The 72,089-nt window shown below is 38.2% G+C and overlaps 4 protein-coding genes across 14 annotated transcripts in view; 2 read left to right on the forward strand and 2 right to left on the reverse strand.

Annotated features, from left to right (window-relative positions):
- Positions 1-1,479: 1,479 nt before the first annotated feature.
- Positions 1,480-3,864, reverse strand: rps27a (ribosomal protein S27a). Its single transcript, XM_054599975.1, has 6 exons — positions 3,822-3,864; positions 3,646-3,710; positions 3,246-3,300; positions 2,220-2,305; positions 1,986-2,117; positions 1,480-1,676 (listed from the first exon to the last, which is right to left on the reverse strand). Exons 2-6 carry the CDS (start codon positions 3,691-3,693, stop codon positions 1,527-1,529), a joined length of 471 nt encoding a protein of 156 aa, XP_054455950.1. The 5' UTR covers positions 3,694-3,710; positions 3,822-3,864; the 3' UTR covers positions 1,480-1,526.
- A 1,201-nt stretch (positions 3,865-5,065) lies between these two features.
- Positions 5,066-13,736, forward strand: LOC129092706 (clathrin heavy chain linker domain-containing protein 1-like). Its single transcript, XM_054600725.1, has 11 exons — positions 5,066-5,257; positions 7,166-7,353; positions 7,650-7,738; positions 8,402-8,600; positions 8,801-8,916; positions 9,580-9,679; positions 9,759-9,865; positions 10,933-11,104; positions 11,175-11,377; positions 12,331-12,513; positions 13,309-13,736. Exons 1-11 carry the CDS (start codon positions 5,066-5,068, stop codon positions 13,503-13,505), a joined length of 1,746 nt encoding a protein of 581 aa, XP_054456700.1. The 3' UTR covers positions 13,506-13,736.
- Positions 13,737-24,196: 10,460 nt separating this feature from the next.
- On the forward strand, positions 24,197-54,423 carry rtn4a (reticulon 4a). Of its 10 annotated transcripts, XM_054599569.1 has the most exons (10): positions 24,197-25,005; positions 29,045-29,083; positions 31,242-31,295; positions 45,500-45,523; positions 48,791-48,998; positions 50,252-50,390; positions 52,748-52,817; positions 53,066-53,112; positions 53,236-53,294; positions 53,645-54,423. In XM_054599569.1, the coding sequence occupies exons 1-10, from the start codon at positions 24,411-24,413 to the stop codon at positions 53,685-53,687; spliced, it is 1,278 nt and encodes a 425-aa protein (XP_054455544.1). In that variant the 5' UTR covers positions 24,197-24,410; the 3' UTR covers positions 53,688-54,423. The 10 variants fall into 10 exon arrangements, with proteins under 10 accessions (XP_054455544.1, XP_054455545.1, XP_054455547.1 ...); XM_054599570.1 differs by lacking the exon at positions 45,500-45,523; XM_054599572.1 differs by lacking the exon at positions 31,242-31,295.
- Positions 54,424-59,003: 4,580 nt separating this feature from the next.
- Positions 59,004-72,089, reverse strand: part of LOC129092309 (echinoderm microtubule-associated protein-like 6) — a 68,421-nt gene continuing 55,335 nt past the window's right edge. The window contains exons 30-45 of one of the 2 annotated variants that reach the window (XM_054600216.1): positions 71,165-71,185; positions 69,606-69,684; positions 69,397-69,526; positions 68,347-68,445; positions 67,499-67,519; positions 65,832-66,005; positions 64,933-65,141; positions 64,029-64,186; positions 63,322-63,436; positions 63,047-63,235; positions 62,163-62,335; positions 60,968-61,130; positions 60,653-60,756; positions 60,360-60,513; positions 59,503-59,603; positions 59,004-59,028 (exon numbers count right to left, since the gene is read on the reverse strand). In XM_054600216.1, coding sequence (XP_054456191.1) covers positions 59,004-59,028; positions 59,503-59,603; positions 60,360-60,513; positions 60,653-60,756; positions 60,968-61,130; positions 62,163-62,335; positions 63,047-63,235; positions 63,322-63,436; positions 64,029-64,186; positions 64,933-65,141; positions 65,832-66,005; positions 67,499-67,519; positions 68,347-68,445; positions 69,397-69,526; positions 69,606-69,684; positions 71,165-71,185 — 1,915 coding nt within the window. The remainder of the gene's footprint in view (positions 59,029-59,502; positions 59,604-60,359; positions 60,514-60,652; positions 60,757-60,967; positions 61,131-62,162; positions 62,336-63,046; positions 63,236-63,321; positions 63,437-64,028; positions 64,187-64,932; positions 65,142-65,831; positions 66,006-67,498; positions 67,520-68,346; positions 68,446-69,396; positions 69,527-69,605; positions 69,685-71,164; positions 71,186-72,089) is intronic. The other variant, XM_054600217.1, reaches the window with a different exon arrangement.

Genomic DNA, 72,089 nt, shown 5'->3' on the forward strand with positions numbered 1-72,089 from the left:
TATAAAGTCTTTTATGACTATGAATGTTGTTATAAAAGATTTAAAGACCATCTTTATTTCTCCTTTTTTTTTAAAAAAAATAAAAATATTTTGACTAATCTTAACCTGCCAAATTTAATCAATATCCCAAGAATATATACAATTCTGGACAAATCAAAACCTACTAGCTTTGTTTTGATTTTTACAAGAAACCAAGAAAAGAATAACTTACATAAATTCAAAGTTAAAATGTTGTGGCTTTAAATTCTGAAATACAAATACATTAATATGATTCAAAGTCACTCAATATTGTGATAGATAATCAAAACATAATTAAAATTGAAATCATTGACTTGTGATGTTTACTTTTAAAATTATGTTTTATTCTTATCTGGAGAGGAAAAGAGTTACAAAGACAAGAAATGAAACAATTAAATTAAATCATATTGACCTGATTCAAGTTTCAAACATAACAATCCTAGCTGTCATAAATTGTATATATAAAATTATTTTGATTAACTATATCAATCTCCCACCTTAATATTTAAGATAATTTATAAATGGTTGGATAAAAGGCTGATTCTTCAATATAAATATATATATTCAAATTATCCATTTTAATTAACTGTATATTTATAGTAACTAATACTGTTTTATCAGAATGATCAGAGGACTGTAAGTTATTGCAGTTTTTTCCCCAGACTGTCTATGAACACAGCACCACCTGCTGGACAGACGCTGATACTGCAACTGACAAACAGGAATCCAGGGGGCAAAGTCTGAAAGGACAGTTTACATGTCGATTTTCTATTTTAGGGAATGCACCCTACTTGTTATTTTTACTGTTAATATACTGCTTTAACTGTTTCTATAAAGTTTCATAAATCAATGAGGGAAATCATTAAGTTCCTAGAGCCCAAGTCTTAAAACACTGTTATTAGTCAGAACTCCTTAAAATAGATCTTTCATTTTGTGTTAAATTACATGCAGCTTTTATAATTAAACTTAACTTTATTATTACTTTTCTGGAGTCTGAAGGCAGAGCGGGTTGTTCATTGGGTACATAAACGTTGAAATTTATTGAAAGACCAAATGTTAGGTTTTCCATCACCTTATTTACTGTGGTCTGGGACATAAGGTCCTTAAGCATAAACTCAGTCCAGCTGCAACTAAATTGCAAATTAAGTTGTTTTTAATGAAATAGCAAATAAAAAAAAACTAACTCAATTTCATTAAATCCTGCACCCAAATATTCAGCTTGTAATGATCTATAACAAAGACATGCAGCAGGCCTGCTAAAATTATATATTTATACAGTTTTGATGGATATCCATTGAAAGAAGAAAACATTTCACTTTACTATCCATGGATATTTGCTACTTTGTTGTAAATGTATAGTAGTTATTTGAATTACAGCTTGTTTGTAAAAACTGACCGTTTAACCTTTCCCATCCTGACTAACAGTTAAATTAATAACTTGGAGAAAACAGAGTCTTTGAGTTGTGTCAAAACATTTTCGTTTTTATTAATAACACCGTTCAGTCCGTCTATTTGTCCTCAGGCTTGTTGAAGCAGTAGGTGAGGCAGCACTTTCCGCAGTAGTGACGGTCGAAGTGGCTCGCCATGAAAACGCCGGCACCGCACTCGTCAGCGGGACACTCACGCCTCAGTCGGTGGATTTTACCGTTCTCGTCAACCTGGACAGAAAAATAAAAATATTAAAGATTGAACGCTTTATTTCAGAAGGAATTAACTTAGTAAGCTTTTTTTTCAAAAACCTGACAAAAGTATTACTTTATCAAAACCCAACTTTTGTATAAATTAACTTTGCTTTTGTAATAAACTTGTTCTTATTGGAACTTGGATCTTTGCTTACAAATATGATTATAGTAACCGATGTACTCCATCACCACTGACTGCTAACTAACATGAGCAGATAGTAAACAGATGACTCAGTTGATACTGCGTGCTATAACACAAGACTTAAATGATTTAACTGTTCGTACCTTGTAGTACTTAAGCACAGCGAGCTTGACCTTCTTCCTCTTGTGCTTGTTCTTCTTGGGGGTGGTGTAAGACTTCTTCTTCCTTTTCTTAGCACCACCACGCAGCCTCAACACCAAGTGAAGGGTGGATTCCTGAAGAGAAGAAGAGTTTTGTTATTGTGGTAGAAGTCAGCTTGTTGGTCTTTCAAAAGACAAAACCATGTTTAGTTAAAATTCAATCTGTCCTCAGCTCACCTTCTGGATGTTGTAGTCGGACAGCGTGCGGCCATCCTCCAGCTGCTTGCCAGCGAAGATCAATCTCTGCTGATCAGGAGGGATACCTGCAGAGAAGAAAACACAGGTCAACACACTGAAACAGTCTGCAGATGTGAAGTATATAAATGTTAAAACCACTGCAGCTTTAGATTTTTTTTTTACATCAATTTAATCCTAAATGTTTGGCTGCGTTTAACACCTCGTCATATTTTAAGTTTTGCACGTTTCAGGTAAAAACTGATCAAAAGGAACTTAAACTGAAGTTATGCCACACATCGTATTTCCTTTTCACTTCCACAACCTAAATGTTTTTACAATTTGCTTTATATTACAATAAGTAAGAAATCAGTCTGATCTCATAAGGGGATCTGTTATTTCCCCCCAAAAACATTAATTACATGTTTGGGCTACAAGATGCCGACCACATCTGAGGTCCTTTTGTTGCATGTCATCCAATCTATTACTTACATTTACCCTTTCTACAGTTCTTTAACCCTTTACAAATTGCAGCTAAACTTAGTTTAAATTCTCAGGTCTGCATTTTAATTTCTAGTGGCGCTCTGAGTTTTTCACAACATGACACATGTACAAGACTGAATTTGGGTAAATGTTTAACTCCGCATATATAGTACCAGTCAAAAGTTGGGACACACCTTCTCATTCAATGGTTCTTTATTTTATTATTTTCTACATTGTAGATTAATATTGAAGACATCCAAACTATGAAGGAACACATATGGAATTATGTGGTAAACAAACAAATGCTCAACAAACCAGAATGTTTTATATTTTTAGATTATTCAAAGTAGCTGAAAGAGAAGGTGTGTCCAAACTTTTGACTGGTTCTGTAGCTTCAGTGAGTTTGAAAAACAAACAATGCATCAAGTATGTAACTTTGATGCTACTAATGGACATTAAAAAAGGGAAACCAGGTGTTTGCTCCTCCATTAGTTTCCTGTCTGCCACCAAACCAAGTCACATTTAAGAAACCAGTCAGTATCTCACCCTCTTTGTCCTGGATTTTGGCCTTGACATTTTCAATAGTATCTGAAGGTTCAACCTGTGAGAAAGTGGAGAGAAGACTTGTCAGCCATGACACCTTCTGCAGGCCAGAGCTGCCATCACATCAGACCTGTAACTTCTCTTTATCCTGAATACAACACATCATATAGAGAAGATGTGAGGAACACACGTGTTTACTGTGTTCTAGCTTAGCTTCATTTATTAGCTACCACAGTGCAAACATCCACTTTTGCAGTGTTTTAACAAGTTCTTGCACTATATGTGATGATTAAAGTTACATTTGAGTTAATTATGTGTCAAAACATCCGCATATTTGTCAATGAAATCAATAAAACTCTTAATAACCGCAGCCATTTAACGCACCACAGCCCTGCTCACTCACCTCGAGGGTTATGGTCTTCCCCGTGAGGGTTTTGACGAAAATCTGCATCCTGGCGTTCAACCCACCTACACAAGAAAACACATAACACTTATGACTTGTCGTAGCTGCTGAAATGTACACGTTTAAATCGTTATTATGCGATTATAACTCGGTTTGAAGACAGAGCACGCTCTTACCACAGGTTCACTCGTAATGGCGGATCATGAGAAGAGGGCTTTCGAAAGCGAGCGACGGGGTTTTCTGCCCGCGTTTGCACGGGGGTGGGTAGCCCGTCTATAGTGCCTGATGGAAAATATCAATATATCATTTTTTTTATTTTTTTTTGTGAGCTATTTGTACATGTTTGCATAATTTAATTTATTTATTTTTAAAAAGGAAACCGACCTATAAATAAAAAATAATTAAAAAAAACATAATTTCCCAAGTCAACTTTATAGGTAACCATAGCAACGCGGTCGAAGCGTAAGTCAAAGCTAGGTGCCTGATCGAAAATATCAACACATATTTGTTTATTATTTTATTTTGTGAGCTATTTCAAACGAACCCGTAATAATGTTGGCTTAAACATGTTTGCATAATTTAATTTAATTTAAAAAAAAAGGAAACCGACCTATAAATAAATTATAAATAAAAAAAACATAATTTCCCAGGTAAACTTCAAAGGTAACCATAGTAACTCAAAGTTAGGTGCCTGATCGACAATATCAACACATATTTGTTTGTTTTTTATTTTGTGAGCTATTTCAAACGAACCCGTAATAATGTTGGCTTAAATATGTTTGCATAATTTTATTACATTTTTTTAAAAAAAGGAAACCGACCTATAAATAAAAAATAAATTAAAAAAACATAATTTCCCAGGTAAACTTTAACGGTAACCATAGCAACGCGGTCGAAGCGCAACACAAAGTTGAGTAGTAACGCTGGATCCAAATGATCTGCAAATATTTTATATTCTGGATGATTTATTATTATTTTTTTGTCAACTATCGTTATTTAAGTTAAATGCATATTGGGGCATGTTTAAAATATTTTTTGTCAACTCTATCGTTATTTAAGTTAAATGCATATTGGGGCATGTTTAAAAAGGAAAAAAAAATAAAAACAAAAAAATACATAATTTCCCGAGTAAACTTTAACGGTAACCATAGCAACGCAAAGTTGTGTCGTAAAAAATATTTAGCGCAACTTTACAAAGTTGCATGTAGTAAAAACATTTATCTGCATAAAATAACACAAAGTTATTTTTTATCTTATTTTTTTGTCAACTCTATCGTTATTTAAGTTAAATGCATATTGGGGCATGTTTAAAAAAAGGAAATTAAAAAAATTAACAAAAAATAAAATAAAAAGTAAATCACAGGTAAAATACCTGAGTTTGAAAAAACAAAAACAAAACCACGTGTTAAATAAAACAACAATGTCTGAGCCACTGACGTCTCTCAGCACAGACGCAGTGAGCTCAACACCGGACATTGTGACCTGTGAGGACGATGGGAGGTTTTTCTCGTCTCTGCAGGAGTTCATTGAACAAGAGAAGCGGTGTCTCCGGTGTCCGGAGGACCGACCGGACCGGCTCCGGTACGTCCTCTACCGCCACGTGTTCAGCAAGGTACTGTTCATTATACTGATATTATAGTGTTTACTTTAGCTTTAACCACTGTTTAGAATCAGGTTATTAGTAAAAAATAAAATAATAATAATATATAATATATAATAATATAGTAATATAATATAAAAAATCATATATAATACATATAATAATAATAATATAACATAAAAATCATATATAATACATATAATAATAATAATAATAATATAATATATAAAAATCATATAATAATAATAATAATATATAATAATAATAATAATATATAATAATAATAAATAATAATAATATAATATATATAATAATAATATAACATAAAAAATCATATATAATAATAATATAATAATAATAATAATAATAATATATAATATAATATATAATAATAATAATATAAATAAAAATAATAATAATAATAAAACATATATAATATATATAATAATAATAATATAATAATATATATAATATAATAATAATATATAAAAAAAATATATATATAATAATCATAATATATAATACATAAAATAATAATATATAATATATATAATAATAATAATAATAATATAACATAAAAAATCATATATAATATATAATAATAATATATAATATATATATAATAATAATAAATAATAATATAAATAAAAAATCATATATAATACATATAATAATAATAATAATATAATATATATAATATATAATAATAATATAACATGAAAAATCATATATAATACATATAATAATAATAATAATAATAATATAATAAATAATATAACATATAATAATAATAATAAAAATACATAATATATAATAATAATAATAATAATAATAATATAATATAATACATTATGACATATTATGTTAGATCAAACCACCCAGCATTATATAAAGTAATAAAAAAGAGCTTTATCTTTTCCAGCTGCACCATTAAAGTGATGAACACATTAATTAATTATTATAATCTAATATTAGTTGCATATCATTTTGAAATAATCCATTCTGCATGATGAGTACTTTTTCTTTTGGTAACTATATATTAACTATATTTTGCTCATAATTTGACTGTTAACTGAGTATATTTCCACTGTAATATGTGATAAATACCACGAGGAATCTGTATTTTTTAAAGTGGTCAGCATGATTATATCTAATGTTTTAGGTGAGTGTATATATATGCCTTGTCTCCCTAAATGATGACTCTTTTCTTAAATTTAAGCTTGACATTTTGTGTAACTTTATACTCCAACTCCACTACATTATGGATTGTACTTCTTACTTTATGTAAGATTTGAAATGTAGGATTTAACAGAGTATTTTTATTCTATGGTATTACTAATTTTACTGAAGTAACAACACTACTAAATGCAGTTAAAAATCAATAAACTTTGGAATTAGTCATCCTGCGTAACTTTTGATACAATGCAGTAGCAGGAGGAGCTACTTGTTCTTTACTCAAATGTTTGTTTGTTTTTTTACACTTAATGGTCCTACTCCACATCATGTTAGAGAAAAATAAACATTTATCAGACTTATTCAGTTACTTTTGAGTTTCAGAATATTAGTAGAAAATAAAGTACACTAATAGCAGTATATAAAGTAATTAAAATGAGCTCCACCTTTACCAGCCACAACATTAAAGTGATGAACACATTAATGCAACAATAATTATAATTCAATTCAATTATTATTCTGTACAGGGCCATTCTGCATAGTATACCTTTACCTGATACTCTATTTTGATGCGTATATTTTTTTAACTTTTGCTTAAATAAAGTTTTGAATACAGTAGTTTTACTTGAAACCTGTGAGTATTTTCTACACTCTGACATAACTACGTGCTGATACTAGATCAATGTGTTTTCAACTCTGATCGGTCTCTCTTTTTGTTATTTCTCTTCCTCGTCTTGTTTCCAACAGGTGATTGGACGAGCAACGACCTATAAGAGACTTCTGCTGACCATAAAGTCGGAGTATGATGATGTAATCCGGGAGCTGCAGAGGAGGGAGGAGGAGGCCAAGATGGCTCGGTGGACGCTGGGGGCCTTAACGTCACACCCAAAATCCCTAATAACCTGCCAGAGACGAGCCGCCCACCTGAGGGAGAGGTGTGTGTTATGTGCTTTGTTTGGAGGACATTTTCATCCACGATGAGGTCCTACATGAACACAAAAGCTTTGGTATATAAACTGCAATATTACTGAGATCGTAATTTCCAGTGGAACATTTCCAGTGGCATCCATAGTCCTTAGTTATTGAGGAAAACTTGAAACCCCCCTTTTCATGGGCTTTAGGGTTCATTGGTATCATTTAATTTCCAGTTTGTTTGAGGGATTTTAGTGAGGTTTTAAATGAAACTTGCCATCCATTTTCTGACTACCTTACTCTCTTTGACTCCTTCCAGAATCTGTTTAACTAAAAGGGAAACAGCAGAACTTCAAGAGGAGATGAAGAGACAGAAATCATCTCTTGAGCGGAGCACATGGATACCTGGTACTACTGATTCTAATACTCTGGTTACTTAGAATAAAGTGTAATGTACCTTTCCGGTTCCTCAGTGCTAAATTGATTTATCACTGTAGAACTACAAAAAGACACAAAATGATGACTGAGATATTCAAAACTACTACAAAAAGACACAAAACAAAAGAAGAGACGCTTTGAAAGAGTTGTTTTGCATCTTTTCCCGAATACGTTCACAATAAGCCAGTTAAATCTGTAAAGACATCTTTTTCCTCTCTGTTTCAGCCCTCCGTCCAAACTAAAATGACCCTTTTATCCCCAAAACCTTGTTGCTGTTAAGGATTTGACTGCTTAATGTTGACGCAGTGTCAATCTGGATGTTTTGTAGGAGACATGGGATGCCTTTTACATGTTAGTAACCAGAGGCCAGTAACCATGGGCAAAACAATATGTAGATAAATGCACATATCAATTTCTTGATCAAATGTGACAAAAATTGATATTTGTTTTAATGCTTTATTTATTCACCTTTGTTTAAAGTTTCCTATTTTCTCTTTTATTTACTTATCGTTAGTAACCATGGGCAAGCAGGCCAGAGGCCCATTACATAATCTGCCAAGCAGGCAGGTCTCACACTGTATCATCTTTGGTAAAACATCTGTGTTTCAACCTCACACCCGTCTCGTCTCCCAGGTTTGACGGTAGCTGAATCCAAGGATCCAGACGCTCTGGACAAACACCTGAAGCATCTTGAATCCCAGAGAGCTGCTCTACTGGACAGGAAGAGTCACTGCGTCTCTCTGGAGGTCCAAGCTGAGCTGGACGCCGAGCTGCAGAACGCCAAGGACCACAGAGACCAGCTGAGCACCCAGAACAACCAACTGAAAGTCCTGTAAGAGTCCTGTAAAGTGGCTCACATTTAAATGAAACCGAAGCAGCTGGAAAACAAACGTAGCTGTATAAGACATCAACTTACCACATTTACAACAATCACAGATTTATACCAACAGAGGGAGACACGTGAGCAGCTGTCGTCGATATTCTCCAAATGTGTGATCATGATGTTCTGGGTTTTTTTCTGTCTGTCTTCAGATATAAGCGTCTGAGATTAGTTTCTGACTGTCTGTCCAGCTGGGCGGAAGAGAAGCAGCAGGTTCCTCTGGAGGAACTCTTGGGTTCCACACTGGAGAACATCAGACAGACTGGCGGTGAGACACTGCTGCAAACAAACTAAAGACTTTGGGATTCATATTCATGGGTTTTATATGGGAGCAAGGCATGTGTAGTCGATGATCACAGCCCATCATTTGCATAATGAACAAGAAATGCGTAAATTAAAAAAATAAATTATAATACAGACATTAATAAGTTTGAAATAAATTGGGTGGAAATGCAAAAGGAAAATTATAAATGAATACATAAATGAATTAATTTAAAAATGAATAAATACATTTGAAAATACATTTAAAACAAAAATAAATAGATACATTTAAAAGTTAACAAAAAACGATAAGAAAATAAAAGAGAAAATAGGAAACGTTATACAAAGGTGAATAAATAAAGCAAGTTAAAACAAATATCAATTTCTGTCACATTTGATCAAGAAATTGATATGTGCATTTATCTACATATTGTTTTCTCTGCTGCTTCAGGTATCATTTCATTAAGTTCCAACTCCCAGTGAAATCGATCGTCTTAACAAACACAAAAGTTCTTTTTGCAACATTGATCATAATTATCAAAACCTGCCTTGATATTCCAGCATGTAATAATCAAAATGTTTATGAATAAAATATCTTAGCTAAAGTGAAGGTGTCACATTCAATTTATTTTATATTCACACACCTTTAATCTTCCCACTCATCCTGCAGTGACAGAGGATGAAGGCCAAAGCATCGACACCAAACTGTTCGAGCATGAAGAGCCGACCGGAGTCGACGAGTCTAAACTCCTGTCAGATTACCTGAACAGGTGCTGCGTTCACAAACAAGTCTTGGTCAGTTTTTCTCAGCTCTGTAGGCTCTCTGATTCATCTTTCTTTCTCCACTAGGTTCATTGAGCTCTTCGATTCGGCTCAGTACGAGGAAGCTGCTCTCCTCGCTGCTAGATCTCCTCGAGGAGTCCTGAGGAACCTCGACACCATGGAGATGTTTAAAGGTGGGAAACAACTATGTGATTAATAATAACCAAGAAGTTGAATGTTCCATAATTGTATCGTATTTTCAGTGCGGATTTGGTCGCATTTTCTCCCTGGTCGTCTGTCCTTTACCCTGCAGATGTCTCTCTCTCACACACTCAGACTACCAGCTTCACCGTTTAAGTTTTTTTTTATGTCCACCATTTAAACAATCTTTCTTACCGTTAGTTGAACTGTACAACCAGATTTAAGTGTAGTTCCTCTGGTTCCTTAGTTCTTGGAAGTATTTGTTGGACAGACATTTTGAAGATGCAAAAAAGACTACCTTTAGGTGCATTTCTCTACGATACTGTTAGTCTTTCTGCCATGAAGCCAAAAAGTGAAACATGAGATAACACCATTAAAGCAGATCATAAACTCCACATCTGTGCAGGTTGTCTATGGTTTTCTTAATTCTTGGCAAATAATTTGTTCGGTTTCTGCAGAAGAGATGTGGCTTCAGCCTCTTTTTCACTTGTCAAGAATTTATTTACTTAATGGCAGCAAACACATCACACAAGTCCTTAAGGAACTCCCCTACTGCATGTTAAACTGGTTTACACTTTAAGGGTGATTAACTCTAAAAGACAGACTATAAACGGTCTCATGATCCAACAATAAGGCAAAACAATCCATAATGTCACACTCTCTGTAGGTCAGATCCAGTGTCACTCTGGTACTTCCTCTATTCAAAAATATGTTCTGCTATCTGCTGTGAACACGTCATTATGTTGTCATTGTACACAAGACAACCCCACTTTTTTAAACAATTGTCCATATTAATATTATATTACTTTGATTTTTTTTGCTGTTATTTGTTGCTCACAGATGTCTGGAGAAATTGTCAGGTATAAAAACACAGTGTGGTGATATCGTTAAAGAACTTATATCTAACCAACCAATAACGGATGTTCTTTTTCTAACTCACTGCCAATAAAACAGATTGTCTCCAGACCTCCGTGAGCTTAACAAGACAAAGTTTGTTTCTGTTTATTGCTTCATGTTTGTTTTTAAAACACGTCTTCCTGTCCACCTTCCTCTCTCCCAGGTGTGAAGAGGCCCCTGGGCTCTCTCCCCCCTCTCTTCCTCTTCCTCCAGGCCTTACTGGTGACCGCCCCGGCCGGTGAGAAGCTGTCGGCTGCTCTCTCCCTGCAGCTCGTCCACTGTTCCCTGCAGCAAGGAGCCACGCAGCTGATCACCCACGCTGTCAACAACAACAAGTAAAAAACAACATGTGTTTTTTAAGATCTACTACTGCTGCTCGGCTCCTAACAGTCTTTATCCTCGCAGACTGACCTTCTCTGAGGATATGGGCGACATCCTGACTGAGCATGCTCAGAAGAAACCCGGCGTGGCTGACGTGTGTCTGGCGTTGGCCACCACCGTCTACAAGGCCTGCAGGCTGGACAGGAAGACCGCACTGAGCATGTGCAGGAGAGGCTTCATCCACAGCGCCGCCGAGTTCATGAACCACTGCCAGGACCTCACAGCTGGTCTGTCTGTCTGTGTGTGTGTGTGTGTGTGTGTGTGTGTGTGTGTGTGTGTGTGTGTGTGTGTGTGTGTGTGTGTGTGTGTGTGTGTGTGTGTGTGTGTGTGTGTGTGTGTGTGTGTGTGTGTGTGTGTGTGTGTGTGTGTGTGTGTGTGTGTGTGTGTGTGAATGTGTGTATTTGTTTTACCTGTTTTACCTCTGTGGTGACGACATTCCTGCATTGTGAGGACATTTTGGCCGGTCATCACTATTTTAAAAGACTGTTTGATTGCTAAATATTTGGTATCAAGGTTCAGATTAGATTAAAAGGGAGGTGGAGGAGCTGGGAAAATCTCCAACCAGAGTTTGATTTGTTACTGTCAGATGGCTGAGAGGACTACTTGATATTTTTAAATAGTCTTTCATGCATTAAGTCTGTAGGAAGGTCCTTTTTACTAATAGATGTTATTTTGTATGAGGGAGTTGTTCATGGAGAACAAAACTCTGTGCAAAGGTTCAACCAGTTGTATTACCACTGAGTAGACTGCAGAGGGTCCAAAGAAAGACGGACAAACTAAATATTTAGAGCCAAACTGCACCGTTGTGGTTCAATAATGGTTGATGGACACTTACACTTTTCTGGACTGGAAAACAAATTCAAAATCCAAGATGAAACAGTATTCTCCCCTGTCATGGCACCCTATCAGGTTGGAATAATTTAATAATTTTTCTTTTCGGGCCAAACCCATTTTTAAATGTGAATAATACATCTGGTGTCTGCATTACACAGTTGTATCTCCATTAATATAATATTATTAAATAATGGAAAACATCATCAACAGCCGATTCTGACATTTTCATCGTCACTATACGTCAAACACGGTCCTCACAAGTTAAGAAAGACAAATGTGTGTTTTCTTGCAAAACTCATACAATAATCATTGTATGTATCTCTCTCTTTCTCTCTCTCTCTCTCAGAGGACTGTATGTGGGTTCTGTGTCACTCGCCCAGCCTCTCCCTCCTCCAGCTGATGACCACGCCTCAGCAGGGCCGAGCGGCCATCTTGTCGGTGGGCGTGGCCTGTTCCACTCTGCTGGCTGACCCTCAGCAGCAGCAGCTCGCTCTGCAGCTCCTGGACAGCTTTGTCAGCAAAGGACGAGGTAAACGCAGACTGTCAGCTGGCACAAAGCCAGCAGTTACACAAACACAGCTCTTATGCAGTTTTTTTGCTCAGTGTGTTTGGGCCTGTTTGGTCATTTCCTGTACATCAACAAATGCTGCTGCAGTGCAAATGAAATTGTGTTTGATTTTTTTCATTCTGTTTCATGAATTTAAATTATTCTGTAACTGGAAGACCCACCATAAGCCTCAATTCCACTCCCACAATGAGCCATAAGTGGAAGTCGACACACAGTTAAACAACTTGCATATTGATTGCCTTTTCCACCACTCGTTAGATTTTAACAACGCAGCAGAAATCAGTGAGGTTCTCCAACAGAACAGCTGTCGTGACATTGCACAGTTATGGGTATTTATAGCCCTCTTCCCACCAGGGCTAATAGCTTGTAAGAGCCCAATATAAATCTGCCACAGCCCATTTATGTGTTCTGTGCTTTAACAAATGTCCTTTTTCAACATTTTTTAGGCATATTCCATGAAATATGAGTAATTTAGCTAGATTTCAGTTCTGATCATCATAATACAGGGAAGTCTAATGATTATTGTGAGAGTGCTGATATTTTTTGCCATGATGACACTAGCACATCCCTGGTGTGTTTGTACGTTTTGCACATAGTTTCACTGAAATAGGGTCCTGAACATGGTTAGAACATAACGTCTTTTTTCAAAATGTAGTCACCACAGATCAGGAAAGATGAATCCTCAAACTGATCATTCATGTAAAAAAAACTAACACCTGACCAGGAGTGACTTGCTGTGTGTCTCGGTCCTCTCAGGGGTTTTGGAGGAGGTGATCTTGCAGGACAGCAGCTCTTCAGTGGACGTTTGGACTGACGTGGCCTCTCTGTGCTCTGAGCTGAACCGGGCTGACCTGAGCCGGGCCGTCCTGTCCATTCTGCTGGAACAAAGCGGGACCAGAATCATGTCCCCGGACCTGGATGGAGCCCGGCTCATGGAGCACGTCTTCCTGTGAAATCTGAACATGAGATGTAGAATAATCACAGAAAGCAAAACCCTACAAAGTGTAAAACATCAGCTGTTAATTATTCTGTTTGTGGCAGAAAACCTTAAAAACTTGTTTTAAACACTTAAGTTCTGGTAGCTGTTGTGTAAAAGCTCAAATGGCTCTTTAAGATTCTGTGTTTTAGACAAAAGAATTTTCTTTCATCGTTAATTTCAGAGTCTCTTACACTCAATTATTAAATCCATGGACCTTTCAATACATTTGAATGTTTATGTGGTGAAGTTTTAAGACATAAAATGATTGTGTTTGTGTTGTAACCAGACTACTCTCGCATAGCCAGACCTATTTCCACATCCCTGGTCAGCACTAAAGAAAAGTCCGGGTCCACATATTATTATTGTAGTGTAGGGGGAAAAATGCTTTAATCAATAATTAAACTAAAGTCACACATTGCACAAAAGTAGAACAATGAAAAAGCACACATTTAACTTTATTTAGGTGTACATTTCTTTGTGACCATTACTATGTGCCCATTTTGATTATCCTGATCACAGACATGTCATCCTTCTCTTATCTAGGAGACCTTTGATTTTTCTTTGTTCAGTGAGATGACTAAGGTAAAAATCTGCAGCAGTGGCAGCTGGCAGCCAGCAGGTGGCGTTGAGATTCACAAACTGAGATTAAAGTGGCCTTCAGACACTCATACACTGAGGTGGAGCAATAATAATAGTTTATTTGAGAGCACCATTAAAGCAAAGTTGCATAAAATTGTTAAAATGACAGTGTTTCATATTGTAACCCTCTTGTAGATCCTCTTTTATCTCATAAATTCAGGAAACTTCGGGATCATGTTTCTACTTTTCCCAGAGTTTGATGAAAGAAACCTTCTATGAATGAAATACTACAAAAGAGTAAAAGCTAGTTGTACAAGTGACCTGGAAGAATTACTCAATACCACAGTAATACCAAAGCGGTGATCACTGCCATGAAAAGTGGCATAATGAAGGGCACTTTGAAATAAAAATGTCCCATTTCCAAATAACATTTTAAAATATTTTCTGAAATTATTTCTCCAGTTAGTGTTTTTTTCAAACAATGTATTCATGTAATTATTTCATAGATATTTGTTTAACATTGAACACTTTGGGACTCCATACGCCTGTATAGAGAGAGAAGATAATGTTGGAAGAGGGTGAGAGGTGAAAGAGGAGCACTGAAACCTGGTGAGCTCCTCAGTCTCTATGTAACTGAGGAGCTAAAAGTTGGTGTCCGATGACTGAAACACACATTTAACTTGGCACCCCTGGTTTTACTTTACAGTTAAGTCTGTCCGTCCTCAGTGTGACGTGATGCGGCTCCCACAGCGCTCCCTCATGGTCGATGAGGTAAATTAAACCCACTCAGGCTGATTTTCTTACTCTCTGAACAAAATGTTCTCTTGTTGTTCAGCCACCAGAGTCGAGATGAAACAAGATCTGAGTTGATAAAGATGTTGATGTGTTCAACTTTCAATTATCACTCACTGCTCAGAGAAATAAGCTTGAATTTCTGACTAGATTTATACTTAACCTTTCGAGGAAATGATCATTTGACAGGTTAATGCAGGATTTATTATGTGTTTTACAAGACATCAGGGCAGACATTGTGAGGAAGAAGTACACTACAAGTACTTTTACTTCTGATAACTAAAAGTTTTGATACTTGAAGTACATTTTGCTAATAATACTTCTGTGTTTATACTTAAATAACATGTTTTGCTCCATCTATATATTTGTGGCTTAGAGATGTTAAGCATTTCTTAATTTATAAAAATTCTATATATATATTTTATAAATTTTATTATTTTATCCATTACTTTAACTGCTTTAAGACTTGGACTTTTTACACTTCTGTATTTTGCTATGAGTACTTTCACTTCAGTAATGGATACTGAATACCACTATTGACATAATATAGAGACACCCAGAGCGTGAAGTAGAACATTAACGTACATATCAGGTACATAAAGAGAACTAAAAATAGTTTTATGACTTCTCAAAGCAAACCTACGCCCCTCGCCTCTGGTTGATAACATCCACTTTATTAAAGGTATTTACAGCTGGAGTCAGTCAAACAGTGGAGCTTTAAATCACAGTCTGTTTGCAGTGTGTTTAACGAGGCAGATAACGAGCAGGTAGATGGAGGGTTCCCTCAACAAACAGAGATCAGAGAGCAGACATAAGATCTCTCCTGTAAAACTGCATTACGGCTAAAGCTGCTTCCTATATCTATGAACAGTGAAGAAGCGTTTGGAACTTTTCCATGAGTAAAAATACTAAAACGACAATTTGAAAATAGTCTGTTACAAGTAAAAGTCATGAATTTAAATATTTTGTTGACTAAATTAACACTGAAATCCTTGAGGATTATTATAATAATTTTAATTTAACCCTTAATCTAACTAACATAACCCCAGATTTTAATGTATCCTGAACCAATGACCCTACAGTCAAAGTAAGGACCTCCAAAGTGTCCTCATAAGAATAGCAGGAGGTCACGAGTCCTCACAAGTCCTCACAAGTCCAACTAACCTGACAACACACACACTCCCAGCAGGTCGGACAGAAGAGGCTTTGTGTTCTCCGTAGGCCTCAATCTATGAATGAAGCTACACACACACACACACACACACACACACACACACACTGAGAAAACACACTCCCACTAGTCTATAAACTGAGGCTGACTGTTTATCCAGCATCCTCTCAGTCCATCTCTTCGTGTATTCTCTTTCTGCTCACTTGTAAAGGTCAGGAAATGAAGCTAGTATTTAGCTGTAAACTCAGAGTAGCTCACAACTGATAAAAAACAGCCGTAGTCGAGACTGGCATGCCGGTCTGCAATTATCTCTCATAAACCGGCTTTCAACCCTCACCAGTCCTGTTGGTACTAGTCCTGCTCTCTGTTTCCAGCTCTTTAAAAAAGTCTTGAATATGTAATCCATGGCTTCCATCATGCTAACAGACTGAGCTAAAGCTAACCCAACAGGTAAAAATACATTATCCTCAACACGTTAAAGATCCATGTGGAAGACATGGAAATAAATAAACAGCGTTTTGTTTGTGTATTGCTGTCAAAGTACATTAAGATAAGATAAGATAAGATAATCCTTTATTAGTCCTGCAGCGGGGAAATTTGCAGGCTTACTTCAAGTACTGTACTTTAAATACAATTTTCTGGTACTTCTACTTGTTATTGAGTAATTGTAAAATTGAGTTTACTTTCACTTAGTTGTGATTTTGAATGCATGACTTTTATTTGAAACAGGGGATTTCTACACAGTGATGCTTTTACTGAAGAAAATGATCTCACTTCTTCGTCCACCACTGATTTATAAATGTCATTAAAATGTTATTTATAACAAAGCCTTTGAATGTTTTGGATGCTCACTATATAAAAAACATAATTGGAGAAGTAACACATCAGTCAGATTTATCCTTTAATGTTTGTATTTACAAACAGTCTGCTTTAGTTTAAAAAGAGATAAAGAGTCAAATTTATATTTGAAGAGCAGAAGGAAGAGAGAAAGAGATGCAAAGATTCAGTGCTGACTCACAACCGCTTGGCTCCATTCACAGCATATTGATCTCCTGCAGTGTGTGTGTGTGTGTGTGTGTGTGTGTGTGTGTGTGTGTGTGTGTGTGTGTGTGTGTGTGTGTGTGTGTGCATGACACAGCTTCCTTTATTTTCAAACCACACCTTTTGGTTTCTCCCAAGGTATTAAAGGTTAACAACTATACCGTTCACAGACAGACAGACAGACAGACAGACAGACAGACAGACAGATATATGTACTTCATTACATTTGTCTGACAGCTTTAGCTACTTGTTAGATTACAGTTTTTCATCCCCTTCCAGTCCAGAGAAAAAACACATATCATAACAGATTAGCCCTGTTTTCAGCTATGACAAAGCTGAAAACTGGGCTGTTTTCCTGACACACACACACACACACACACACACACACACACACACACACACACACACACACACACACACATCGTCATGCCTCACCACACCTCAGGAATATTTCCCATCAGCCAGCTCTGCAGAGTATTTTCCACCAAACCAACAGCAACAACACCTTTAATCCATGGAAATATCAACTGGTACCAACACACACAACAGATGCCCATTCCTGATGTAATGTGCTGTTTGTGTGTGTGTGTGTGTGTGTGTGTGTGTGTGTGTGTGTGTGTGTGTGTGTGTGTGTGTGTGTGTGTGTGTGTGTGTGTGTGTGTGTGTGTTATAAATACTCAGCAAACATCAGTAGAAAAAAGTGAAAAATGCTGTGTAATCCCCCTCCCCTCCCCCCTCTTCTCTGTCTCTCAGTGAGGGGAGATGACATTGGTGTTTGTGTATTTATATATTTTTTTGTGAGGTCATTTAAGTGTCAGACCTTGAAATTGAGGACATTTTCCCTTCCTCAGCTCTTCTGTTTTAAGATTTATAATTGGGTTAAGGTTGGTGGTTTCATGCGTGTTGAGGTTTTTAGGAACCTGAAGGGAGTTTATTCTTCAGTTAAAAACCTAAATATGGTTGTATAAGTATTTTTATGTAATTGACTGTAAGGCTGACATAACTAATAAAGAGTTGAGTATTATCTCATTTTTCAGACCAATTGTTTGTTACCTTTTGAAAGACGAACACATAAATCAAAAAGCTATCACAATCCTAAAGAGGAGAGTAAGACATTTCTCACTGCTAAGGCAATTCATCCTAACAACAAAAAAGCAGAAAGTACAGACAGAAGAAATAGTAGAGTACAAAATAGAAACAAACCAAGTTTAGAAACAGATTTGTAATAAGTTCAATTACATAATGGTTAATATTTTTGAACCATATAACCTCAAGGAGGCTCAGATGAAAGCAAAGGCTGATGCTTGTTTGTTAAAAATGTGCTGCAAATTAATTTAATCAATATTCGCATGGAAAGACTCAGATTTAAATGACATGTTGTTGTGATAAACAGGGTGTGGAGGACAAACTAACTGACCATTATAAAATATACTATTGAAAGGGTGCTTTCTTATTATCTGTCTTCACAAAGGGATGCTTTCTGTCTTTGATGTCTCACTTGCTATAGCAGTGGAGGGAGTATTCAGATCCTTTAAGATAAGATAAGATAAGATAATCCTTTATTAGTCCCGCAGCGGGGAAATTTGCAGGTTACAACAGCATAGAGTAAAGTGCACACAAGAGACATAGTAGAAGAAGACAAGATAAAAAATAAAAAATAAAAAATGAAAAATGAAAAATGAAAAATAAAAATAAAATAAAACAAGTATTATAAATAAGCAATAAAAAAAACAGTAGAAAAAAACAACAATAACTGAAATATTATATTTACAGACTATTTACAGAATATTATATTTACTGCTGTATAAGTACTAATACCACACTGTAAAAATACAATAAAAACAATGTTCCTTCAGCAAAGTATGAAGGTTTAATCACAAAATGTAGTAAGGGTAAAATAAAGTATAAAGTTCCCCCTGTGACTGTTATACTGTTATAAATTATATCATTAGATATTTTTAGAAGTTGAATGAAAATGCTCAAGTTACGTAAAAGTATCTCAAAGTTGTAGTTACATTCCAGCACTGGGTCCATAAAACATAAACAGCACATGTATAAATCTGCACGCTGCACAACATTAACATTTATTTATGACGACTACACTCATAAACACACTGTAAACAGACCAAACCTGTCACTAGGCAACCGAGCAGCTGCCATCATCCCCAGCCTCCCTGCTGGATGACTAAAGATAACTCTGTGTGTCAGCGGCCTGCGACAACTGTGTTAACACATATACAGACATAAATTCACCACTAAGTTGTTCTCATTTACATAATGTGTATTTACTCAAGTTACTTAAGTAGCCTACTACCATTTTCTGCTACTTTATACTTCTACTGCACTACATCTCAGACAGAAATATTGTGCTTTTTACTGTACTGCATTTATTTGATAACTGAAGTTACTTTGCAGATTCAGACTACTAACATAAAATATAATAAACTGATATGTTATGATTTATAATTTTAGATTAAACTACCCAGCAGTATATAAAAATACTTAAAATGAGGTCCACCTGTACCTACTGCAACCTTAAAGTAATGAATACATGAATGCATCAATTACTATGATCCTATAATATTGAAATAGGACATCCTGCATAATGAGTATTTTTACTTTTGGTACTTTAGGTATATGGTGATACTTTTTTATTTTTACTAAAGTAAACTTTTGAATGCAGGACTTGTAACAGGGTATTTTTTCACTGTAATATTACATAATTCTATTTAAGTAAAAAATAGCTAGTAGCTTCTTCTTCCACCTCTGTTTAAACTCACTTAAACATCAAGTCATTGCGCTGTTTTAGTCCTGACAGATCGCTGAAACACAGAGAAAAACATGTGTTTACTGAAAGTGTTGACGTAATCTGACGAAGGAGAATCTGCAGAGATGACCTCAGCTGATCAGAGTGCATCCAGAGTGTTTGATAGAAGGTGTGAGCAGGAACCAGACAGAGGAGCTCATATCGTGTGCAGTGACTCACCATTGTGCTGACAGTGACTACTGCAGCGTCCCCAAGTCAGCTGACTGCTGTTTCCAACACAACACACACTGTCTGCTGCAACACGGAGGCAACACCACGACAGTGTTTACATCCTTTTAGGGTCACAAATCGATCAAAACACGCCAGCGTGATTGAACTTATGATATGTTCTCTGTATGACGTCTGCCTCAGTTGTTTGAATTATTTTCAGTCATCCACCTGAAGATAAAACCTGCATCTCACTATTGCATCATTGTGTTTAACCAGCCATTTCTAATGACCAGTTTTGTGTTTTGTTGTCCACTTACAGGCATCTTTACCTGATTTTCTGCCTGATTGACCTGTCTGCTTTGCTCCTCTCGATTTGTTTGCTTGATTCTTGTGCCTATGTGCAACCCTTCATTTAGTAAAGTCATGTTTTTCTGCCTCAGTGTCTACGTTAGGGCAGTCAGTCATATTGCCTCCTACCCACTCCTGTGACACCTTCAGTAAAAATCTGTTGGGATAACAGAAGCAAAGTGGGCAAAACTTCACATTTTGAAAGTTTTATTTCCATGATAAACTAAATAATCCTAAATACAGGACTCCCCTTAATGATCAAAGCTCACCTCAAGTGCACTTGTTGGCAAACAGTTGCTTAATTCCACCTCCAGCAGTTACACAGCAAACATTATCATTTATTAGGAGTCTTTATGTTTGTGTCCTACCAACTCCTGAGAGAAATATCTGACTCTGTGCTAAATGATCCACTATGTTCAAACAGCTAGTATCTGAGTTTGTCTGTCTGCTGTGTGCTGCAGCCCAAGTGGTTTGCTGTGTCTTCTTACAGATTTGTATCTGAACGTGATGCTATGATAGTGTAGAGAGTGAACCACAATGGTAAAGTTGTGGGCCGGAAAGAAAAACAACGAGCTGAAACCATAGAAACAGGAGTAGAACAGACTTCAGACCCTGTTAACATGCTCCCAGTTTCTTCATCACACACTGCAACATGAATACCATGTTAATAGAGATGATAGACACATGGAAAGCCCTCCCCCCAAAAAAATAAAAATAAATATCTATATATGAATAAAAGATCTGTCAACATCTTAGCTTTCATTTCATGTGACTTTAAATACAATTTACAGAACGAGATACTGTGATGGACATGTTTTACACTTTTGGCACTCAACTGAAACCACAAACCATCTGCCTATCAATTTACATAAGTTTTAATATTCATACTTCAATTGCAGATTTTTTTTTAAGTTTCTTTAGGCCAGGAAACCTCAAACCCTGAGCCTACAGACTGTCTAAACTTTCAGGTTCTCGGAACTAGTTTCAGTATTTCTAAGCTTTCAGATTCAGTCAGTTATATTTCTCTTTTTGACTCATAAAATCCCCTTCCTGCGTCACAGTAATACATTTAAGTTTGTGTGTGTTAAACCTGTGACCCTCCAAACGGTTTTCCCTTTATTACTCAAACCTAAACGATTTCCTTTTGTAGTTCATTGTTTCCATAAACGTAGAACTTTTTGCTCCAGTAATGCAACCAAAATAATTTATTCCAACAGAGAAGTACAGGAGGCTAAAAAGTCTTTACCAAAGTTGTAAATGTAAACGTGAGACATAAAGACAGTTTGTTGGAACTGCTTGCAAAATGCTAAATACAGTTAACATCTTTGACAATAAAGTTCTCATCAGCAGATGGGCTCTTATCTGCTTCTATGATACTGAAAGCTCCACAAATTCCCAGAAGATAAAGCAGAAGATCCACTGAAATCTAAAACCAATAAGAGTTAACTCAAGACTTTTCTTCTTGTCAAACCAACAAAGTGTCCCACTGGTATGTTTGAGTGAGTCAAGATAAACTACAGTGTGTGTGTTTGTTAATGTTCACGGTAATGAATGAACACATCACCCAGTGCAACAGTGTGACTCATTGATAGTAAAAGTTTATAGACAACAGTTAAGCTCTATGGCACCGAGGAAGAAGATACTCACAAAACTCGATAGTGGAGACGTTCAGTATTGGTTTGAGTCTGCGCATGAAGAAACATGCTGAATATCAGAGTCTGAAGGAGTCATATATACTTACAGACTTATACATTCACATGTTATATATAGACACCGGCCTGTCATCAGTATGTGGTGTAACTCTATATCTCTCAAACTGAAGCTGAGCCCTTCCCCCTACTCCTCTATATCTTCACAAAAAAAGAAACGTGTTTCTACTTCAACGTTCTCTGATGAAACTTTATTGATCTCTGTGGGCAGGAAAAAGGAACAGGAAGCAGCGCAGAATATAAAAAAAATGCAGAGGGAGATCATTTGCAGAACAAAAAGCATTTCAAAATGATGTGAGGCTGCTTTTAGGTTTTGGCTATTCTAGTGTCATGGCTCGATGGCAGATTCTTGTCGGCCTGTTGGTTGGTACGGATGAAAATATCTCAACAACTACAAAATAGATTGCCATAATTTAAGCCACATACATCCATGTTCCCCTGAAGATGAATCATACTGACTTTTGTGATCCTCTGACTTTTCCTCTAGCACCACCATGGAGTTGATGATTAATATCTCAACTATTGAACAGATTGCATCATTTTTTTCAGAGACATTCATGTTCCCCAGAGATGAGTCCTACTGAATTTCCCTCTAGCCATCATCACGTCAAGATTTGTGCTTTGTTTTTTTAAGAAACATATCTCAACAACTTTTGCATGAATTTTTGTACAGACATCATGTTCCCCAGAGGAGGAAGCCTAATGAGAGTTTACCCCAGCTGTGTAATGAGTAACTAGATACTTTAAGTATACAGTATATCGCTGATCATTTTTTTGAAGTATGACTTTTACTTTTACTGGAATATTTTTAGATTATGTCATTGCTAAAGTAAAGCTTCAGAATACTTCTTCAAGTACCGCTTGTCTTTGTGTGACGTGTTGGGGAGTAGCAGGAGGAGGGGGGTAAAAAAGTACTATTTTTAGGTACTTGTACTTTACTTGAGTCTTTCTATTTAAGCTACTTTATACTTCCACTCATATCAGAGTAAATATAGTACTACATTCATTTAAAAACATTAACTTTCATGCATTTATTTGATCAGTAGTTGATGCTAATACTTCTGTACTTTTATTTGTAACAGAGTATTTTTACATTGTGGTATTGCTTCTTTTACTCGGCCCACTACTTACAGTACCAGTCAAAAGTTTGGACACACCTTCTCATTCAACTACTTTGAAGAATCTAAAATATAAAACATATTCTGGTTTGTTGAGCATTTGTTTGTTTACCACATAATTCCATATGTGTTCCTTCATAGTTTGGATGTCTTCAATATTAATCTACAATGTAGAAAAAAATTAAAATAAAGAAAAACCATTGAATGAGAAGGTGTGTCCAAACTTTTGACTGGTACTGTATATATATACAATAAAATATATATAAAATAAAAATAAAAATAAAGAAAAAACATTGAATGAGAGTCCAAAACTGGTGTGTCCAAACTTTTGACTGGTACTGTATATATATACAATAAAATATATATAAAATAAAAATAAAAATAAAGAAAAACCATTGAATGAGAAGGTGTGTCCAAACTTTTGACTGGTACTGTATATATATACAATAAAATATATATAAAATAAAAATAAAAATAAAGAAAAACCATTGAATGAGAAGCTGTGTCCAAACTTTTGACTGGTACATACAGTTAAAAAGTAACAAACAAACAAATGACAGAACAATAGATCAGAACGAGCCATTCTGTGTATCTTATGATACTTTCATTGTGGATTATATTTTTGAGTACTTTTAATGGAATTGTTTTTACATGATGGTATTGCTAAAGTTAAACTGAGTATAACACGTGTTGGCTGCACAGGAGCCAGAAAGTTATGCAATAAGCGCCATGCTGGAGCTAAAGTTATGTCAGAGAACAGACTGAACTTTCTGCTCCAAAATGTTTTGAAAAGGAGGTGTCCCATTACACCTCCACTCTTCCACGAGGGGGTTCCGCCTTCTACGCAGACGTGCTCTGATTGGCCACATGTCACGTCACTCTGGGGATAACCCGCAGGTAATTGGTCAGCAGAGTTCACTTCCACTCCTTCTCAACTTCACAGTGTTCATGTGAGACTCGGGTCCGACTCGACTGTCGTGTGGCGCACTTCTTCAACTCTACCCGGTGTCGCGTACAGACGGACCGGAGAGAGTCACCGGCGAGGTTTTAACAGGTGGAAGTGTGTAAAAAAAACCCAAAAACTTTCTGTCCACCTCAGAAGACAATTTGGGCAAGGATAAAAAAAAAAGAAAAAAAAAGAAAAATGGCAGACAACGACCACGACCACGTCTCCTCCACCACTCCTCTGTTCGGCGGAGAAGCGCACCACTACCAGGCCGAGCCGGACTCCGAGCTGGACAAGCCCAAACAGGACCTCTTCAGCATGGATGATATTGTGGACTTGGTCGGAGGGGCTCAGGACGCACTGGACCGACACTTTGCTGAAGATAAAGCACCGGAGGAGCTCACAGGAGAGTCCTTGGCGCACCCAGAGCTGTGCGTAAAAGAGCCGGAGCCGTGCGGAAAACAGCCTTTACGCACAACGGAGCCGGAGCCTGTGTGCGTAACGGAGCCGGAACAGTGGACCGTGCCAGAGGTACTGGAGCCTACCCCCCCGGACTCCACCAGCTTCTTCTCCGTTCTTGACACCCCTGTTGTTCTTGAGCCTGAAGTGCCCGCACCGAGAGTCCAACCCGAGTCCTCGCAGATCGAGCCGGAGCCGGAGGAGCTTCTCCCGGAGAGCGACGCCCTCCCAGCGGCTGAACCCAGGAAGGCAGCCGCAGAAGCAGAAGAGGAACCTGCGGTGACAGAGCAGCCAGCAGCTCCAGCAGCTCCACCAGCTCCATCTCCAGCATCTTGTGAGTGTCCAAACCTGCAGAAAAAATACATTTTATTAATATATTCCAAGCGGGTGCAAGCGCTCCAAATGGATGCATATGTTTATTTAACAGTATATTATGAATGAAATGTAGTTTTCACTCACAACCAGTTAGCCTCTTAGCATGCTAACTTATTTTGCACAGGTTTCCCATTGACTGAGCTAACCCTTTAGCACAAGGGTTTGCAGTGTTGCAGAGATGGGGCCCACCTGTTCTGTTGCATGGATGAGGTGGCACTATTGCACCATTTTTTTGGGGCCTCCAACGATGTTTTGACATCTTAATGTGATATGTAATCTTTTATTGAACCTTTCATTGTGATATGTTTGGTTTTAATTCACCATTTATGGGTGTAATCATGGTGAACAGCGCCCATCTGCTTCTGCGCCTCTTCCCCGGCTAACCGAGCTCCATTATCGGACACGTACGTCTTTACCTGTTTTTCTCTGCTCCGGTGTCAGGTTGAGAACATGATGCGTTCATGCATCTGAAAGCTGGAGATTTTATTTAAAAATAGATATGATGCAACGTGAGAATGACTTGTGCAATGGTGGGTTGATGGAGAGGTACAAATGAGCTGTCCGATAATGGAAGCATGGGGCCGGTAGCACAGCTCGGTTCACCAAAGCTGCAACTCAGATTAGTCACAACAAAGGAATCCGCTCCGCGTCCACTCCCTGTCGGTCTGCTGGCTTTTCCAGATTTCTCCCAGATTAACTTCAATCGGTTTAATATATTTGGTTGTGTTGCCAGCTTATTGGCAGTCATTCAACCTCCCCCACCTATCCTTCTCCATCTCCATCTCCACCCAAACCAACACCCTAAATCTGGAAAACAATGTAGCCAGTGAGGCCTGTGAGCCTTCCTGTGACCTGCTGCTATCACAGGTATGAATGATCTCCAAGTGGAGTTTGTTTTTTGTCATTTTTGTAATGGACATTATTTAAATAATTGTGTATTCTGGTGCTGTTGTTGTTTATGGGGAGGTGGCAGATAGCAGGTTAGCAGGCCTGTCTTGCCTCCTCCAGGCATGGGCAGCAGAGAGACAGGGTGGGGCTGCTTGGGAAGGCCTGTTTAGGTGAATAAGCCGTGAGCTCCAGTTAAAACGTTGCAGTCACAAGTCTGAACAAAAGAAATTATTCATATTTTCCCACCCTTAAGGAGTTTGCTTTGTAATCGTATTAAACCAGCAGGCAAAAGCAACGATATTGCTTATTGGTTTTTCATGTTTACGTTTTTTTTTGCTCCAGCTTCTCACCTGTGAGGATTTGCTGTTTTTTTTTTTCTCTGTCTCATGTGACAGCAACAGCTTGCCCAAAACCTTTCATAGACCAAATGATTAGCTATAAGTGGCAGCCCTTGCATTGAAACCCGATTTCTTTTTGATACCAAACTAATATTACTGAGTTTCAGAAACTGGAAACTATCAGATTGATTGATATATATATATATATATATATATATATATATATATATATATATATATATATATATATATATATATACAGATTTCTATTGATCTCTATTGTCTTTACTCCACCTTCTCTTCTCTGAATGCGATGAGTCCTGCTGTGACTTAACATCACACAGATTCATGTCGTCACCCTACAAAGGTTTTTTTTTTTTTTTTTTTTTTGTCTCCACCCTCGGCCTTGTCCGACGGTGTGACTGACTGGATGGTTAATCAACGAGCTCCGCCGGCCTACATCTTATTTTTGGGTCACCTACATCCGTCAGTGTGTATTTGTGAAGCGCTTGTGATGTGGTCAGGTGGATTAAATAGAGAGGGGAAACGTCAGGCACACAAGTCGCAGAAGCTTAAAACTGTGTTGTTGTTTTACTCTGTATCCTGGTGAAGGCGTCACATAAGTGGGCATCAGAGTCAGGCCCTCTCCACCCAAATCAACCGCACCAGGTGGCTTCTATCTGTTGCTTTTACTCTGCAAACACAGCAGCTGACTCCAGGTCTAGAAGAGAATCAAAACACATGTTAATCTATTCTAAATCTGGCCTCTTATCGCTGTGATAAACAAATAGAGTCCCACAGCCGATGATACTTACCCATGTTGTGCTGATTCGTCACATTAAAGCTGATTTTGATTGGTAAAAAGCTCTGGTGATTTATTTTATTGTTTGTAAATGTTTACGTTTGAGAAATAAGTTGATTGACAGAGATATGAACTTTTAAAGCATATCCTACTTTAAGAAACAAAGGAAGAGAAGATCTTTATCAAAATGAGACACTGTCCAAAATTAGCAAGAGTTCAATTTAAGATTTCAGGGCTTCCAGACATTATTACACAGACTTATTTTGTGTATTATTTTAGCTTTAAATGCAGTACAGTTCTTTGTCTTTTAAATGTTTTTCTGTTTCTGAAAGGATCACAAAGTCAGCTTGCCTTTTACAATTTGGTCAAATTCACCTGGTTGTTGTTTGTGGTTGACCCTGATTTGGACAGAAACGGCCACCACATTACTTTAAAGACCAATAATGATATTTTAAAAGTCTATTATATCTGCAAAACATTTTTGATGATGGTCCCTTAAAATCTGATTATTAAAGCATAGTGTATGTGGTGAGTGGGACAATTTACAGTGATAATGTAACGAGACACTGTTTCAAAATCACCTCAAAGATATCTGTGACATTTCTTATCACTTTTTGATCGACATATACTGTAAGTCGAACCCGATACATTTTATAATTAGATAAATGCAGATTATAGTACCTGCTGTGTCCTTGCAGTACAGAGCTGTTCTCAGGGTGTGGTTAGCCTAGTTAAGCAAAAAGACTATGAGCCAGTGGTTTAGACTATACAAGGATATCAGACTCGGCACTGCTTGAACAGTGGTTGAAAACTGAATATAATGAGGTCATGTCAGCAGTTCAGTAAAAGTTAAAAGGCTTTTACATGGTAGATATCCAGACAGCATGCAGTGAGGATTGGTTCGGTTTAGCTGGAGGCCAGTTTCCCTCATACTCTCTTTCGTGTCTGTGCAAAGCAACTTTACAGATTAAATACGTGGAACAAAACTAAATCAGAACACTGCTGAATTTCAAAGAGGCAGAAACAAAATGGGTACCACATCTAAGTGGGGGTTTCCTTAAATGTGTTCCTTTAGCAGAGTTGCATAACTGTTGGTTTTGTAGGTTATAGATATACTGCTGCAAAGACAATGAAATCAACTCACTGCAGATATTCTGTCTGTCATTGAACTAGCCAGTCCAAAGTAACCCGCACTGTCATGTTACATCCTTATGTATTTTAAACCAACAGGAAACAGAGAATTGTACATTGAGTTCTTTATTTTTCAAGATGGCAGCAGGTGAGCCATTGGTCTGAAGTCATATATCAGTGTTGAGCTGTAAAGGCATTCCTCAAGATACTTATAGCTTAGCTTAAGAAGGAGACAAATACCTCAGTGTGGAGGGCAAGGCTGATATACTGGCACAGTTGGATATTATGATATATTTTTTGTTTGGTCTATTAAAAGTCAGAAAATGGTCACATAAAAAATCTATAATATATATTTTATAGCTACATTATTTCATCAACAATCTAAAACAAAAAGGTATTCTGTTTGCCGTCATAGAACACTAGCAAATAGTTTTATGGACACTTTGTAGCTGCCTGCTGCAGGTTTTTACTGTCTACAGGCAGAAGAAGTGTCCATTGTTCCAAGCTATGTTTAGGACAGCATGTGATGTTGACTCTAATCTGGTAACATTTGCTAAGGACGGCCCTGTTACTGTTTGTATTTAGTCTAAATCTTAAAAGTCTCTTCATTAATAACGGGATACACCCTATGGATTATTGGTGGATCCTGAATTGGTGCTGTTCACCCTGTTTTTGTTTCATGCCTTTTGAAAAATATACCAATGACTAATTGTAGCAGACATAAATGCTACTCCAAATAATTTAACTAGACTGGAAAAGCTATTTGGATCCCATTTAACTTGATGTTTAATAAGCTAACAACCTGTTTAATAATAAAGCTGTCTGGTTCAATCCTACAGATCCTCTTCATGGCTGGAACGTTAACCTTGACCGTAGAGGTAACCAAACAAAGCGGCCTGATATGAATAATCAATTTGGCCAAATGATTATCAGATTATGAGATCAGCATACATTGTATTACAGACAAATTTCCTGAAGCTTCTAATGTACCTGAATCCAACAAATTTGATAATCAACTTATGATTCACTGTTGCTTATCATTTATGCAGATTTTTGACCGTGATTGTCAAAGTTTGATTTTAGTCCACACTCATAATATGATGAAACTTTGCTCATTAGGGAGCGTTTACGAGTCTCCCACCCTGTTCATTTTCACACTGGGAGCTGCTCAAGGCAAACTGAGCTCTCCCCTATCTTTTCTGGCGACGTAGTGCCTTGCTTAAGAGCACTTCTCGGTTCTTGTCACTTGGCCATTTGCTCCTAATGACTTCTGGGGTTAAGCCTCAGGTAAAGTAAATGCTTCTTTTGAAGTTGAAGGAGAGGACACTGTGGATGTAACGGGAATTATAATGTTGTAAATACAAATGTTAAAAAAACAGTTAACCTCTGGGTGTAACACCTGACAAGACAAAAGTCGGTTTCCACTTATGGCTCTAACCTCTAGTTGGCTTCTACAACTGGATAACTTTGCTACTTTAAAAAAAATAATTTAAGAAGCATTATTGAGGTAAATTTGCATTGACACAGATATGACATTCAAATGTTAATTGCGCTAAATCTAAAAATGTTTTATATCTGTGTGTTCATATTTTTACTAATGTATGTTTATGACAGAGAGAAATATTTCAATTTCACCTGTGCAGGCTGGGTGTCACTCGATATGTCGGAGAATAAACCCATTTCAACAGTGTTAAATTCTTGCCTTCCCTCTGCAACGTGTCTGGTTGTTTCTTTTGTAATACTAAAACGACCAGACATCAATCCACCACACTTGCGGTACTTCAGGAAAATCCCATATAAACCAGGTTTATAGCCAGCCGGAAGGTTTCTCAGGTGGGAAACTTTATATGTGAGCTAAGCTCTTTATACTATTAATAATCTTTTCTGTCGGATTTGATGATAACTTCAGCCAAACATACTAATACAGGCCGTTTAAAAAAAAAAACAGCAACTATAACCCACCTAAATCTGTTAACCTGAGAAGTAAAAAGTGCCATATAGTTTGAGAATCTTGCTTAAATTTTAATCCATAACACTGGTTGAAGTGTGGTTTTGTAGATTATTTATTATCTTGCACTTAGGACGTGTCCTGCCTCATGCAGTTTTGTTAAATTGTTTAAAGGACGAGAAACATTCCTCCTCCTAGTGTGGTTCAGCTTAATATGTTTTTAACCATTTGTTATTTGGTTGAATTTACAGCGTTCAGAATGGAAGTTTCCTCACTTTGGCAACATCACTTATCAAACCACTGAAGATATGTTGCCGTGTCGAAATGTGCTGTGTTTGTTACATAACTTTTGAAGCTTTGAAAGTATTCAACTTTATTTTGATTTTATTTTTTTTTTTTTTTAACAATTCTGTTCCGTAGCTTGTTTTGTATGCAGCTGAATTGCCAGTGTTGCCCTCCTGTTGCTCACTTCTTTGAAATCCAAGGATTACAAACCAGTTATCGTAATCGCTTCCACCTGATCAGTGGGGAATTCTTTCCTATTCTTGTGTCTCCTCACCACAGCTCTCCTCTTTTGAATTCTTTCAGCCCTCTATCTTTCTCCATGGCAAGCTGTCACGTCTGATTTGTCTTGCTATGCCACCGATGTGCTGACCTCCCCCTCACTACCAAATGACACCTTTTAACACATATTCACATACCTGGGAGAACTAGTTGAGTAAGCAATGTAAACATACAGTATCATTTATTATCTTTATAGTTATGCTGTTTTTTAAAAAGGGTTAGCCAGTGTTTTTCTGTGGAATAGTATTTTAAAATTGGGTGAAGAATACCCTGCAGGGACCCTCGTGTCCCCCTTTTGGTTTTCTTTAACTACACTGAGAAGCTCTAATTAAGACGTCCAAGCTGAGAGTTACTGACATGTAGGCCTATTGTAATGTTAGTTTACGGACCTGGTTTCGACATTGGACTTTAGACATCACAAACTGCATTCCTTGATAAAGACGGTATTTGTCCCTCCCCCTGGTCTTTTCTCTTCCGGGCTGACTAAACTCACTTTCTGCTGCTTTCTCTTGTTTCCTCCACAGATGTACCTTCTCCTTCTAAAGCTCAGCCTCATCCTCTGATGCAATTCCCTACAGGCAAGTTCTCTCTGCTAGCTTGTTTTTCCCCACGTCCTCCTTTATTATTTCCTTTCACCACTTCTTAAGTTCACGTTCCCTCCCTTATTTATTGCAGTGGCAAAAATAACCCCCTTTTGCATGTAAAAAGCTGTAGATTTTTGTCATCTATTGTAGCATTTACATCTGATGCTTGTGGGTTAATATCTAAAAAATACTAAATTGGATGTTTGACTTTGCTTGTGTTGCATTGTGACTCACACATGATTGTTGTTGTAGAGCAGATTGACATGAACTTAACACAAGTAGTATAGTAGGAATAATGATTCTCCTCAGTGATTGACAGAAACAATATTGATTCATTATATTTCACAATATTTAGTGAAGATTCTTTGAGAGGAATCATTATCTACCATCCCTTAATAGTTTGTTTGTAAGATGGTATGGGCATGGTTTATTGGCACCAGACCTGGGGACAAACATATTTTACCACCATGCATCAGACAAGGGTGGTAAATACAGACTACCAGACAAATGCTGCCAAATCCTGACTATGGAAGCTGAACTACGTTCAAAGAACCAATTTATCTGGATTAGAGTTAACAGGACTACTTTCTCTGGATAACAGCCCAAATGAAAAAGCTTCAGTATTGGTTTAAAACCTTGATTTCTGTCCTGTTTAAAAGAAAAGGCAAAAAATTGACTTTTGACCCATTTGCTGTTATGTTGAACACTCATTATATACAGATTTTCCAAACTGGTCAGTCATTACCAGCCAATCTTTTAGCAGCACTTGTCTGGTCTCATGTTCCTCATAATGTTTGTAATAACAGTTCTACCCAGGTGTGGTGGGCACTGTAAGGAATGGAGTATTTGATACGTCCTGTATTGCATTCTCCCTCCTCCCTCTCTACTCAAGCACTTGGGCAGAAGGGTGATTCCCCTGCTCCCATCTCTCCTCTCTCCCCTCTTCACTCCCCCGACTCTCTGGAGGAGCTCTCTCTGACGGAGAGTCCCAACCAGCCCCCTACCTCGGGATTTGCCGCATCCTTTGGCTCCTTCTCCACTGAACCCCCCACTGCTCATTCCAAGGACATGCCTTGGGTGGGTGAAGAGGGTGACTCTGGACCGGGTCGTAGTAAGATTAAGGAAGACCTAGATCCCTCAGCTGGTCCTTACCTGAGTTTAGGGAAAGATCCAGGGCCTCATAATCCTTGTGAAGACAGCGGAGTATCCTTTTCACCCGAGGAGAAGCTGGTTAGCTCAACTGGCCCCTCCCCAGTGAACCCCCAGATGAAGGTCCCTGAGTCTCACCTTGCCTCCTCTAACCCAACAGAGCACTGGGATTCACCATTCCTAGCATCTCAAGACAACTCCAAGGTCGCCATGGATAGTTTCTCCAAGGACAAGGCTCCCTTTAGCCCTTCCAGTTATGAGCCGAACCTGCACGACAACCAGTCTGACGAAGATGATGACCTGATGTATGAGGTGAAGAAGAATAATAACCCATTTGAGGGCTATTCCCCACTGGCAGACAGCGGTTACTCCAATTTTGGAGACTCCAAGTCCGACAACCAGGCCTCAAAAATGTCAGAGAGTCCGACACCGGATCTGGTTCAGTATGGCCAGACTGGAGAATCCCAGGATGCCGCACCATCTTTCTTAGACGAGGGGAAAACATTTGAGACCGGCAAAATGGCTGCTGACTCACTCATGAAGTCAGTGAGTCAGTTCTCATCTGGTCTGAAAGACGACGATGATGAAGAGGAAGAAGATTCTGCTCTGCCACCGTCGCTTCCAGACATCCTGAAGTCTTCCCCGCTCAACCCAGACAAAATGGACTCCGGCTCCTCAGAGGGAACTCCGGAGGAGCAGAGTCCCATTCTTGAACGGAGGATGATGGAGTCGCCCAACCCTCCGATCAATCTGTCCGCTAACAACCCGTTTGCCTTTGATGCTAAAGTGTCCCTGCTGAAGGAGATGACTGAGGAGTTGGAAGTGAGAGGGACCGACAACGGAAAAGACGAAGACGACACAAGCTTTGGCGCATTCGATCTTGTCAAAGAGGCAGAGGAAACCACCCCCGCTATGGTCAAGGAAGAGAAACCAGTCAAGATTGAGGAGAAAGATTGGTTTTCAAGCCACGATTCCCCGAAAATGATGGAAAAGTTTGCGCCCCTTGACTTCCAGAGCAAAAAGACCCCCGCTGAGGATTCAGATTCAGAGTCGCCAACAGCAGACTCCCTGTCTCCAGTCCTGGAAGCTATGGCCAAGAACCCCGCCAGCTTCCAGGTTGAAACGGAGAAGCTGCACCAGAAGATGGAGCTGGACGAGCCAGAGGTGGCCGAGGAGGTGTCTGAGCATGAAGTTTCCTCTGAGGAGTTCGAGTTCATTGAGCGCCCACCCAGGGGCGTTATCGACGAGTTCCTCGAGGCTCTGGATACTTCCAAGTTTGCCTCCTCCAAGCCCCCAGAGATCCCCATGGATGATGATGATCTGAGCTTTGGGCAGAAAGATGTGCCTCCATTTTCAGCTCCACTCGTGAAAGAAGTAGCCCCACCTCCCAAGGTTGAAGAGGAGGCTCCAAGTCAGAGCTCCTACCGCCTCCTCACCCAGGCTTCCCCCCAGAAGAGCAAGGCCGAGCTGGAGAAGCTCGACATTCAGCAGCCCCCACCCCAAGTCCCACTCATCCACTCCCCTGTCCGCAAACCAGAAGAGGAGGTCGCTAAGAAGAGCGTGGAGGGCGGCAAAGTGTTTAAGATGCCAAACGTGAACATAAGAGCAGGTAAAATAAACCAGTCCCGGCATGGAAACCATCCCCCCCCCCCCACATCCAACCCAGTTTTCACCGGCACCTCCATGTTCACCGGCATAATTTCCATCTTCACTCTTTTGTTCACCTCAGTTATTTTCTCCCAGCCCTCCAACCAGCAGCCAGTATTTCCTTCAGATCCCTTCTTTTTCTCCCTTTTCACTTTCTAGTGTCACCTTTCCTTTCTTGCATCATCCCTTCTGCATTTTCTTTGATAATTAACCATCGCATTTTGTCAAATCTGGATTAATTTATGTGGTTGTGTGTTCCATTGTGGTTTGACCATTTTGCTTTTGCTGCATTTTGTGCATTTCTGTCTCATTAGTTTGAACATAACTTCATCATTTTATTTTTGTCTTTTTAAGATGTGGTAAGTAAAATGTGACTACATTCATTTTTATTTCTGTTCTATTGGAAACATGAGCCTATTTTTTTAATCTGGGAAAAAAATACAAAATATTTAAAGATATTTTATGCATGATGAGCAGAAATTAGAGATCGTGGGATACAGACATTTACGGCCTACAAACACTCGTGAAGTCCTTTCAATTTTTTTGTCTTTGCTGTTGAATTGAATTATGTCTGACATTTTAGCTTCTCTCTGCTCTGTAATTAACTTGAAATGCCAATCTGAAACCCAACACCCACTCAAAACTACATACGCTCTCATACACTCATAGCTTCCAACCACACCCTGTCACTGACTCAGATTTGTGTGTTTTACAATCTATCCACACCCTAAATAGTGATTGCATCAGTGCATTTTATGCACCTGAGGCTAAACACTGAATATCATCCTCTATGCCAAATATCTTAAGCTGTAATGATTAAAGAGCATGTTGAACTTTCTAGCAAGTAACCACTTTAAATATTTCCTGATAGGCAGGTTATTTTTTATTTTTTTACACTGGTGAATTTTAATTTGGTTTGATATAATAAATGACAGTTTCTGGGAGATTAAGTAGACACAATAGACCAGTCCATTAGATCCCAAGTAGCGTTCATCTATGGCAACAGACATATAAAATTGCAGAAAGCACAATAAGTGCTCTTGAATCAACTAAGTTCAGTCCATAGTAGAGGAAAGGAGTTTCCTAAAAAATCACGCATTTTTTGAAGCACAAGGTAAAGTCAAAACTTTGCGAGTGAGTTTCTCAATCAATCAAAAGTGGCGAATATCACAGTAAACTAAATATCCTTCTGTTTTGGAGCGTTAATCCGACAAAGGAAAGACATTTGAATCTGTCATAATAGGTTCTCATAATTTCTAAAGGCCATTTTTCAAGAATTTCTGAAAATAATCGTCAATTGCAGCTCAAAGCAGGATTGTTGAGTTTTTTTTGGAAGTGCTTTATCCTCTTTTGTCAACGTAATTCATGCAATTAATAAAGTCCAGTTGAAAACTGTAATGTGGCTACCAGACCCTCCTCTCATATCCATGCCAAGCTTCAAATCTGCCACCGTTGACGTGTTTAAAAACCCCAGTCTTTGCAGTTGATCGTTAATGTACCCTGTGACCTAATGATATTTCAGACCGTATGTCGGACAGATGCAGATCTGCCTTCTTCAGGGCTTTTAGTAAGTGATGAATGGCCCCCTGGGCTCTGCTCCCTCTCTGAAGACAACACCGCTTAGTCTTCATTTTAATGGATGACTCGGTTTTATTTAAACTGATATTGATCAGTTAATATATACACACACACTCTTATTAATGCCATCCACAGTGTTGCAGACAGCCGCTGTGTAACTGGAGCAGTAGGACTTTGCTCTCAGAGAAGAGCTGGCGACGCTTTAACTGTGTGCGTGTGTGTGTTTTGGAGGGATCTCCTGTTAATTAAAGCCGCCGCCGCCGCCTCCTCCTTCTCCTCCTCCTCCTCCCTGCATTGCGACACTGGCAGGCCCACAAAGGGTTCTCCGACCCAGAAACCACTCAGCAAATGTTCTTCATTATACAACTTGAGGTGCAGAGCTGCGATCTGAACGGAAATTTCCCTTCATGCAGCAGCTCGCTTCATTTGTTTTCTCTATCAATGTCTATTTAATTGAGAAACATTTTTGCAATACTTAAGACTTGACTCATGTCCCAAATAGCATGACTCATGAATAGAGCAACATGTTTAAGAAATCACAAGAAATCTTAGTCTGAATCTTAGCTGCAGAAAGCATGTAACTCTTTCTGCGGTGGCTGTGTGTTAAACCACCAACCATGTAAATGTTAGAAAAACATGCCCGAGGTAATATCTCTCTCATTTGTTAGTAAATCAGCCATTTGAGATGAGACGGTTACACTGATATAGGACGGTGTGATATTTGGCAAATCAACATTTAAATAATCACATTTTCACATTATTTCACTAACATGCAGTTTAAAGGTTCTGAATGTTTCGCCTGTTGGGACAAGTCACGCAGCTTCTACTTGAATTAATCCTTAACATTTATTTTGGAAGGGGGAAATGTCAGGCAATTCAGTGAAAATCTATTTAACTGTGAAAAATGACTCAGGGGTGTGTCATCAGCAGTGCAGAGTAAAGTTATCATAGTCAAGGGTCAACTTGTCTCTGAGCACAAAGCGTCAGAAACTTTGTACTTCGCTTTTTTACGCAACCGTCTCTTTCGCCACCAAAGTTATCCGCTGCATGAACTTTAGGTTGCAGCGTTGTTGATATCAGGGAATCGACTGATAAGAGAGCCGACAGGTCGGTGGGACACTGTCCTGAACATTAAAAATCCAATTTAACAGGGAACAAATTCATCAACTTATCATTAATCAGTACATTGATTAGAATACAATGCTGTAGTGCTGAGCTTTGATCTCTTAATCCTAAAGATATTTATATTTTTCATTTCAGTTCTTCGTGTTATATGTAGACCTGTCCTCTACTTAAATTAAGTCGTATAAACAAAATAAATCCATTTAGCGTTTTCTAAAAAACATCAACCTCGCTGTCATTGACAGAAAAACAATGCATCATGACAACTTCACATTCACATCTATAGGGCTGTGTTTTGATGAGTAAGGGCCTTTTGAATTTGGGCGTGAGAGGGGAAGTAGAGGGGTTTATGAAATGAGACCACCGCCCTCTACTGGAAGAAGTCAGCAATTACTACTTAGATGTAACTCCCTGCTACTGTCCAATAATCCGATACACTGGTAGCACAGAGCCCTCTGTCTCGTTCCTGTTCAGTCAGGAGTAAAACACAAAGCTGTGCAGTTTTTATTTATTTTTTCTCCCTGTCCACAAACTTGCATTTGTTATTTTTTACTTTGCTTTATTGCCTAATGAGGACAAAAATCAAGGATTTACTTTTTTTTTTTTTTAAACTAAAATGGCTATAGCGCTCAACAAATTCAACTTTTTTCTGAAATTTATATTTTTATAACTTTAAATCAGGAACTACCTGATCAAACAATCGGCTGATTAGTTGACCGATATCAATTTGAACTCTGCAAATGATTTGCTGCTTATCATTGTTTTATATCATTGTAAACTGAATATCTTGGTTTTGGACTCTTTGACCAATTGTAAGAATAATCCATGATGTCAATAATTAATTCCAGCACTAAACATTAGGAGTCTATCCAGATATTTAATGCAGTACTTTCATACCTTTTGTGGACGATGTTTTTCTTTTTCACTTTTAAGTTTATAAAAAAACAAAAAACGTGTAGGTTTCTGTTGATGCTGCCTGGTACAGTAAATGCAGCTGAATCAGTTTCACATAGATGGACAGACTTCAGTTATCTGCTGTCTTAGTGCTTAGTCAGCATAACGAGGAGGAGAAGGGGTGAGACAAGGCATGAAGAAAATGGGGGGAGGTTGAAAAAGGAGGGGAAAGGGAAGATCAGATTGGGCGGTGGTGGTTAGGAGGAGGAGGGAGGGAGGGAAGGGAGAGCATGCCAAAAAGGCTGATCAGAGAGGGAGGAGGGTGAGGCAGAGGGAGGGGTTGAGGGAGGAGGGTGAGGCCGAGGGAGGGGTGAGACAGGGACGCTTATAGTTGCTGCGTCAGAGCGCTGGCAACAGACAGTCAGCTGACAGGAGAGAGTTCATTTGCTCGCTGCAGTCATTTCCCCAAAGAAAGCCTTTCTCCCTCCTCCCTCTTTCTTCTCTTCCTCCTCCTCTTCCACCACCTCCTGCAGCCAAACGCACACACATTTTTTCTTGCACACATTTACCGCCTCTTGCTCGGCAACTCTCTCTCTCACTCTCTCTCTCTCTCTGGAATGTGTGTTTGGTGATCGGACGGCATGGAGAACAACTCTGTGGAGAAAAAGGAGCCTGCAGCAAAGCAATGGAAAGAACAGGGTACATACACCTCCACCTTTCTGTCATTGTGTCCTTGGACAGTTTCTCTGCTGTGGTCGGAGCTGGACAGGGACACCTCCACCTTTTTAGCGTGAGGAAGGTGTTCACTGCTGCAAGGAACTTTATAGGGAAAAAATGCTGACCGTAACCGCTTCGGCTCTTCTTTCATTATTTTATTGCTTCGGCTCTTCTTTCATTATTTTATTGCTTCGGCTCTTCTTTCATGCTGACAGAAGGAAATAGATATTTGACATTGGTACTAGAATCAATTTGGTAAATCGGAGTCGGACGTTGCAGCACATTTAGCTGGAGCTCTTCCACCCGGTCTGTCCCCACCGTTGGGTTCATCGAATCAAACCTTGCAGGCTGAGCTTTGGAAACTAAAAGACAAAAGATTATTTAAAATGTCAGGGTGAATTCTGGACTAGAGGATATTTCCGTTTGATTTTGTGGGGCAATCTTGAGTTTGAATATTTTACTCAATATTAGGATCATGTAGTGGACAATCGAGGTTTGCTCATTTCTTGCTTCATTCATCTGTGGGACTGCCTTTTCTTGACACTGATTTGTATCTGAGCGTGACTTCTCGGCTGTTTTCTTGCTTATGTGCCAGGAGGCTCTGAGTCCTCACAGATGACATGATTGCAGCAGCTACAGAGGAGACCTTTGGACGGTTAGCCAGTCAGCCACTGTGACCAAAGGTAGACACTAGGGAGGAGGAGGGAGGGATTTATGAGCAGAGTGGCGTTAGGTGGCAGTTTAATGATCGACTAGTGTGCCTTGGATATGCTAATGAGCTGGAGGAGAGTCACGCCTGAGCTTTCACTAGTTTGGCAGCTTTCTGCATCAACCTCTATCTTTATAGGGTGTGTGATAGATAAACTTAAATGCTTGGTGTTTTATAGCTCAGGGAGCATATTGTGTTCCTGCCACTCGTGTCATGTCTGGAAGCAAAAAGTGGAGAATCATTGACGTAAAGTCGCAGTATTTTGTGCAGAAACGATGGATTGCTGTCGTTTTAAGTCGCTTAATTCTAGACCTGTATATCAACAGAAAATTATTTAGCAACTATTAGGATGATGGTTTCATTTGTCAAGCAAAAATTTCAAACATTTCATGCTTACATCTTCTGAAATGTGAAAATGATGTGGCTTTTCCTCATGTCAAATTTATAAATAAGAAAAAATAAATCTAAAGAACACTTTGGGCTGTGGGACATTGTTAATGGCATTTCTCCCTATTTTCTGACATTTTGAGTAATTAATAGATGAATGAATAGAGTAAATGGGGACGTTTAACAACGGCAAAAAAAAAAAACTTAACAATTTTTCACACAACTCTAGAAATATAATCCCATTCTCATTTATTCTGGCGTGTGCGCACTCCTTCCCAGAGACGCGCATCTTCCCTAAAACTTAACTATTTAAAACACTTCTGCATCATCAGTGTCACGCATGCGCGCGACTTCACTGTGCAAGTCCAGATGATTCTGAAGTACCTTAAATGGTAAAATAGTAAAATATATAGTAAGATTGTGCTTCATTTGTCTTGAAGAACAAAGTTTTTCTCAAATGTATTTTAACTTAACAACCGATTGAGTTATTGATATACAAATGGTCATTTTGAGGGTGAAGTGTTTCTTTAAATGTTGCAGCCTTTTAAGGGATTAAAGCAGCGGTGTAGTAAATTTGGTCCGTTATTAGGTGAATGCAGCTGTACATCAGGTATCCTTTTGATGAAGTTGTTCCTGTAGTCTTCTCTCAATAAAGTGTGATGCTTTGCATCAGGAATTAACTTCTCCAGCTCTTATGTTAACAAGATGGCAGTAAAATCCTATTTACGTCTCCTCATAATAAAGTAGTGTTAGTTTTGGCTTTAACACGATATAGTTCATCATAAAATGTAAAAGGATCACTCGGCATACTGTTATCACATGTCATGTCCTTTTGTCTGCTGATCTTCATGTGTCCTGTCTTTGTTGCATCATAGTGCTGCGGTCACTTCTCATCTCAACACTGAAGCCTGTGTGTGTGTGTGTGTGTGTGTGTGTGTGTGTGTGTGTGTGTGTGTGTGTGTGTGTGTGTGTGTGTGTGTGTGTGTGTGTGTGTCAGTGTGTGTGTGTGTGTGTGTGTGTGTGTGTGTGTGTCAGTCAGCACCACACTTCATAACAGAGTGTCAGTTCATAGAGCCGGTAACGAGCGAGGACCTGGAAGTGTCTGCAGCTCGACTGAAAGAAGCTGTTGTGTTTCTGTCAGCGGGTTTGTGTGACACAACAAGGCCAACAGTGAATAAGCACTTTTTAGTTTTTAGAGTGTGTAAAGAAGTGTGTTTGTAATAGACTCTGTTGTTGCAATAGTCGTGAAATAAACTAGCTTTATGTTGCAAGTTTAACAAAGCAGTATCTATCGTTAGGAATAAGGAACATTATTTTCTTTCACATCACGTTTTTCACAGAAAGAATGACTCATCACCTTCCTCGTCTTCCTCCTGAAGTCATTGTGTGTTCATGAGGGAAGAAAAAGACCAAACTGACTAGTCAGTCGTCAACATATGTTCAAGCTGCACAATAACGACCAGTTCCGTAATAAAACCTTACAAATGACTCGTAGTTGCTTGTAGTCCCGCAACTTTCTGAACTCAACAATCCTTTAAGATCATAGCAGTCTTAAGTCACTTTCTTTGCCAAGAGATGATGATTAAAAGGACCATGTTTTAGCCCATTAAGTACAAATCTGTTATGGTTTTTTTTAACATTGTCAGTGATTAAAGCTGAAAATATTAGTCAGTGAATCGATTAGTGGATTGATAATGTTAATCAGCAATTGCTTTTTAAGCAACATTGTAAATATTTCATATTTTTAGCTTCTCAATTGTGTGGATAATCAGCTTGACCTGATCTTAGTAATTATATTACAGTAAACTGAATATCTTGGGCAATAAATCTAGATTATGTCACAATCTATCTGTAATCTGAAACACAGAGATATGGAATGTGATGCCATGTAGAGCTACACAGATGTATCAATCAATATTACGTTATTGCATGTAACTTTTTAGTTTAGTTAACTTAATTTTACAATCTGAAGGGAATGCTTTAACGTTGCTCTGAGCCTGCATCATTCATGGGAACAAACGACTTCTTTATAGTTTGTTTGAATAACTGATCCCTTGCAGATGGCTTCCTGTTCAAATATTTAAGCGTTAACTTGCAGGTGAGACTGTTGTTTCAGTTTCACAGGTATTTGAATGTATTGAACGTGTCTGTGTCTCCCTCAGGTCCTGCAGCCTCCAGCGGTTAGGACAGTCAAGCACAGACTTTAGACCGAGCGCAGTTTAACCTGCATGCAATATAATGTTATCTACAATATATGTTTAGTATTGAATGATAACATAAAGCCCTATAAAATCCCAGGACATTTGTATTGACTCCAAAGACTTTAGCCTTCAGTCCACCGTTGTGTTGAAGTGATATTAAAGACTGGAATATATAAAAATCTGTCAGAACAGGCGCCTTCTGGTCATATATTATATCATTAATGTTTGAGGACAAAAGACTATAATCTGGCCGGATTTTTAAATCTTAGTTCTTTTGTTTTGGAGCCAGTGGCTTTGCAAGCAAGCACCTGGTGTTACTGGACAGCTGGCAGTTCCTTACATGGATTTTTAACTGATGCACAGTCTCCCTTTCTTCCCTTCCAGTGGGTTGGATTTGAATTCCTAACTTTTATCCATTCTGCTTGGCATTTCTGGACCCGGTTGTCCTTTTACAGCCGGGCTTTGCAACACACGGTCTCCTCCCTCTACTGCTGTTGTAATCCTTATTAGAAAACCGGTTTCTTCATGATAACAGACGGCCTTTAACATACAGGCCTCTGTCTGCCCTGGTTAAACTCTGAACTTCATGTTGTGTCAGTATGCATGAACGTTGTTTCCACCATTCGCTGATTTATCTTCATCAGTGTCAAAACAGTTTGTGGATCATATTGAAGGAAAAGCATAAAAGTAGTTATGTGCAGTCAGTTGTGAATCTGTCATGAATTGGTACCCAAGTGTATTAGAGCAGTGACAAACATGACATTTATTTAAAATTTTACTTTAAAGTTACTTTAATCAGACAGTTTCAAAAATTTAAAAAATATTGCTGGACATCCTTAGTTAGAGGAAATAGGTTTTTCTTTTGGTTACCTTTTTTTAATCAAATAAACTGAATAACTGCCAGGCTTGTGGGTATTATTTTGCCTTTTCAGAAATCAAATTGGATGCTATTACTAAAAGCGTTATCTTACCGATCTATTCACTTAAATATTTCCGAGGACCCTTTTGTGTTTTCAGACTGTTAAATCAAGTTTGAGGGGTTGTTTTGCGTTAACAGGCTGCAGTTTTGTACAAGTAAACATGTATTTTAGTCATATATATAGATTGAAATTGCATGCTTGCCTGTAGACAAACTTTACATTGTTAATATGCAGATGATAACCTGCTGTGTTTGACCAAAAAAAAACTTCAGTTAAATTAAGATATGATAGTTTGTGACCATATTTCTTTTTGGACTCATTTTCCTATTCAGGATTTGTAATGTAATGTAATACCTGCCGGGCTTGTGGGTATTATTTTGCCTTCTCAGAAATCTAATTGGATGTTATTTCTAAAAGCGTTATCTTACCGGTCTATTCACTTAAGCTCTTAAATCAAGTTTGAGGGGTTATTTTGCTTTAACAGGCTGCAGTTTTGCTTTAAAGAACTCAATTTCAACCCAAGTAAACATGTATTTTAATCATATATTGTTTGCAATTGCATGCTTGCCTGTAGACAAACTTTACATTGTTAATATGCAGATGATAACCTGCTGTGTTTGACCAAAAAGTTAAATTAAGATAGTTTGTGACCATATTTCTTTTTGGACTCAATTTCCTATTCAGGATTTGTCATGAATAGGAAAATGTTTAATACCTGCTGGGCTTGTGGGTATTATTTTGCCTTCTCAGAAAAAAAAAAAAAATCACCAGAACCCAATTTCCTATTAATTGGTCTTTTGTGTTGTCAGACTGTTAAATCAAGTTTGAGGGGTTGTTTTGCATTAACAGGCTGCAGTTTTGCTTTAAAGAACTCAATTTCAACCCAAGTATAGTTTGAAATTGCATGCTTACCCGTAGACAAACTTTACATTGTTAATATGCAGATGATAACCTGCTGTGTTTGACCAAAAAAAAACAAAAAAAAAACCATCACCAGAACCCAATTTCATTTAAAGTGACCGTCCATCCAAAACGAGGGAGGCCGAGCTGCGCATGTCCGCCTCCCCCTCCTCCCCTCTCTCTCTCGGTCTCTCTCTCGGTCTCACCTCTCAGCCAGGCGGAGCTGCTGCAAGATGGACGCCAAACAGGGTTAGTCTGGTCCGGCTCTCTTTCCTCTACCGACCCGTCTCTCCTCTTGCGTTTGCATGCGGTTATATACATTTGCGGTCTTTAGAATTAAGAATGCACGCGCATCGGGGGCGCGCAGAGAGTGTGACGCGGACCGGGCCGCCTGCGGAGGTCATGCGGGACTATTTTAACGTTTTGCGGGACTGAGCTCATCCAGGGGTGGATAGAAAAATCGCATAAAGCCCATATTGAAGAGAGAGTCGGTGATTAAACCGGGCGAGATCAGCGGCTGCGGGATATCTCGATGTGAAACCGGGGTCTATTTTTAGCGCCGGCGGAGGGAGAACGCCTGCTACCATATGTAGTGTGGCTCCGGCGGAAGCTTCTTTTTAACCCCCCGCACCGCCCCTCCTCCTCCTCCTCCAGCTCAGCTGTCAACGCCCACATGTGCAGCCAGCTTCAGCCAAATAAGCAGGAAGCTTCCAGAAAATGAAGCTTCTGTTTTGGACTGATTACAGTGTTTTTAGATGACTGTGAGTGAGCCGGCTGACCATGCGTTTTGCAGCAGTTTGCAAAGAAAAAAGACTTGAAACCCATCTGATCTGGAATCGGTGGAAAGCATTTCATTCTGAAACTGCAACAGCATTGAGATGCATTTAATAAAAATACATTTTTTAAGTAAAAAAAAAAAACTGTAAACAGGTGCCAAACAGAGACTGATTATTCTAAAAGATGGAGACTGTTTCATTCGTATGTCGTCTATACGTGAAACCCATCTGATCTGGAATCAGTGGAAAGCAGCAGCTCTGTAGTCTGTGCAAATTGCATTTTACAATAGTTTTTGCAAATTGCATTTTGCACAGACTACAGATGCATTTTAAAAACGTTCACTTTTTAAGTTAAAAGTGTGCCAAGTGTGTGTGCCAACTGTTGCTTGGCACCTGTAAACAGCTGCCAAGCAACAGAGAAACTGATCACATATGTGACTGTTTCATGCTGTTAATAATCACATGGTTATGATAGATTGCATGCATTATAGTTGGCTTTATTGAAGTTATTAGTGAAATTCATAAACAACAAAAATGTTTCATGTAGGGAAGCAACTAACAATAGTTTTTGCAAATTGCATTTTGCACAGACTACAGATGCATTTTAAAAACGTTTTAGTTAAAAAAAACTGTAAACAGGTGCCACGCAACAGAGAAACTGATTATTCTAAAAGATGGATACTGTTTCATTCATATAGTACCAGTCAAAAGTTTTGACACACCTTCTCATTCAACTACTTTGAAGAATCTAAAATATAAAACATATTCTGGTTTGTTGAGCATTTGTTTGTTTACCACATAATTCCATATGTGTTACTTCATAGTTTGGATGTCTTCAATATTAATCTACAATGTAGAACTTTTGACTGGTACTGGATGTCGTCTATACTTGAAACCCATCTGATCTGATCTGGAATCAGTGGAAAGCAGCAGCTCTGTAGTCTGCAACAGAAAAATTGATTATTCTAAAAGATGGAGCAGAACATATGTGACTGTTTCATTCATATGTAAAGCAACTATTATTAATCACATGGTTATGATAGATTTCATGCATTATAGCTTTATTCAAGTTATTAGCTCTCGAACCAAGACGTGCTTCTTCTTTTTTAGTTTTTTCTGTATTGAAAATGTTATATCTGTTTGTTTGTTTTCGAACTTGTCAAGTAATGTGCCGTTCTTGGTTTATCTCATTTATTAGGTAACTGTGCAGAAAGACCATGGGGTGAGCTAACATGCAACATTTGTACTCCCTTCAAATGTCTGTTTCCTTGCTGAATCTCCTCATATCCTGTTAAACTGTACTTTTTTAAGTAAAGACGCATACGTCCTTGACAGAACTGGCAACTACTTGTTGTGAAGTAAATACAATGAGGGTGATGGAAAGTGGGACATCCAGTAGCACCTTTTTAAAATGGTGAAAAAAATATCCATCAAAACTTTATTGTCTTCAGATGCTTTATTTATGTGACCAGTAGTCCAATACTAAATATGCACTGATATAAAAGAAGGAAAAGCAGCATTTTGATACATTTTAGAAGCAGCAAACTAAGAATATTCAGCATTTTTCTGTCACAGTGACTTGAATGATATATACCTAATCAATTTTATCGACGATGATCTAGTCAGTTCAGACCTCTCTGTAGAATTAACATGTTTTATACTAAGCTTATTTAAACAATTGTTTGTGTCCTGCAGTCGGTTGTATTTGTCCACTTGGCAACAAATCTGTTTTGTTGAAATCCTTTGGTGGCTTTTGAACATTTTGGTCAGCTCCCAAACATATTGTGGCCAGTCGGTCGGTGATGCTGAGCACATGACGCGTTCTCTCTGTACATCAGCTCGCCTGCAGCCTCAGTTTGCATTTTAATGCTGCTTTGCTTATCGGCAAACGCTCGTTATCTCTGGATGTATCCTAGACCTTGAGACTCGTTTAGGGCGTTTCCATTTTATGTATGATTGATTTGTGCCATGCCTCAGTTCGATTACGCTGCGGTGAACAAACTGTGCTGTCAGCAGCGTCTGGGCGCACAGAGCGCACTGCGGTGACTGCCACACACCCTCACCACCACAGATAGCTGTATTATTGATTGCTGTCAGTTTCACAGCAAATGCATGAACACGATGGCCATTTTAGGACATAACTACAGAGAGATTCTATCACGGCCATGCCCGAATGAGCCTGTCACGTAGTCATGACAACACATTCTAAATAGTGGCCAACTTTGAATTTGAAATAGTCTATTTCCTACCTGATGCAAACCATAGACTATTATATGTGGTTGACGGACAGTACCAGTGTACGTTACACAATGTTCACACTCATCAAACAAAACTGGGGTCAAGTGCACTCTGATCTGGCCCGTAGGTCCCTAAAGTTAAAGCCCTGTTCTGTGATGTGGATCGTGTATTGGAATTTGAAAAGTGAACCCTTGAGTTTGAAGGTTCTTTAGCTGTAATTTCCAATAAGCAAGTCAGAAACATTAAACTGTTAAATTCCAGCATGCAGTTTGTCGCGCTCTCGTCATTCAGAGTCACAAAGTACAGAATGTGTCGACTGTGAGCGACGTCGGAGGCTGCAGGAAACCCACGACTCACTGCTAAAATTGTCCACTGACCTGTCTGGAATTCTCTGGTGAAATATAAGCGTGCTCCGAGCAGGACCCAGGTCATGAGCTCAGCTGTCTGATCCCCCTGATACCCCACCCACCATCTCCACCACCACCTCCACCCGTCCTATCTAGGTCCTTTAGAGACTGAAGGAGCTCCCTGCAGTAATCTTCCGTCAGAAAGACGCCATGTTTAAAAACTGCTAATGCTGATTGTATTTATGGCCTTTTTTTTGTTAATAATTCTATAATTCAAGTCGAAAAATTGCTGAAATTCAGAAGTATAAAAGAAGTTACAAGAAATAGAAATACTCAATAATGTAGGCTACAAGTACCTCAAATGTTCTGCAGTACAGTGCTTGAGTAAATGTACTTAGCTCCATTCCACCACTGCTAAATCAGAAGCATAACATTGTTTACAAGAGCACAAAGCTATTCATAGATCTAGCCTCATAATTTGCTCTTAAAGTGCATCAGGTTGATGCATTTAACTTTAAAATGTAAAAAACAAATCCTTTTGAGGTTTGCATGCCTCCCGCATCCCCCTAGAGGGTCTGTGATCTTCCACCAGCAAACCATTGGGAGGCTTTTATTGCGAAACAATTAAAAGGCCGTCCATCAATATTACCACAGCTGTTTTAGCAATGCTTCAGTTCAGTTAAGGTGGCTTAAAGAGGCGTCTACTTCCTCTACTGCTGATCTGTAAACTGACCTGTTCCCATTTGTCAGTTAAAGGCTGTTGTACATTTTAAAATGATCTTCATGCTGCCAAACTAGAAAATGTTGTCCTGCACGGAAACGTTTGTTAGATATTGTAATTCTTTCAAATGTTATGATCACATTTCAAGTTTATTTTTCTCCACAACACAATTGTTGTTATTCATGGCCCTCTTTTGTTTGCAGTCATTTTGTTCTTTATCAAAAACCTGGCAAAAAGACAAGAAACTGGTTTGGGGAGTTTCCTCGTTATCCACAGATATCTGATTCAAAACTTTCATAACATAGACCGTGAGATAGGGTGGACATTTTGTGAGTTTTGGACAGCATGAATAAAATATTGCTCATGCAAGTCAAAGCAGATGACTTCCAAGATGGCCGGCGGTAGCTGGTGTTACATCACCTAGAAGTCGTCATTGTGGCGTCCGGGTGAAAAGTGGAAAGAAAGTCCAGAAGGCACAGAGACGAGGACGTTTTGAGTCAGAAGCTGCAGTGAGGGATGACAGTGTGTGACTTCTGACCCCCCCCACCCAAACTTAAAAGTTGCTCCATCACATGCACCGACCATGTGACGGTTAGTTGAAGCAGAATGTCAGTTGAGTGGAGAAAGAAGCAGTGTGCGTTTCAAACCGCTTTCCCCCGAGGAGCTTAAACTTTACGCGACCATTTTATGAGTCTTGTGTTTCGTCTGGACCCAAAACAAATTGATCTTTGGTTTTTATCTTAACTCTCAAACAGTGCATCTCTTTCAATCCCCACGACAGTTTAATTGATTTCTGATCTCAGCGTGTGTTTTAGACAGTGGTGTGAAATTCCCAAATTTGCATAGAAAAATACTGTGTAATGCAGATTTCAAGGAAGTCCCTCAATCAGTGAATGTGCATGTAAACCATCAAAGTCCATTTACAAAAAAATTATGAAACATCGAGCATATTTTCCCATAATAAAAGTGTTTTCAAACCAATAATCACAGCACAATAGAGATTAAAAAAAATATAATATACATTTAAATAAAAAAATAAAAAGGTGGTACTTTGACTCCTTTTCTTTTGCAGTTCAATATTAAATAAATCTTTAAATGCAACACACCCTCCAGGTTTCATTTGAGGACATAAACTCACAATTCTCTGGATGTTTGTCACTGACCGTCTCTCTTCCTCCTGCAGTGGTGGATCTCCTCTACTGGCGTGATGTGAAGACCACAGGTGTGGTGTTCGGCGCCGCCCTGCTGCTCCTCCTCTCCCTGACGCTGTGCAGCATCGTGAGCGTCAGCTCCTACATCGGCCTGGCTCTGCTCTCGGTCACCATCTGCTTCAGGATATACAAAGGCATCCTGCAGGCCATCCAGAAGTCCGATGAGGGTCACCCATTCAAGTGAGTACCAGCAACGGCAACAAAAACTTTTCATGGTCATGAAAGTCAGAAAATACACCATATGATTTTAAACTACCTATGAACATTTTACAATCAGCTGTTGTATTTATGTTCGTCTTTTCTTCCATGTTTACTGCGTTAAACTGTATATTTCAGAGACTAACTGTATTATTTGCAATAAAGTCAATTTTCGCCCAAAAGAAAAATAAATAAACTATTCCAACTTCCATTTGTCAATTTCCCGACGGTGTTACATGACAGGAGAGAATACTGTCTGATCTTGATTTTGTTTTCCAATCCAGATAATCAAAGTGAACAAAGATCATTATTGAAACACATCGGCGCAATTAGGCTCCAAATATTTAGTTTTAGCAGTTGGAGATTGAAGCGGTTTAGAAATTTTTTTTCTGGCCATACTGTGTTCGGCTGATATTTCACGATCTTGGTTCAAGTCACTTCATCTCTCGAAAGAACGTCACCAGGATTGAATTTCAGCCCCACATGCATATCTTTTGCAGCCCAACATTGTTGACAACAGAGCAGCTAGTATTGGTAGTATATTGGTAATATTAAGCGCAACAAGCCAGCTCCACCAAAGTAATAATAATGCAAAGTAATATTAATAATAATACACATTTAAATGGTGCGTTTAAAGATATTCAGACACCTAACATACCTAGTAGAAAAATGGTACACACAGAGTAGCATAGGATATAAAATCAAGCACTAAAAGAAGTCTGGTTTCTTTGGGATTTAAACTCGGCCAATCTCATCACAGAAATCAATGACCTGATTAATCCTGATGATCAGTCAGCGCTGCAGGCGGACTGGTCTGCTGAGGGTATCATGTCTGGCCCAGATGACAACTACAATCGACTACATTGCATAGAAACACACTGAATACCACTGTACTCTAAAATACTAAACCGGATCCCTCTGATTACACAGAGCGGACTCTTTAATGATCCTGCTGGTTCCACGTCGTGCTGTTCAGTCGTTCATCCTTCCTCCTGGCTCCTTTTCAAAACCGTCTTACTGTGTTTTTTCACCTGCTGGTCTGCAAACTCACCTCACAGCACATCAGAGGCAGATTACCTCAGATTAACATAAGATTAGGACGTTTGAAGCGACATACAAGATGATTTCTATACATTCTACGGTGTATAAACCTCAATGAAAAGAAAAGAGACCTGCAGAAAGTCTCACCGTCCTCTGCTCTGTCTTTTAACCCGCTCCTCTGCTGCTCCTCTCAGGCAGTACCTGGACCAGGAGGTGGCGCTGTCCGAGGACGTTGTCCACAAGTACAGCGACCTGGCTCTGGCCAAACTCAACAAGACCATCTGTGAACTAAGGCGCCTGTTCCTGGTCGAGGACCTGGTCGACTCCATCAAGGTGAGGATGTCTCTGGTTCACGCTAACTGGAACCAGAAATGATTAATATTAGACACATAGAACAGTATTTAAAGTAGCAGAAAATACAGGCAGGAGGATGACACCTAAACATAAGGAGTATTGTGGACTTAAAGGGAAAATTGTCTTCAAAAATAGAAACAGTATCAAGTTTGTCAAAAGTTTGAATTTCATTGGAAACCCTCTTAACTCCCAACATGTTTTTCCCTAAAACTGGTTTATCACATCTAACTCATATGAATGGAGTCTTTGTTTGCATGTCCTTGCAAGTTTTTCCGACAACAGTTCTTCTGATTGACTTGAAGTTGACTTGAAGTTGTTTATCAGCGGTTCCCGAGAAAGCTGCAAGCAGCAACAGGCACTTCACTAGTACACAGAATGATGGGAAATTAAATGACAAGCCTGAATAAATTAGTGTGGAAACATAATGATTGTTTAAAATGATCAGGAAGATCTCCTACGGCATTTAGGGGACCTTTTTAGGATGTTAAAGGAGTCCATTTTAGATGTTTAGGTACTTTTTTTCTAATGTTTAATACCTACGTGAGATTTATGAGTGACGTGGTCGATAGTGCTTCACACCCCCATCATCAAGACCCTAAATAAGGAAATATTGTGTAGAAGAAATGATGAGTCCTTTGCTCAGCTCTGTAGGCTGTATATTAAACCAGAGCTGCTGGTTGGCGTCAGTGTTTGACGCCACAGTTGGCGTTTTCACTGGATTTTCAGGGTCGTCGACCTGCAGCGTGTCAGTCAGTAACTACGTTAATTTACTAAAGTGCTGTACATAGTACAATTTTGATGTACTTGTATGTAACTTGAGTATTTCAATGTTGTGCTACTCTATACTTCTACACAACTACATTTATTTGGCAACATAACTTTGTGGAATTAGATCCTTAATACAAAATAGAATCCACTATTATATGAGGATTTTTTTATTATAGATTAAGCTACCCAACAAATGTAAATACAGTAACGGAGTACTTCTCTATTGTGGAATTACTACTTTTACTTAAGTTAAGATCTGAGTACTTCCTTTGCCACTTGTCAGGTTAATGCTCCTTGCTGTCAAACTTGGGTGGAAACAACTTTAGAGCTTTCAGCTCCGTCCAGGCTTCTCTTCGACACTATATGTTGGCTTTAATTTAAATGTTTTGCCCTTCTGTGCATGATAAAGACCTCCTGTCCTCCCAGTCAGTTCTTCTCTGAAGTCTCAGCCTTGTTAATCAGTAGCACCTACAGTGGATTCATGCGTCTGTAGATCAGTGTTGGTAACAGATGAGCTTTCGGAGCTCTGCAGCTGTCAGAGGCCTGTCGTCACCTCGCTGCTCCCTCCAACCTTCAGTCCAAATACAGATCTGAGAGTAGCACTGCAGAGGAACTTCCCTTAAAGGGTAAAACAAAATCTGATACTTTTAATCCGATCAAGAGGAAGTTTGAGCCTCAGGAACGTTTTAAAACTCTGAGCAGATTGCAAGCGTGCGTGTCTGGAAGCATAATGGGAAATTCTTGTTATTCTTCTGCCTCTGATTAATTTCCTGTTACCAGTTTACAGCCAACAGGTCACTGAAATGTCAGTCTTCCCTCACAGGCATCCACTCAGAAATCTAACTGCTTTAACAGTGTTGGTCATTTATGCTTCCAGCTGTTTCCATGTTCTCATTAACACAAGCGGAAAAATGTCACATTACATTACAGCACTGTCTGCATTTATACTAACACAGCTTCAGGGTTTAAATCTCAGTTTTACAAAACAAAGACCGGACGTGATTCTGCATCCTGATCCTGTTTTAACCAATAGAAACAGACAACAAACAAATATCCAAGTATTAAACTACATTCATGTGTTGGATCGTTCTCTCACTGGGTTCAGAAAAACATTCATTTTATCGCAAATCTCCCATTTTCACAAGTTGTAATAACATTGTACTCGTATTGATCTTCGAAAACAAGCTGACTTATTTTTGACAATTATTGAAGTAATCTATTGATTGCTTACAAGTTTTGAAAAGTGAATCTTGGTTTAAGACCACTGAGCGATTCGAAACTTTCAAATATTTTCCAGCTTCTCAAATGTTGGGTTTTTCTTATTTTTTCATTGTTTAATTTCACAGTAAACTAAAGTTGTTTTTATTTTTCCCTATTTTTTATTTTAAAACCTAAAAATGAATTGATATCCTTCTATAAGTTAAATCTAGTTTAAAAGTTGTTTTGTTACTTCAAATGTAAAAAGCAAATTGTTCACATATATTCCGTATGCTTTTATACTTTTTTTCAGATCCTTGTTTGTGATCTGTTTTATAATCAGTGTTTCATTTTTATTTTCCTCTCTGCAGTTTGCTGGGCTGATGTGGATCCTGACTTACGTGGGCTCCTTGTTCAACGGGCTCACTATTCTTATTCTGGGTGAGGAACACGTCCCACATAATATGTGTCAATAAATAGCTTTAAACGATGTGTGCGTTAAAACAATTCTTACTTTGGCTCCTTCTGGTGGTGAAATAAAGAATTACACAGAACTACATCTGACTTTTAGTTGCTCTGTGAGAGATTCAGTGTCTGTTGGAGTTTGTAGTTTTTTAAATCGGATCAATAAGAAGCAGCTGGCGGTAAAACTGGTCACATAACTTCTCCTTTTTCTTCTTCTTCCTCAGCTCTGGTCGGATTGTTCAGCTGCCCGATCGTCTACGAGAAACACCAGGTAAGTCTTTAACAATGATATATATATATATTGAGCTGATAATACTCTTGCAATCTTACTTAAATATGATTTTGAATGCAGTACTTTAATGTGATCCTGACACTTGTATGTTTGTGTTCTCAGGCTCAGATCGACCACTACGTGGCTCTGGTCAACAACCAGGTCAAAGACGTTGTTGGAAAGTAAGTAGTGGATCCTTCTTCCTTTTCTTATTCTTTACTATTTAGAAATGTTTCAGACTGAACTTCACAGCAAGAAATTGACTTTTGTATTTATTTAACAATATTAATGTAAAGTATTCTTCAGCTTTGTCCCAAGTTTTATTTGACTTTAGTGAATCATTTAGAGATCCGAATCAATCAGCTGACCAGATGGTGGCACTAATGAACTACAACTGGTTTTAAACTGAAAGAACAAACCAAAGAGAAAAGTTTGATCAGGCGTATTGAAGTCCATTAAAATGTTTATTTGTTCATTTCTGTCTTTGATGCAATTTGTTTAATTTATTTAAAACTTTCTTTTCGTCCTACAGGGTCCAGGCGAAGGTCCCCGGGATGAAACGCAAAGCAGAGTGAAGTAACGATAAGTCGGAGTTTGGCTTCAGGAAGTCCTGAGAGCAGAGATGGGAGGAGGGGGTGTGTAGGTGGGGGAGGGACGGGGGTGGATATGAAGGATGGCTGAAGGAGGGGTCTGGCGTTGATGCAGCCCTTCTAACTTTATTTGTCAAAACAATAAAACACTTTTTTTCCAGTTCAGAATTCCCTTTTTTTTTTTTGTGTGTTTCCAGGAAAAGTTGAAGCAGGTCGGAGGTCATGACCCCGAGGTCGGCTCGATGATCCGCTTTTATTTCATGTCAAGTTTTAAACGTCTGTTTCTGTGAGCTGCTAAAACTCACAGTTACACATTTAAATCTGGAATTAACCCTCCCTCTCCTCACCCAGTGCATTGTGGGAAGTCAGTCGAGTTTTTTTTTTTTTTTTTTTTTTCCTTCGTCTGCTGTTTTTTAAGAGCGAGCAGCAAACAGCACCTCATTTGTATTTTTCTCTTTTTTTTTTTGCTATGATTACTGAGTTAGAAGTATTTTGTGATTTAGCTGTTTTACTGAAACACCATAGTGTCCCTAAGAGCTCGTTTCCTCGGTAACCTGCTGCGTGGTTTTTGACTCGATGTGACGAATTTGTGAACGTCTTTGGGGGGGGGTTGGGGTACTACCATTAAAAAAACAAAACAAAAAAAAAACGTCATTGCTTCTGAGTAACTCTAGCTAGAAACACCTAGAAAACCTTTGCTAGACGAATACAACACATTAATTACATAAAAGTCGTTATTTCCATGTCATTTGCAGCTGTCTAGTATTGAAAATCTCTGGAAGAAACACGTTTACATTCATCCACATCTGTTTAAATATCTAAAAAGTGAAGAAAAAAAAATGAAATGGGATTGAAAAAAGATAAAAAAAATAACCATACTGTCTGTGGATCAAATATCTTAATAAAGTTGCAACTTGATGTGACTTTTGGGAAACCTTCGAGCATTTCTTTGTTATGCAAGTATAATTGTGAATGATAAACTTCATACTTCAATTGTGACGATAAAAAGCTTCCAGCTGGGAGCCGTGTTTGTGGAATGCATTGTGAGATGTAAACAATTATCAATAAAGCTTCTAGACGAAGAAAGCCCCGCCTCCTCGTCTGTCCGTCAACGCGGCTAACTCCGGTTAGCTTCTGTTAGCTTCAGTCCTCTGTGGAAGCCCAAATATAGATGGTTACCTTTCAAAGTTGTGTTCATGATTAAGATGTAATATATAGGATGTTTATTCATTTTCACTTTATTACCAAAGTTGATACGAAATAAAAAATGTATTTAGTTCAAATTATGAGATTCTAAGTCACAGTTGCAGGATGATTAATTAGTCAAACATTTAACTGATTATGAGACTGTTGTTATAGAATGATGCGTACATTTGTTGGTTAAGGCAAAATAATGAAATGCTAAGCCATAATTAAAATACTGAGATACTAATCAGAAATTGTGAGTTTATGCATCAAAACTAACTTTAAAGACAAAATGATGTGATACTAGTTTTTTTACTTCCTAAATGTATTATAGTTTATCACATTACTTATTCTGACATCTTTTCTTTTTCTTTATTTTTTGTCAGAAATGGGCTTCCATAGTTGAAGGTTTCTAGTCAGATTTGAGTTTTCTGTTTTGTTCAAAACTGTTTAAAAAAAAAAAAAAACTGCCTTCAGTCTCTGAATGACGTATCTTTACCTGTACTTTTTTCGACATACTATAGTTTAACTTTAATGACTTCATTTATTATCACTTTTTTCTAAATACTATACTTTTACTTTTTTCAATTGTTTTGACATACTATACTATGATTTCTTTCTTTTTTTTGGACATACTAAATCATATTTCTTTCTACATACTAGAATTAAACTTTTTTCGGCATACTGTACTATGATGTATTTAGTTTTACCTAAATACTATACAATGTTTTTTTTGACATACTATGACTTTTTTGTTTTGTTTTTTTCGGCATACTATACTATGACTTTTTTTGGCATACTATACTATGACTTTTTTCGGCATACTGTACTATGACGTATTTAGTTTTACCTAAATACTATACCAGATTCCAGGATCTTGTCCACAAAAACAATCTCCTGGCCCTGAAACAGGTAACATGTTCCAAAGAAAACAGAGACATGCTGATGATCCTTAAAAACCTCTGTGAAGACCAAGAGAAGATAGACGAAATAAAGCCAAGGAGAAAGACGACATCCTTCCAGAGGTGGATGATTGTGGAGAAATTATTATATGACCTTTTTCGACATACTATACTATACTATTCCATCACTTTCAGCGGGATGCATGAGCACCACCGCCCGGTCTCCTCTCTGGTTTGTTTTTTTGACCTACTATTATGACTTTTTCAAAATACTATAACTTTTTACACAACAACAGCAGTGAGCCGTCTCAACATACTATCACTGTTTTTTCGACATCTATACTATGACTCCTTTTTTGACCATACTATACTATGACGTATTTAATTTTACCTAAATACTATAAAATGATTTTTTCCAGACGTACTATATTATGACTTTCTTTTACTTTTTTCGACATACTGTATACTTTGTTTTTTTGACATATTATTTTTGACTTTTTTGACATACTATACTATGACAATTTTTTTTGACTATAGTTGGAATTATTATACATATTACTATTTTTTGGATAACTTTTTTGACATACTATTTTTAAAAACTTTTTTCAACATACTATACCATCACTTTTTTTTCGACATACTATACTATGGCGTATTTAATTTTACCTAAATACTATAAAATGATTTTTTTCAACATACTATACTATGACTTTCTTTTACTTTTTTCGACATACTATATGACTTTTTTTGACTTATTATATTGTGACTTTTTTCGACATACTATACTATGACTATTATTTTTTGACCTATTATACTATACTTTTTTATAACTTTTTTTTTTCGACATACAATACTTTTTGACTTTTTTCAACATACTTTACCTTTTTTTGACATACTATACTTCTTTTGACATATTTTTTTACTAAATATTATATTGTGACTTTTTTCGACATACTATACTATGACTTTTTAAGCATTCAGGGATGTTCAAATATCGGAAATCTGAGAATCAACAGCCTCCAACTTTTCTCATCGTGTTTCAACGACTAAATGTCAAAATGTCTTTCAAAGACGTTGCAGCAAGATCTGCAAAAATATGGTGTATGCTCCTTTAAAATTCTAACAGAATCATAGTGAGACTTTTTTACTTGAATATTCAGTTTCAGTTTTTAGTTTCATGAATGAAACTTCTGCTGGCTCCATTTCTGACCTTTGACCTTTGACCACTGAACCTAAATCTAATAGTGACGCAGAAAGAGAAGATTCCCGTCAGCTGTAAATATAAAACTTTTATTTATTGTGGATTTTTCAGGCTGTGAACTGCTGTATCATGAAAACAACATTTTTTTCCTCTCAGACAGAAAAACAATGCTGCCTCAGTGATTACTTCAGGGACCCTTTGACCTCAGGAAATCAAGTGTGTTGAAGGTGAATGATCAATGAATTATCTGTTATTTTTCACACAAACACACTTCTCACAGCAGTTAAAAGTTAATAATCAACTGTTCAGACACAGAAAACTCATACACATTGTAATTTAGGCATAAATAACATTTAGATATTTCCACAAATGTTCCTCCTAACATGTTTTTCCTTCACCACAGATGTCCTGTTTTCATTTTACGATCACAATGCTTTGGATGTTTCAAGTCTTTAAAAACAAAAAGCAGCAGCAAAGAAAATATTCTTAAATGTCCGTCCATTTTGGATGAATAAAAGTTTGAACATTCTCAGTGTAGCACCAGACAGAGTACAAAATAAGTTCAGTAGTGGATTAAATAAGAACACAGTGTATGAAATATCCCGCTCGCAAAGAAAAGAAGAAAACAAACAAACACAGATAGAGAGACCCAGAAAGGCACTTAAGTGTTGTGATATCCAACGACAGAAAGGCTCTTTGAAATGAAAAGTGATTTTAAATCAAATCTTCTCTCTCTTGCAGACAAACTCCACGATGTTTCCATTAATATGAAACATGTATTTTCTCCTCCAGTCCAGTGTCCCATCCCAGTGATCCCAGTTCAAAACGTCCTTAAAGATCTGTACGATTTCTAACAGCAGCGTCATCTCAGCAGCTTGATCAGAACAATTATACCCCGGTGTGTTACAGTTTGTCCTTTAAATGGTCCCATCAGTGTTGTTTTTTTAAAGGTAACCTGAATGCAGCATCTGCAGCCTTACGGAGACGTGTCTGAGTCCAGGAGGCAGATATATATAAAAGATACAAACACCAAACATCATTTTTTTTTATGTCCCCTCAGTGTTGCATGACAGGTGAGACTTCAGTCTGATCTTGGAGACTAAATTTGTTGTCCAGTCCAGAAAGAGTAAGTTACCTTCAATCGTTATTGAACCACAACGGTGCAATAGGGCTCTAAATATTTAGTGTGTCTGTCCTCTGCAGTCTTCTCAGTTGTTAGATTAAAGAGGTTTAAGCTGTGATGTGTCAGTCCATAGTATGTTCAGCTGATATTCCAGTAGTGCTAACCCTAGAATAACCTTCTATTTCCATTGTGAAGTTTGAACACGTCGCCTCTTGATTTCAGCTTGTTACAGGCTGCATTATTGTGCTCTTGACACTGAAACAGGATCCTGTTCTTTAAATCTGCAAACATTTTGATGCTCATCTTCCCTTTTCTTTAACCAATAACTAGAGATTTCTTTTATGATTTTATTCAACTGTTGCTCAGGGGGATCTTTGTCTCTTTCTGCTCTTTCTATTGTCAGTGTTGTCCTGATGAATACAAATACGTCTTAAGTGTACACAGGTTTTTATGCATCTGGCCCCTGGACTATGTTTCGTTTTTTTCTACATGAAAATCCAAAATGTTGTGTTAAACCTTCTTCCTCTCTGTATTTGACACTCTTTCGAGGTTCACTGACTACAGCGGCGACACTGTGCAAGGCCTACCAAGAGTAGGACAAGATGGATGATGAGAAGAACCACATGACGTTTTGAATCCAAGTGAACCAAAAACAAAGTTCAGACCAAGAAATAACTTCCAATGACTCTTCTGGTTTCTTCTTCATTTGTTCATTTTCAGGGTCATGTGAACCACCATGAAGCGTCTCAGGTGTTCGACTGCAGTCTGAAGTTGTCTGCCTCTAAAAACAAAGTTTAAAGGTTGCAGGTTCGATTCCCTCCAGATCCACTTGTGGTGCTGTTAAGGCGCTTTGGATAAAAGCGTCGCCAGGCGGCAGCAGTCTCTGCATTTTACAGGCATTTCCACACAAACACACTGAAACACACAAAGAGACGTTAACACAGTTTAACTGATTGGATCTAATTCATAGGAAGATTTATTTGACGCATCATGAAGAGACAAGCTGTGTGAAGTGAACTGACTACATTTACATTCACACTCTATTCTGAATATGACAATATTACAAATTTGATATTGCCCATCATTTAACATCATATTCCGTTTGGATATTCTGAATCAGGTCTTATTCTGAATGGAGCATTTTCAGATTAAGATATGTAGGATATGCAGGTATTATTCAGGTTTTAGGGGCATTGTTAGACATGTATACAGTGCATTCAGGATATGCGTCTTGATATTTTTACAGAACTTACAGAACCAGCTCTGTGTTTTGTACACAAACCAACTAGTCAATAGTTTGCAAAGCTGGACAGACATGCATGCCCAAATAATGTTTCATGTTTGTAAGTATGAAACAGGTGTCTGTTATTAATCAGTGATCAGTTTTACCTGCAGTCGTCTCCTCCTGTGCTGATCACATATTTGTCTTCATGGGAGAAGCGTATATTGGTCACATGAGCCGAGTGGCCGAGGTAGCGCTTGTGTTTGGCCTGCAGACAGAAAGGTGGGACAGTCAGCACTCCCCCAGTTTGAAAAAACAGACATAATTACCAGCACGGGACCAAAGCAATGTACTGCTGTGGACGAGGGCAGCAGCAAAACATATTGTAGCCACCTATAACATATATATATATATATATATATATATATATATATATATATATATATATATATATATATATATATATATATATATATATATATATATATATATATATATATATATATATATATATATACAACATAAAAGTTGCTGGTCTCATACGGCTGCCTTTTTGGTGGCCTTTTTTTTATAGGTGCATTTTGTATATATAATATTACTTACATTATATTTATTTACATTTTGCTAAGTGCCTTATGGGCTGTTAGACTCATACAACATATACTAAACAATACAGTTTATTTTGTATTTTTATATATTGCATTCATAACTTAAAATAAGTCCAAAGTAACTTTTGGTGGTTTCATAATACAGGACACAGCGTTCAACATAAAAACAGCTGCCTTTTTGCAGCCTTTTTTGGGGGGACGGTCTGTCTAACTTTTAACTTGGGTGCAAAATATATAACTTTTGTGCACAAGACATGGATAACAAAGGTATTATGTTTTTTTTTACCTGTATTTTAATCCTTTTACCGCCAAAAAATTGAATGAAAGTAAAGAATTTGGTAGGAAATGTAGAAGTCTTGTTGTACCATTGCGTAACTTCATTTTTGAGACTTCAAATGTGAATGTCGGTGACTCACAAACTTCTCTGTGCAGGGAAAGTCGAACAGTTTGACCAATCCGAAGTCGTCACCGGTGACGACGTTCATACCGGCGTGAGACACACACGCACAGTTCACTTCAGCTTTGTCTGCGTTTCGCGGCCAAATCCCCAAAACTTCATCCCCCAGAATGCTGTGGGAGAGAAAAGACAAGTTTTGTTTCAAAACTAGTAATATACTATATACTATATTGTAAAGTGTGTTTATATATGTGAATGTCTTTTATTCCTATTCATATCTTTTGTAACAACTTTAATGTTCAAAAAAAAAACCTGGTCCAGGTTGCCCAGGTGATTCTGTCGATGATGGTCTGGTCGTCCACCGACTTCCCTGAAGGAACCTCAAACACCTGCCGCTTATAAGCTCCTGTGGACACCTTCACACACATGCACACACACGTACACACACGTACACACACACACACACACACACACACACACACACACACACACACACACACACACAGAATGTTAGGTTTCTAGGTCATAGATAGATACTTTTTACAGTATATACTGTGTATATTTGTATATATACTTTATATACAGTGTTTGTACATATATCATATGTATACGTGTTTGTGTGTATACCTGTATGTAGCAGCTGTCAGCAGAGAAGTCCAGCTGCAGGATGAAAGCAGGGATGTCGCTGCAGTAAACCAGGCGGCTCAGAGTCGGTCCTCCGCTCACATCGTAGATATCCACCGTGTTCTCCACAGAACCGACCGCCAACAGCCGCCGGTCCGGACTGAATCTGCACACACACACACACACACACACACACACACACACACACACACACACACACACACACACACACACACACACACACACACACACACACACACACACACACACACACACACACACACACAGTTCACTCAAACAGAAGATACAGCACTACTCCATTAACATGCCCCTTATATCCTTAATTCTCACACTCAGCTTAATATAAAGAATATATTTTTACATATATATTTTGTTGTTTGTTTTCTAAATGTTCAGTGTTGTAAAAATCCTTTTGGTTTCATGCCACTTGGAATTTAGTTTCTCAGTTCTTGGTTGTAGTATTTTTTTTTGTATTTCAGTAGTGGCATTTAAAATGTACACTAGTACAGTACAAGTATACAAGTAGAAGTCCATTAACCAAGTACAAATTTGAGGTACTTATACTTTACGTTTTTTCCTCATGCTTCTTTCTGCCTCTAGTCCACTACATTTATCTAAAAGCTTTATTTTACAAATAAAGATTAAAGAATATGAAAGAAAAAAAAATATGAAGAGTTTATTAGAGTCTAATTTCATGGTTCTGCTTCACAAGTTTGTAATGTTGATGCTTTTCCTTTTAATAATGTTAATGATTGTAAGGTTATTGTACTAATGTTGAGCTTTGGGCTGTTAGACTTGACAAAACAAACATTATGTCACTTTGGGCTCTGGGGAATAGCGACGGCATTTCTCACTATTTTTACAAACCAAACAATCGATTAATGGAGAAAATGATCAGCAATTTAATCCATAATGAAAATCATAATTAGTTAATAGTTTAAAATGAGATCAACCTCAACCAATCACAGCAGTTAAATACTATTTTTAAATTAATGAATGAGTAATAATAATCTAATGATATAATAATATAATAGTATAACAGTCAAAGTTGACTTTTTTTTTTTTTTCACAGTGTGGTATTAGTACTTTACTTAAGGAAATGATTTGAATACTTCATCTACCTCTGGTTTATTTTTAATTGCAATAAACATAAACCAAACTCCACTATCTCTCCTACCGGATGTCCTGGATGGCAACACTTCGATCTCGTTTCTTCGCCCACATCTTCAGCGAGTTGGCGAGGAGGAGGAGGAACTCGCCGTTCTTCATCCCCACAGCCAGCATCTCTCCGTCCGCACTGTAGCTCACACACCGAGCCGCGTGGCCGACACACACCTTGTTCAACAATTTCTACAAAAAGAGAGAGAAAAAGAAACAAGAACTACTTTAATATACTAGAATCAAAAGAACATTGATCTCTTTTTATAAATAAATATCCCTCTGGAGAGTTTAGAGGAAGGATATTATTATGTCCCGTGACAGTGACTGTGTGATTTTTTAAACCTTTTGAGTCACCAGTTTTTTATATTTCTGTCTGTGGACTTTGTCACATCGATAGCATCGGGATGTGCAGTGACCAGGACAGGAGAGCTCTACAGAGGGGTGATTTAAACCGCCCAGAACATTTTTGTCCCCCATCTACAGAGCATCAGTTATATTGGTGACAAGGGGTGCCTGCAAAGAGCTCAAAGGATATCAAAAACACAATACCCACCCAGTCTCAGCCTGTTCACCCGGCTTATGTTTCGTATATATTGCTAATTATTGTGCAACCACTGAAAAGCAATCCAGCGTCAGTAGGATGACTTTGATACCTGCTTGTTCTAGGCTTCTCTTTATTTGATAGGCGGAGCTTTGTCAAGAGGCTGCAGTGCCTTGAAAAGAAAATCTGCATTGTTTAAAGTCTTTGTTTATTCATATTATCCTTTGTTATGGATTCATTATTATAAAGTATCTTTTACCAGTTAGATGGTGGCGTTATGTGTGTGTGTGTGTGTGTGTGTGTGTGTGTGTGTGTGTGTGTGTGTGTGTGTGTGTGTGTGTGTGTGTGTGTGTGTGTACCTTGTCAGTGAGGTCCCACAGTCGGATGGTGGCGTCGTCACTGGCGGTGATGCAGAGCTCTTTCGTAGGATGAGCAGTCAGACCCCAGATGCCTCCCCGAGCGTGACTGTCCAGCAGCAAGTTGGACGCTGCGTTCTTCTCCCCGACCTCGATGATCTCACCGTCCTTCGTCCCCACCAGGATCTTACCCTGAGGAAGATGAAGACGAAGAGTAAGATCTGTCCTGATGGAGGGACAACAACTGAGGGGTGGAGATCAAAATCAAAACTTCTCACTTTGCCTCTGCAGACGGATCGGACACACTCCACCTGCTGCCCCGTCTCCAGCTGGAAGGCTCGACAACGTTTCATCTCCTGATCCCAGAGCTTCACCGCACCGCCCTCCTTAGTCCTGACACACACACACACACACACACACACACACACACACACACACACACACACACACACACATACACACACACACACATACAGCAATATCATTTCATCATATTGTATTTAGTCTTTGGGCACATGGGACCACTTTCGTCTATACGTGCCCAAAGACTAAATATGGTGTAGATATGTACAGTGTTGATGAGTGTATTTTTGTCACAAATCTAGCGAGGTCTATGGGAGCTAACGAACGCCACATCTACACAAGTTTCCATGGTACATCCATAAACTCATTTCAATTTGTGTCTCGAACAAATCAATCAACGTCATCATGTCTTCTTAAACAGAGATGATTGATAACAACCTGAACCTTTTATCCCAATTATAAGAAAGTAATTCATAATTCCAGGTTTGTTTTTGTTGAATTCAATGCTCCTCCCTAGTCTCATGTAGAGAGATTCAAACTGTGACTTAGTGTTTTATTATACAAGCAAAAGTGTTTAAATATAATAGAAAATAGTTGCAGTGGAAGCTGCTGTTTGACAGGTTTTTCGATGAAGTAAAATGACATCTGTTCATTAGTAATAATCTGTTGTTGTGTTACTCACGGCCTCTCCTTGCCGCCGGTGACGATGAGTCCGTCTCTCAGCGTGGTGTACATGGTGAAGACCGGCCCGGTGTGAGCCTTCGCCACCACCCTCAGCAGGTAGTGATCCCGCCACACGTACACGTCCCCGTTAATGGCTCCAGTGAACGTCAAGTTATTCTGCAAAATGTCACTGGTTATAGAGCTGAACTCTGTAACACCTAATAAATAATCAGATTTCCATATGATTAAAATAGTAGTAATTCTTATAGACAAAGACTCAATACCTTAATTTTATCAATATTGATATTGCATATATATATAAATATAAATATTATATAATATATATAAATATAAATATAATAAATATATATAGTTTTGGACTTAGAAGTGAAGTACAGAGGTAAGGAGCACTGCTTTGTTTGCTTTGTGTTTGAGAGAGCGAGGGGAAGAAAAGGCTGAATTTAATGTTAATGTAAGTTGGTAATAATAATAATTTGTTATCGTTCATCAACGTTAAGAAACTTCAAGGTATTCGGTACAGCACACCCTATTTCCTCACACTTTCTTTTGATTTCCGCCACCTGAGCGGGTTGTTTGTCTCAGAAGCATCGGTGTCTTTTCGGCCCGGTCTAATATCTGACCTTTGTGTAAACCTACAGACCTCTGTCTGAATGAACACCGATGTTATAGCATATTTGTTTACTGTTCCAGCTTGATAAAGGTGGAAAAGCAGGGTCCTAACTGACCACTGGTCTGTGCTTGGGCCTTAAAAAACCTGACACATTTGAATACTGTTTGGAAGTTGATTACCATGGTAACAGTCAAAGCTTTCAAGGATTTCTCAAAGCATTTGGGTCCCGTTTCAGGTGATGTGAGCAGAGATTCTACAAATAACAACAATAATAATCCTGCAGGTGACTCACAGCCCCGAAGGCGACAGACAGCATCGTCTGCATCCTGCCGTCCTCCACCGTCCCCACCACGCCCTTCTTGTACATCAGAGCGCCGCCGGCCAGCGTCCAGAACTTTACATGTTTAATTCCCACCGACACAAACTGGGAGTCCGAGTCCGGCCGAAACTCCACCACGAAGATCCGGTCCGGGTGTCCGGCTCTACTGCACACCTTGGACCCTGAAGTGGAGTTATTTTAAATGTATTTTAATTACTCTTCTTACATCATGTAAACACCCACATCTTGTCATCTGTTCTTTCTTTGACACACAAAAAAAAACATACTTTTAACCTTAGTCAGTTTAACCACATAAGCAAAAATGTCTTATGGTAATATTATAATACTTTTGCCAGTTTTGCATAGACCAACACATTAATTGTAGCTTTTAATAAAAAATTAAACCGCATATATGAACAAAAATTCAACAATTTCAGTATTACTGTATGTATTGTCACTAAGTACATGCACTCAAGTACTGCCCTAAAGTACAAATGTGAGGTACTTGTACTTTTTTTTTCCTTTAATGACACTTTCTTCTTCTTCTTTTAAACTATATTTATCTGACAGCTTTAGTTACTTTACAAATTAACAATTTCCCACATAAAACATATGAGGATTTTATTAATTATGCTTTATAAATGAAACACCCCAACAGTTTATACAAGTACAGCTAAAACTATTAGTCCATTAACCAATAAGTTAATTGAAATAAAATGTATTGGAAAATATATTTATGGTTGGAGTCATTTTTCATGTTAAAACATTTCATAGTTCCAGATTTGGAACATTTTCAAAACATGGACTTTTACTTTTACTCCACCACTGACTGTGTGTGTATTTCAATGGTTTAGTGGTTAGACCAGTCTGACCTTCCTGCCAGCGCCACACAGTGATGGTGTGTTCAGGTTCCACTCCAACAGACAGCAGCAGCTTCCCTGTGGCGCTGAAGTTAACGTAGCCGACGCCTTTAGTGTGAGGACAGCGGAGGATGGACAGAGTCTGTTTACTCATCGCATCCCACACATGGATGGAAGGAGTGGTGCCTACGTAACGATCAAGAGACACGAGGACAGAAGAGAGAGAACAGAGTCAGGTTTTATCATGTCACAGTATTAATATAGTGTCACAGAAACAGAGCAGCGAGAGGGATCAATGTAGCCTACAAACACCCTGAGAACCAGACCAACATCAGTGCTTCACTGTGAAAACATTTCACTGGTATCATCAACAAATCAGTGTTTGGATCAATATCATGTTTTCCTGTTGGCTTCAGTTGATTTCATTCCAGAGACTAAAAGCTAACCACAAGAGGACAAACAATAAGCAAACACAGGTGCTGTGAAGCTGCACTATCAAATAAACCCTAAAATAATCTTAAAAAAGAAAATAGTTTCCTCTTTCATTATTAATGAAAAAGTATGAGTATGTAACATCCTTCTTTTAAACAAAAACCTACACCACTGTTGAAAATGTTTGTAATCTCCTGCCACAAAGCTTGATTTGGCTGAGAAGACTACATACAGTATATGGAGGGTCCTCCATGTTTTTAGGTTGTAGAAGTCCTCTTTACAAATATGTTATTTTGAATGAAGGGTTTGTTATGTAAAAGGAGAACAGAAAAAAAACTGTGCAATGGTTAAAAAAGATGTTGACAATAGAAAAGAAACTGGAAGTTTAGCATCAAAATAGGCTAGTGTAGGGTTAAAGCTAATGGAACTGGATCAGGGAATATCTGCTGAATGGTAAATGGGTTTTAACATTTGTATATCACTTCTCTTGTCTTCCACCAATCTAAGTGTCTAATCACAGTTTAAACCTACTCAAACTGCCCACTAGGGACCAAAAAACAGCTTCCCAAATATTTGGAGCCCAAATGCACCTTTGTGGTTCAATAATGATCAAGAGTCACTTCCGCTTTTTGGGACTGAAAACAAATTCAAATTCGTAAATCAAACAGTGTTTTTCACTGTCATGCAACACTATGGAGACATAAACTAAATGGAAGTTTGAATCATTTAATATTTCTTCTTTTTTGACCAAAACTATTTTAAAGGAAAATAACACATTTGGTGTCTGGAATATACTGTTTTTTATTTTTTATTTCTAATAGATAAGATTTAAAGAAACACAAAATTATCATTATAACAGCTGATTTCAAACTTATTAACAGTGACGTACAATAGTAAACTTCCCCTACAGATAATTCTGATACGAGCACCAGGAGAAACTGATTCTTTAAATGTTTTATGTTCCCTGTGGTTTCTCAACTTGGCATGGGAAAGTCTGCTGTGTGAAAACTCGAATGTAGAACAATTAGGATGAATTTCTGCGTCTCTCAAATATATATTTAATACTCTGATAAAAGAATAAATGAGCATGCTGATGGTGTTTCAGGTCACTGCTTGTTGATTTTAATCAACCTGAACTGAAACCAAAATCTGTCTGCAAGGAGAGAAATCCTGAAGTAACTGCTAAAACTCTGCCGCTGGTCTCTGGGTGTCAGGGTGTTTGGGGGGCGGTTTGGTTTGGTTTTTACCTGGCAGTTCACTGACGTCACCTGAGGTGTTGTGAGAGAGACGGCAACAAATGAGGCCAGCCAAAACACACACACACGGAAAAAAACAAAACAAAACAAATAAAACAGGTAAAAACCTGAGGTGAGTTGTTTCAAAGAGGCTCAGCTGTGACAGTAAAGAGAGATATGAATGAGTGAGTCTTGCTGCTTAAATCAATGTTAAAATAATCAGCAGATTTATACATAATTTAAATAATAATTATTAAGTTTGAAATGAGTTCCCCCTAAACCGTCTACAACAGGAAAATCTTGGTTTAAAATTAATACATGAGTTATAATAATCTAATGATATAACATTAATTAGAATATTGGTCACAGGGGATATTTTTACACTTTCAATACTTTAAGTACATACTTTTACTGAAGTAACATTTAAATGCAGGTACTTTACTTGTTACAGAGTATTTTTTTCACTGTGGAATTAGCTGACAACTGAACTTTTACACAATAAGGCCAAACTTAATGAAAGCCCCTCTCCTGCTCTCTACGCTCCTTTCTGCAAAAATATTCTCCTTTTTCAAATTAACTTTCATTTTCTGCTGATTTCCTTTTAAAGACAAATCTTCCTCAGTGTTCAGTGTTATTAGTTTCTATTCATTCAGTGGAAAACAAGTAAAGCAAGCAGGTCAAACATGAAACAGAGGAGAGAAAAGCAGGACTCATTGAGCTCAGATGAGTTAGTAGAGAAACAGAGAAACATGCAGAAACACACACACACACACACACACACACACACACACACACACACACACACACACACACACACACACACACACACACACACACACACACACACACTCTCAGTGTACCGATCTGTCCGGTGGCGATGACATTTTTGTATTTCGGGTGCTGATTGGCGGTCAGAGAGAGGATGTCATCAGTGTGTTCCAGGTAGAAACTCTGGGTTCCTGCAGCACAAGAAGTCACATGAACATATCACTATGATCTCAAAGGTCGCAGATCCGATTCCCAGCAGCAGCAACTCCGTCAACTACTGAATCTCTTAACTACTTTTTAATGTTGAGAGGATTTAATAAAAAATGTAAATAAACAAATTATGTTTCATTATGGCTTAAGCTACCTGGCAGTACATGAAGTATGAAGTAATGCATCATAACTATAATCCAATAATATTTCCGAAATGGCATCAATTGGTTTGTTTGCAGATTGCGACCAATTTACTCAATCCTTCTTTTTCATGACAACGGTAACATGACTTTCCAAGTGCAAAACAGCGGTAGAACCATTCGCCTCGCTCTGAGGCTTCCCTTAATACCACTACTTTAGGAGAAACAGAAGTCAGACTGCGGCTGGCGGTAAAACAGGTTTACACTCTGCAGCTCCAGTTACCACAGTTTCACAACCGTGTCGGAGAACTACAGCGGAATACAGGTAACAAAGAAGTGCAAAAAAAGTGTTTGGTTTGTCCGTTGCATTAGAAACATGGCGGTGCAACATGGCTGACTCCGTGAAGAGGAGCTGCTCACTATGTAAATAGGACGAGTTCATTCTGAGCTACCAAAACACAAAGTATTTTTTTATTTCAGGTAATTATACACTGATTAAAACATAGTTATGGATATTATATTTAATTTCTGTAAATAGATCCCCCTAAATCCAACACACTGGTCCTTTAAAGATAAGATCTGAGTACTTCTTCCTCATCTGCATGACCTTCTCATAATTTTTGGACGTGTTCACAAACATTAAGTATGTCATGGGCTCAGTTAACTGAAAAGGATACACTGGTACAGGAGGATGGAAATCAATAGACATAAGAGGAGACATAACAAACAAAATAACTCGATCAATCACATAAGGTCAAAAGTGTGGTTTTATGACTGCGTTGCCGTGGTTACCAGTGGAGAGACTGTGGACGATGGCGGTGGTAGCAGTGTGGTACACGATGTCGGTGCCGTCGTTGAGGTAGTGCAAGTTGTTGCGACAATCGTAGCCCCGAAAACCAAACACGTGATCCAAAACCATGTCCTACAAGAGAAAGGAGGAGACGTGAACAAGAGGGCAGACAGACTGAGAGAGAGAGAGACAGGTAGTGAGACAGACAGACCTCCACCAGCCTCTTCTTCTTGGAGATGTTGTTCTTCTGGAGTTTCTCAGGCTGCGGCGCCGCTCGACTCACCGGAGGCCTGGAGGATCAATCAGACTATTAATCCACTAATCAATCAACCTCCATCAAAGACGGGCGGAGGAACAGTCAGTGAGACGGCATGTTCAGTCTGAAGACAGACAGGACAGACATGAGACAGGACAGACGGTCAAGTCGGCCACAGACAGATGGGTTCATCTTCCTGTGATCTTTCTGTCACAAAACCTACTCGTGATATGAATAATGAGTACTTAATAACTCGTAAGTAGTAGTAGGAAGCAAACTAAAAGTTGGACACAAGTAGTAATGAGATTATAACACTAAAATGTGAGATTCTGAGATTATAAATCCAGACAGTTTGAGTTAATGCCAACACGCACACACACACACGCGCGCGCACACATAATGAAGAGGCATTACAACAGTAACAGGTGGACAGGTGTTACCTGGATCCCCTGGACAGCAGAGGGATAGAACCAAGGTACAGAGCTTTAGAAAACACACACACACACGCACACACACTCACACACACACACCTCTTCATATACAAACACAACAACACACTAACTCAAACACACCTAAAGGCCTCATGCCTCAGATAAACTATAATGTGACTAGCTGTGTGCTTTAGCTACATGCTAACAAAAATACTACCATGCTAATCGTCCTTGCTTTTGTTTTCAGGCTGTCGGGCTATCGTGCTGACTGTGTTAACATGCTGACATGCACAGTAGCTCTAAGAAGCCCCCCTTCAGACAACCATACCATACCATACCATGCTCTAAGCTTAGGAACCACTGTTCCCATAATGCTTCACTTCAGGAAGTATAATGTTGACAGGTTCTATTAGTTAGTTGTGGACGAGCTGAATTACTTTGATCGTGAAGAAAATTTTATAAAAATACTTTATGTTTTTCAAAGCAATCATTAAGTCAAGAAAAAGAACAGAGCATTGATAAGAGTAGCTCCTTGCAGTAGTAAAATTCCTAAAAACATCTATCATCACCACAGGGCCACCGTAGTTCTCGGACACGCTTGGAAATGCAGGGGTGAGTGGAGGATGATATTGCTGCTTGCAATCTGCAACCTCACCACTAGATGCCACTAAATCTCACACACTGTTCCTTTAAAAATATCAACAACTTTAAACTTAAGTTTCTTTACTTTTTCTAGACGTTTACTGATGCTTTATTTGCCATCACTGAAGCCAAACCTGTTGCTTTATTGTTTGAGTTTTATTTACCGTGTAAAGTGCTTTGTTTCATTTTTATCTATTTATTTAAGTTGATCGAAGGCCAAAGGAACCAGCTGATTTTGGCGTCGTTAATAAACCTAATCCTCATTCATTTCATACTGGAATAAAATGAAGGGCAGAGAATGCAGGAAGATCATTAAATCAGGATTTTGGATGACGAAAATCCAAGTTCTTATCTTCTATTTCTACTTCTATTTGTTCAAGCCTATCATTTTGACATTTAGCATATCTGAAAAATCATTTACATAGTAATTTTCATACTTACTTGACAATGCCCTGCCTCCAGGGGAATGCAAGTTAAAACACAACACAGGTATTAAAAGTTTCTACAAACAAAAGCCGGAGAGCAACACTCAGGAAGTAAGGGTACCACAAAGGGACAAAAACAAGAGTATTTCTGTTAAAAACACATCAGGGTACTTTATGTACTTAGACACCTTTAGGCTGTTCCACCACAGGAAGTTAACCTGAACTACAAATTATGATGTTCTGGATGTACGTCACTGAAAAGTGTTCCAGAGAGTAGTACTCCTCTACTATGATGAAAGTATTGCTAATGGAAGTTCTTCTACGATTACATGTGATGACTTTAAGACATCAGTATTCTTAAATAAACTGCCGGTCCCGCAAAAATGTCTCCTGAATTAGAAGACAAAGAAGTAACAGGTAAAAACAACGGACCTTTATGAGATTTTCCTTTGCTTGAAGAGAAAAAAATATGGATGCTGCATTTGTTCGCGCTGCCATGTACAAAAATAGCTCACTACTAAAACTATCACATGATTGGAAATGTAATTTAACTTTCGGCATTCCCCCTCAACACTGTGCAAACACTTATATTTCACACAGATTATGAGGGGGTATTCTGAGTCAGACCTGTATGTGACAGGATTAAACACATCCAGCGTTATTGATGCCACACATATGCAAGATGCAAACCAGCTGTTGAATGCACCTGAAATTACAGGTCCTTAAGTTCCTGAAGTGGAAAAGGCTCACTTTTGTGTCTGTACTGCTGCAAATTCACAAAAACAATTAGAATCTCCTTCCTTTTTATACAAAAGCACATCTTGGTATTAAGGCGCTCTTTCTGGGAGAGCTTTAAAGTCACTACCGCAACATGGACGTAGTGCATTTAGTTTGTATTTAGGAATTGGTGATCCATTTTTTTCCCTTTAAAATTTGTTTCA

This window comes from Anoplopoma fimbria, chromosome 6 (genome assembly GCF_027596085.1).
Source record: "Anoplopoma fimbria isolate UVic2021 breed Golden Eagle Sablefish chromosome 6, Afim_UVic_2022, whole genome shotgun sequence".
Taxonomy (NCBI): Eukaryota; Metazoa; Chordata; class Actinopteri; order Perciformes; family Anoplopomatidae; genus Anoplopoma; species Anoplopoma fimbria.

Bases quoted from the DNA above. Each gene is read 5' to 3' on its own strand.
- LOC129092706 (XM_054600725.1), top strand. From the start codon at position 5,066: ATGTCTGAGCCACTGACGTCTCTCAGCACAGACGCAGTGAGCTCAACA. The intron at 7,354-7,649 runs GTGTGTGTTATG...GACTCCTTCCAG, and splicing joins GCCGCCCACCTGAGGGAGAG to AATCTGTTTAACTAAAAGGG. The intron at 12,514-13,308 runs GTAAACGCAGAC...CGGTCCTCTCAG, and splicing joins CTTTGTCAGCAAAGGACGAG to GGGTTTTGGAGGAGGTGATC.
- rtn4a (XM_054599569.1), top strand. From the start codon at position 24,411: ATGGCAGACAACGACCACGACCACGTCTCCTCCACCACTCCTCTGTTC. The intron at 29,084-31,241 runs GTAACCAAACAA...TTTCCTCCACAG, and splicing joins CGTTAACCTTGACCGTAGAG to ATGTACCTTCTCCTTCTAAA. The intron at 53,113-53,235 runs GTAAGTCTTTAA...TTGTGTTCTCAG, and splicing joins TCGTCTACGAGAAACACCAG to GCTCAGATCGACCACTACGT.
- rps27a (XM_054599975.1), bottom strand. From the start codon at position 3,693: ATGCAGATTTTCGTCAAAACCCTCACGGGGAAGACCATAACCCTCGAG. The intron at 2,306-3,245 runs GTGAGATACTGA...TCTTCTCTGCAG, and splicing joins CAAAATCCAGGACAAAGAGG to GTATCCCTCCTGATCAGCAG. The intron at 2,118-2,219 runs GTGAGCTGAGGA...TCTTCTCTTCAG, and splicing joins CCGACTACAACATCCAGAAG to GAATCCACCCTTCACTTGGT.